At 39.9% G+C, this 54,214-nt stretch overlaps 1 protein-coding gene and 1 non-coding gene across 2 annotated transcripts; both read right to left on the bottom strand.

Annotated features, from left to right (window-relative positions):
* Window positions 1–13,586: 13,586 nt before the first annotated feature.
* On the bottom strand, window positions 13,587–29,084 carry Tnmd (tenomodulin). The gene is made up of 7 exons (NM_022290.1): window positions 28,820–29,084; window positions 28,523–28,654; window positions 19,981–20,121; window positions 19,664–19,765; window positions 16,419–16,572; window positions 14,273–14,439; window positions 13,587–13,959 (listed from the first exon to the last, which is right to left on the bottom strand). The coding sequence occupies exons 1-7, from the start codon at window positions 28,865–28,867 to the stop codon at window positions 13,750–13,752; spliced, it is 954 nt and encodes a 317-aa protein (NP_071626.1). The 5' UTR covers window positions 28,868–29,084; the 3' UTR covers window positions 13,587–13,749.
* Window positions 29,085–30,192: 1,108 nt separating this feature from the next.
* LOC120099559 (U6 spliceosomal RNA) lies at window positions 30,193–30,300 on the bottom strand. The gene has a single exon (XR_005498703.1). It is a non-coding gene; the product is annotated as a U6 spliceosomal RNA (small nuclear RNA).
* Window positions 30,301–54,214: the final 23,914 nt, after the last annotated feature.

Below are 54,214 nucleotides of genomic sequence, written 5' to 3'. Positions count from 1 at the left end.
GCCAGAATACAGCAAACACATAGGCGAATGCCATCATTAAACCACTGAACTGAGAACGGGACCCCCATTGATGGGATCAGAGAAAGGACTGAAAGAGCTTGAAGGGGATTGAGACCCCATATGAACAACAATGCCAAGCAACCAGAGCTTCCAGGGACTAACCCACTACCCAAAGACTATACCTGGACTGACCCTGGGCTCCAACTGCATAGATAGCAATGAATAGCCTAGTAAGGGCACCAGTGGAAGGGGAAGCCCTTGGTCCTGCCAAGACTGAACCCCCAGTGAATGGGATCGTTGAGGGGGATGGCAGTAATGGGGGGAGGATGGGGAGGGGAACAACCATATAGAAGGGGAGAGGGGTTAGGGGGATGTTTGCCTGGAAACCGGGAAAGGTAATAACAATTGAAATGTACATAAGAAACACCCAATTTAATAAAGATGGAGAAAAAACAATGTTCAGAGAAAAATAAAAATGTATATTCTAACAAATGAAGATAACTAGTACTTTGATGTAAAAATAGATGTGTCATCTACAAAAAGAATACATGAATTATTGTAAAGTGTGTACAATTTCAGAGTTCAGAGAATGATATGTAGAAGGGTCCCTTTCAGGCCCCCTCATTCCTGTTTCCTAGGGAGTTGCTAATGAGAAATCCTTGTCATTTCTTCCATACACTGTCACATAACAAGGAGTATATCTGTGCATTCCTGTTTCCTCCACTACAAATAGGTTCATGGTTTAGAATAGATCACAAATTATAGAGCCAAGCCAATGGGCTCGTGTTCAATTTCTTTGTGCTTTGTGACAAGTTAATTTATTTTTTTTGTACCTCAGTTTCCTCATTAATGAAATGGGAATAAATGGTATCTACTTCATAGAGCTGTTGTGAGGATTAAATGAATTGCCGTATGCTAAGTACTTAAAACAGTGTCTGATACAAACAAATTGCCTGTCATTTCTAATGCTTACAAGGAGTTCATAGAAATATATTTTTCTTGCTATAAAACCCAGTTATTGAAGGAATCAGAGAAAGAACTGGAAGAGCTTGAAGGGGCTTGAGACCCCATATGTACAACAATGCCAAGCAACCAGAGCTTCCAGGGACTAAGCCACTACCTAAAGACTATACATGGACTGACCCTGGACTCTGACCCCATAGGTAGCAATGAATAGCCTAGTAAGATCACCAGTGTAAGGGGAAGCCCTGGGTCCTGCTAAGACTGAACCCCCAGTGAACTAGATTGTTGGGGGGAGGGCAACAAGGGGGGGAGGATGGGGAGGGGAACACCCATAAGGAAGGGGAGGGGGGAGGGGGATGTTTGCCCGGAAACCGGGAAAGGGAATAACACTCGAAATGTATATAAGAAATACTCAAGTTAATAAAAAAAAGAGAAAAAAAAAAAGAAAAAAAACCCACTTATTTCAACTGTACAATTCAGGATTTTACTCTCATTTCCGCGTGGTGTAGTCATCCATCCCCATAAACTGATTTTATGTTCCTGATCTCCATGAAATCCCTTGTCTTTGTTTTCAGTTCTACATTGTCTTGACCTTCGACTGTATACAATCGTCAGCCTTCTTTTCCACTTTAGACATTTCATATAAACAGAATTGCTCATGCCTTTTGGGTTGAACACATTTACACCACAGACTGTAAGATTCCCCCATGATGGAGCATCTGTGGTAGGCTGCTCCTTTGTACTGATGAGCAGTGCTGTGTGGTGTGGCTCTGCCACATCGACTTTCCAGGGATGTGCATTTATTCTGTTTGCAGTTTAGGGCAACTCTGAGGAATGCATTTCCAGAGAAGTCTTTGTGTGGGCATATTACATGTATTCTCAGACACGCTATTTATTTGATATTCTCTAAGTAGGGTCAGGAAGATAAAAGTTCCCACATGCATTTATACTGTCCTTGTTTATCTGAAGCACCATTATTAGTGTTTATGTTGTATAGATTTGAGTTATTGCTTGGCATTTTCATTTCAGACTGAAGGACAGCTTTTCCTATTATGTTTCAAGCCTATTATTGAAAATACTTTGTGTTTTGTTGTTCATTTGGGAATGCATCAACTATTTTTGTTTTGAAAGATAGTTTGGTCAAATCTAAGATTGTTTGACTTATTTTTAGATTTATGTTACTTTATGTTAAGCGTATGAACGTTTTGCTGGGACGTATGCATGTGCATCCCACGCATGCCTGGTGCACATGGCAATCAGAAGAGGGAATCACAGCCCCTGGAACTGGAGGTACAGATGCTTGTGAATCCTCATGTGGATCCGGGAAACTGACCCCAGGTTCTCTGTTAGAACACTAAGTGTTCTGAAACACCGAGACATATCTTTAGTATCAAATATAGAATTTGAGACAATTTTTTCCTTTTGCTCTGAGTATGTCTTCTCTTTTTCTTTTTTCTTTTTTTTTTTTCGGAGCTGGGGACCGAACCCAGTGCCTTGCGTTTGCTAAGCTAGCGCTCTACCACTGAGCTAAATCCCCAACCCCTGAGTATGTTTTCTCAATGCACTGTGGCTGCTGTGGTTTCTGATGAGAATGCTGCTGTTAATCTTGTTGAGGATCCCTTGTACAGTAATGAGTTGGCCACCTCTTGATGGCCACAAGAGTCTTTTAGCATTTCGACTATGATCTATTTGAATACACACACACACACACACACAGACACACAGAATCTATCCCGTTTTGAGTCTATTTATGTGGATCAAAGATCTTCATAATGCTCAATATTTCCTCAAATGTTCTTTCTGCTCAAATGTGCTTTCTGCTTAATCCCTTCCTCTGCTCCTTTAGAGACTTACCTGTACATGGGCATGTTTGTTGTGTACTGCAGGTCTCTGAGGGTCTGTTTATTTATTTTACCATTTGCACTTTCTGTTGCACATACTGTACAATTTATCTTGATCTGAGTTTGAATTCTCTGATGCTCAAGTCTGCTGTGTGAATGCTACATTACTGTACTTTTAAACTTTAGAACCCCTTTCCCTGCTTCTCCTGTTCTTCCCCACATTTCTCTCCTCTCCCTTCCTTTACCGTATTTCCTCTATTTTGTTCTTTAGTAACTCAGATTGGTTTTAAACTTGCAATCTCCTGCCTCCCTGCTTCAGTCTCCCAAGTGCTACAACTACTCTGCCTGTCCAAACTTCCTTTCGAATGTCTATCTGGGTATTTAACAATCTTTTGTTGACATTCTGTGTTTGATGATAGGATATTGTGGTCATATGTCTCTTATAAATTTTAAAGTCAGTTTCTTTTAATCTTTTGGATGCATTTATGGAAGTTTTTATTGTTTTTTAGTTTTCATATCTGAACCATCTTAGAGTTGTTGAAAGTGGATATTTTAGCTAAGTAAATAATGTTCTATGCTTACACTAGAACACTACATAAGATAGGCATGACCTGCTGTAAAATACCTTCCAGAGAAGTGGTCAAATAGGGAGGGAGAGAGAAACGATCTTAGAGATAGTTTCCAAAATAGAACAATAGCCAATGAGGTGGGACGCTTAGGAGGGCAGAGTGAAATACTATGCACATCTAATCCTCCACAAAACAACTATAATATATAAGTAAAAATGATAAAAATGAACTTTTCCAAGAATCTGGGAATTAATCAAAGGACTACTCTGAGGAATATTTATTTTGAAGAGGAAGAGAGAGAGAAAGAGAGAGAGAGAGAGAGAGAGAGAGAGAGAGAGAGAGAGAAGAGGGAAGAGAGGAAAGAGAGAGAGAATTGCATTTCTATCAGAACACTTCATGGCATGTCAGACTGGCCTATTTCCACGTCCCTTGGCCCAGCTCCGTGGTAACCTTGAAGACCTGCAGGATTGTAATTGCAGTACTTGTGACAAGCAGCACTTTTCCAGAGCTCAGTGTGGGCTGATGGTGGTTTGCAGCTTCTCACAAAATCCCATCAAGAATATGTGACTATGGGAGCTATCTCATGGCTCCCTGGGGAAACCCTGTTTACAAAGTATTTTCTTTATTTCACCTGACTCAAAGCTTTCTCCTTGAAAGAGACCCGCATCTGTACTGCAGTTGTCAAATTGACTCTCATATGGCTTCTATGTGAGGTGGCCAAACGCCCACAAGAAAGATGCTGGTATTAAGGATGGACTTTAAAGAGCATTGATCTGGTTCAAAGGCTCTGGCAAGCTACCCATACATGCAGAGTTCTGGGGGAACAGCCATCCCAGTCAACCTCTGGCAAACCTGAAGTCTCTGGCGATGCCAGAGTGAAGGCTAGGTCAGAGTTGAAATTTGGGAAGAGTGAGGGTGTGCCCCTCCCCCATGGTAGGGGCATCATTGCTGGCAAATGGTGGAGAAATTCTTTTAAGCCATTGCAGGAATTATCTGATAAATCAGTAGCTTATTACCAAACTGAGCAGAAACATACTGCCTTATGGTATAGGTAACATACAGAAACCTTATAGAATTAGTCCCGAAATCACTAAATAAAAGAAAAACAAAATCGAGAAAATAAGTCATTTTTAACTTATTTACTGTTCCAGACTGAGGCTAAAACATCATTTATTTAGCTGCGGGCTGTGAAGAAAGTGCAGCCCCTAGGCCAGCGGGATGGTTCATTGGGTAAAACTCGTTGTTCTCAAACCTGACAGCTTGAGTTCAATCCTTGGAGCCCAGAGGATTGAAGGAGAGAATTGAATCCCTTAAGTTGTCACCTGACTTCCACATGTACACACTCACCATGCTAAATAAATAAATGTAAAAAACTTAAACTCTGTCCCGTTTTATAAATTGCTCTCCGACTCTGATAAACTCTGAATGGAACATACAGTTTCTTGGAAACATTTTGGCTATTTACTGATGACCTCTTGCATTCATAATCAGTCCTATAAAGAATTGCATATGTTTGAGCTCACAATGTTTTTTTTTTGTTTTTGTTTTTGTTTTTTTTTTGTTTTTTGTTTTTTTTGTTTTTTTTGTAGAAGCTCAGGGAAGAAAACCATTGTGTCTTTAAAAGTAGTTTACGCAGAGGTTATTTCTCCGCTGCCAGTGAAATGAGCCAATTCAAACCAGATTAGGTTATATTAAAGACAGGTTTATTGGGAAGCTGCTCTCCGATAAGTTCATTGGCTCTAAGGATTGAGGCCAGGGGAGTCACCATGGGGAGAGGGGTTGAGGAAGAGAAACGGAGTGCCAGCATTCAGAAAGAGAAGAGAAGGTGAAGAGAGAACAAGAAAGACCAAAGTGTCTAGACTATGTGGGGAAGAGCCTCTGGGAGTACATCATCCCATCCCCCCATGCCCCCCACCCAAGACGAAAAGTTCAAGGTTGGGGGCAGGGTGCACTAGTTAGGGACTGAGGGATGCTTGCAGAACCTGGAGGCCAGGTCTGCTTTGATATGTAAAATATGCACTTTAGTCCCTTGTCCCAGTCAGAAACCAAACAAACACAAAGAAGAAAATTGTGGTTTTAAAGGAAGGCTACAAGAAGAAATAGGTCTGCAGTTGAAGATGTGGCTTGGCCCAAATTGTAGGTGAGGTTCAGAGGGAGATTTATTATACTGACTATAAAGAAAACACCCTTCTCTGAACTGATGTCTTAAGTTATGTTTGTCTTTGGGGCATGACTGTGGTTTCAAAAACAATATGCCATTTTTTTTCAGATTATATAGCTAACTATATTTAGCTAATGATATTATCAGGAGGTTTTGTAAAATGTATTAGTGTTACACAAATGTATTCTTGGTTGGAGCTGGGGTGATGGCTCAGTTAAGAGCACTGGCTGCTTTTCCAGAGGACTCAGGTTTGGTTTGCAGCACTCACATAGAGGCTCACGACCATTTGTTAACTTCAGTTCCAGGGCATCTGACACCATCTTCTGGCTTTCATGGGCACCAGGTATGCACACAGTGTGCATACATCCATGCAAGCAAATATCTAGATACATAAAATAAAAAAAATAATTTGAAAGCATTCCCAAGCTATATGTGTCAGAATTACCAGTAGAGGGAAGAATTGATATAATACAAATTTGTAGAGTCTTGTCTCAAAGCTGTTGAATCCCTGGACCATGGAGCTAAGACTGCATACTTTGAACAGGCACCCCAGGGACTTCTGATACAGACTACAGTGGGAGAACCATTGAGTCAGGGTATATTTAAAGAAGGTTTGTCTAGCATACAGGAACAGCTGGTGATACTGACCATGATCTCAAATGATACTGGTATATGAATGCATATTCACCTTGACCCTGGAGCTGCTCTGAATTTGCTCTCTAGCTAACGTTGTCTTGTAATTTTTGAACTCAGCAGCAAGAGATCGTCTTTCTGGGCACTGTAAAGTAATTGCTAAAGCCTAGCTCTATAAAGCTTTTCTAAAGTAAGGGTTTTATACTGCTGTAGCTCCTGATTTTACCAGTAGGGAGCACAGTAAGTCTGTTGATCTTAAGCTCTGTAAAAACAAAGAGCTCTGAGATGTTTATTTTCTTTCTTTTAGCATGGGTATTTTTTCCTCCTGCTTGGATAGAAAGAAACAAGAGTCAGTTCTATACGAGGGCAGACATATGTCCTTCTAGATTGCGGTATTCTTTTTTCAAACATGGCATAGAGTGAAATCCGTGGAATACCTATGTAAAAGCATAGAAAAAGATCCCCTACACATGCCACTTCATGAGATGAAAGGGATGTCTCCATTCATGTACAGTGCAGGCGCTGATTGAAGACTTTAAAATGGAGTGTGAAAAGTTGAGAAATGTGTAAGAACAATTAGGAGCTGCTGAATTACCAAACCTTTGAAAACAATATAATTTGTTATGTATAATTAAACACTTAGAGGAAAATATGTGAATCCCGATGAAAGTATTCTGTGATTGGAGTTGTGTGTGTGTGTGTGTGTGTGTGTGTGTGTGTGTGTTTGTTTTTCCTTTCAGCTACTAAAAATTGCTTCATTTTGATCTATAAAGAACGCTGGGTGGGAATGGGTTTTGAGGCCTTGGGAATAAGCTAAAATGACTGAACTTTCTCTCCCCCTTTCCTAACTCCCACAAAAATAAAATATCTGAGACCAAAATACTACTAGCTTTAAATGAAAACCAGTCTCGGTGTTTCCTGTACAATTTCGCATAAACAAATAGAGAAGGAATGGCTCATTAAGATTCAGTCAATCAGCAAAACACGTTTTAGAATAAAAATATATTGAATGTAAGACAAATAGAATTTCTGTGAAACCATTTCTCAGGACTTGGACAGTCTTCATTCTTCACACTGCTAAGTATAATACTAGTTCACCACACTGTATGATGTTGGTTAATATTTATTGAGCATCCACAATGAGTGTGTTGGCAGAGAATCAGTTTTTGTTGGTTGGACCAAAGACTGAGCAAGTTTCAAACTAGTAATTTTATTTTATTCTCTGAGTATAGAGGTTTTTGCTCTCAGGATTGGTATGTAAATTGGTCACAGTCTTTTATATCTTCAAATCCACATTCATCGGGATGACTGATGAAATCCACTGATGGTACAAAAGGTTTGCAGACATTGAAGACTGCGTGTGGATCATTGACTGTTTGATAGAAAAGAGGGATTTCCCTGAATGACAGTAAAATAAACCTCCCCCACCCCCTGCCTCAACCTCTCACATCTGTCTGTGCCATGAAATTTACTTTCTTCTTTTAGACAGGTTTTGATTCTCCATCATGGAGAATACAAAATTATCTGTAGTCAATTTAACATCAAAATAAAACCTCTTTAATCAATACTATCATCCTAGAAGGTCTTAATCCAAAATCTAATGACTTTTGAGAAGCAAAACCTGTTCCCCAAGTTTTCTCCAAAATAACGCTATACTCTTATTCCAGGGTGCAAATCAGGACTGTTTAAAGGGCTCTTTCCCGCATTCCTTTCTAAGTCTTTTTATCCTCCTTCTTTTGCAACAAGTAAAGACCTTGTAAAAGATAACAGAGGAATTGTTCAATTTGGGTTCTGTCTTTTGGTGTAAGCTGTACAACCATAGCAATTCATACCACTGCATTGAGTCAAGGGCGAGGGATGAGTCTGCAGCAAAGTGAGAGCCAGGGAAAATGGCCTTGGTTGTCTTCCTAACTTCAGCCTTGCCTTGTGTAGCAGAGCTTTGACTTCACGCTGTCTATGAACAGGGCTGCCGTTGCTTCTCTTTTGCTTTGGTTCCTCAGAGCTAAAGTTAATCTGACTGGTTTGTGAACGTTTAAGAACAGGTCATAGTTTGTTGGTGTCTTTTACCCCTTTACAAGAAATATAATTGAGTTGAACAGGGATTTTGAAAGGTAGCAGATGAGCACCAAAGTGATGCCTTTTCAGTAGCAGAAACTTTCGACGTGATGACAAGTTACCAGATAACTACCAAGTTACCAGTTTCTACTGTGTCTTTTACATTCTTCATCACCAACAGAATCTTGACTTCATTCGAGGTAATTGTAAGATTTATTTAAAAAATCTCTTTCAGAACTCTATTTGGTTATGTGATTACATGTAAGCTTAGAGGATCTATATGTACATCTATACAAAAGATTGATGGCACTCTATACTATCTACCCTCTGTCAGATGCAAATCTGGATATAACATAGAGTACAGATACAATTGATTACACTTAGAGTTGTCTCAGATCATGAGGTAAACTTGAAGATAAAAACTAATCAGGATGGTGGAACAGGTTCACTGGTCGTTTGATTGAATAACCTGGATTGCCTTGTTTAAATGTTACATGTTTTGAAGGGTTTACTGGTATGTATAGTCATACATGATCCTAATGATACAGTAGAAGTAGAAATATTTTCTGGAAATGAAGGTTTACAAAGCCCTTCAGAACACTTAGTAATATAGTTCAAAGTGAATCAATGGTTGTCTTTTGAAAGAAAATTTTCTGTTTTCTGAGAGTGTTTGAAGAAATTTTTGCTTTTTTGGCTCCTTTAACAAAAACTGTTGTGCTTTCTTAGTTTAAGGGATATAGATTGCATCATGCCAAATATTTTATAAATGCTACAAAACAAGGAAGGTACTTTATTCTCATGGTCAAGCACAATGCTGGCTATTCCTATGTTGAAGGTGGTATTAGTGTGGCAGCTGTCCTAGGTTTGTATGCCCCTAGAGGAAGACTCTCTTAAAAGGAGAAGTAATTTTGAGGAACAGGAAATAGAAACGGTCAACCACAAACCATTCTGATTTCAAGATAATATGATTTAGCATGACAAAAATATCAAAGGCTGTAATTGGGAGTAGTGGTGGCAGATTACAGCATAAATTTACTAGATATACATGGCTATCCACTGTTGCTATACAATAGGCAACTTTCACAGGAAGAAATGGATGTCAGGTGACACAGTGAGTTTGTACTTTGGCAAGCCATCTGCGCTCCTTTGTAATATAAACAAGCTCAAAGTCCGGCTCCTATCTCTTGGCACTTACCCAGTTGTTGCATCTTTGCTCCCTTATAGCTCGGTCTTGTCCCCTAAAGTCCCCTGCCCTTGGCTCAATGAAGACTGATGAGGATGTAAGCGCAAGAAGTATTTTAGTAGCCAATATCTCTGGAAGAGCAGCAGAAATCCTGCTGTCAGTGGAAAAATTCAGAATGGCAGACGATAGCATCAATTAGGGAAGGAGAAATGTAAACAGTATATTAATATCACTGTCAGATATGGATCAGCTCAGCACTATGAAATGTCTGGAATCATTTGGTTGTTGCTACCGTTTGTTTTGCTTGAAGAATTTCTTGTGGCTTGATCTGTTTCCTTTGGTTCAATATGCATGTCTTTTAAAGCCCTTCTACCAAGGACAGTAGGCATGAGCATGAAGTTAAGAAAGTAGAGGAAAATATAGACAAACAGAACCAAATCTCAAAGCAGCAGGTAGACAAATGACTATTTACTTCTTAGTCTGTAAATACCAAAACAGAATATTCATCTAAGGAAATCACAAGTGCAGTTATTGGATAAGAGGTTTTCATGGAAATTGATTTAAAATACTCTATAGACATTGAAGCAGGATTTTTGTGCTGCCAGCGACAATAACTTTTGGTTATACACTCATACCTGGTTTTGAACATGGAGTCACTTTTCTTTCTTGTTAGGGAACAGCATGCTGTCAGCAAAATTAAGCCCTGGATGAAACTTCTTCAAAAAAGGAAAGCCAAAATGAAATCATTTTTAAGGGTATAAATAAAATAGATCCACGCATTTCCTGACAGCCCAAATGAGAAGGCCCATATTTATCTCAGTAAGCTTTCAGCGTTAGACTTTAGGAGCCAAAGTGACAGTTTTGGACTCAGCCAGACAGTGAGCCTTATATATAAAAACTCAAAATAGATTTTCTTTGCCCCTAGTCCTGCCAAAGAGCCATTTTAGGTGTGCAGGAAGGCGCTGAGCACACTAATGCATAGTGTCCTTCTGCTGAGTGGGGGCAATGGCTGCCTTCCCCTCACCTGACTTTTCTTAATTGGAATTTAGATTCCCCCAAAGAATCTGGAAGGTAATATGATATTTCTTGTGATTTCACAGGAGTTTTGCCTCTTGCACCCCTCCCCCTTATACTGAGAATCATTGAAACTTGAGATTAAAATGCAAAAGGCAGCAGTTTTATGATGGAAATAGATGTCTGGGCTGTGGGCAGTCATGGAAACGTTCAATCATTCTGGGATTAGAGGCATTCCTCACTGTTGTAATTGTCAGAAGACGACGAATACAGAAGTGGATTTAAGGAAGATAAGATAACTCACCCTCAGTTTGAACAGAACTCAAGGCTAACTTTGTAGTATTCCTAAGGGCTTTGTAGTTGTGCCCTTTTTTAGCCTCCTCTCTTCTACCCCTTTTCTCCTCTTCTACTTGATTGCCTTTAAAAAGTATGTTTAGGAGTGTCCTGTATACTTAGATCCCATATTGAAATCCAGAAATCCCAAAGATTTAGAGTTACTGTATAGGCAAAAGGGAAAAGAGATGATGGGTTGATTGGGCAAGCTGATCCTGAAGCTAAGGTGTTTGAGGATTGCCATGGGGGAAGATATGGTAGTGAGAGGAGAAGTGGGTTTGAAGGTAGACGTTGAGTAGTTTGGCAAAGGATATAACTTACACCTGATCTTTAATATAGTAAGTACCTATAAGAGATCGTCAGGTAAGGAAATGACACAAATAAAATCTGTATGTGAAAAGCAAATTTCATGTAAACACATTTAAATTAACTTCATTCTACAATGTGGGAGTTTCATCAAGGGCAGGTGGTCACTGTTAAGGCTAAGCGTGTGTACTACACTACAAACACAATTGAGGTGTGATGTAGGAGAGAGAGTTTAGGGTATTTGGTAAGAGGCTGGCATGGAGGACAGAGATACATTTAAATTTCTGCTAGTGGAGAGATTAGTTAAAATACCAAATACAGGGGACAGAAAAGATGGCTTAGCAGTTTAAAGCATTTGCTATTCTTACAGAGGACTGGGAATGGGTTCTCTGCACATACACAGTGGTTTGTAGCTGCCTTCAGCTGCATTTTCAAGAGGATCTTGTGCCCTCTTCGGGCCTCTAAGGGCATTAGGCATGCATGTAGGACATATTTATACACAGGTGAAACATACACGTGGGAACTGAGGTTTCTTTGGTGTTGCTCCTTGGGATTGGGAAGTTGGCATAGGGAAGAGAGGCAGGAGTCAGTGAGGCTGCTCTACCTCCTATCAAGTTGATCTGAGTGTGGCAGAAGGGATAAAATGGTAAGGAGTTGAAGGTGAAGAGCTCTGGCAGAAGTGGGAACACTGTCCCCTTTTCCCTTCTGGCTTGTACCTAAGCTGGAATAGTCTAATGTGTATGGGCTCATTTGATTCTTTTGGTGCTGTTTTTCTTCCCTGTAAACCAAGGGATAGTTTGAATGTTTCTTAAACACGCTCTTTTCTTTCCCCATTTGAATCAATAGTCTGCTTCATTAAAGGACTCATACTTTTTCACTGTGAAGTCGCTAGCGGATTGAGGTTATGTTATTGGAATAAGATGCTTTCGGTGCCTCACATGCTCAAGACTCTGGGTTCATATTCCAGAATGGAGACAGAGAAAGGGGCAGGGAATAGAAGTTAAGAAAGGAGGGGAAAATGTGAATAGGAATCCTGGCTCCAAAATTAGAAAACTCCATACTTCCTAATATGTGTGGTTATATGTGTGGGTGTGTATAGGTGTACATGTATGCACATATACCTGGGAAATACAACTGTAGTTATTTTTCCTATATGATCCTGTATTTGCAATCATGTATGCTGGTTGTCATTCTTAGGAAATTTCACAGAGCATGGTATATATTGTATCCTAGAGACTATTCAATGTTTAGTGCCTCCATAACTTAAATTTACTGGCTAATCATTGGAAACAGTGTTAAAAAGAGTAAGTTACTTTTAAAAAAATGGTAGCTAACACCACTAAGTATATACAGCCTCAAATTGATCTCATCTTTCACATTTTTCTATTTCAAACATAAATTAATTCCTATTATAATTGGAGTAATCCAAAAAAGTCTGGGGCCTTTTAAGTAATTAATAATGGAGGGAACATTGTTAGATATATTTGATTGTACTTTCATTTTGTGACTATTAATAGCCTTAAGCAAAGCATGTATGCTATTAATTAGTAACTTGCTAATCCTAAGTCAGTCTTGGTCATAGCTGTTTCTATGTATTTTCTCAATGGGGTAGTGGGAGAATTGACTTCCTGGTCCACAGAAGTGGACCAGGTGAGGGTTTTATTTGATGGAAATTTCCGGACAGTTATTGTCATGACACAATAATGTTTAGTTGAGCAATGGAGGCTGTTATCTTCAAATGAAACTATAAGGGGTGTGACAGATTGGCAGAGCATGAATTTTGAAACTTGACCTTGCAAGGGACATCAAAGTTAACATTACCTTTTAACCAGTTTTCTTTTCTTTCATTTTTGTACTCTTTCCTATTCCTAAGGAAAAGATGGGGTAATTGGGAACTAGGTCTTACAGTTTTAAGTAGCAAATGGCTAGTTCCCTGTAGTCTGGGAAGAAAAAGCCCATTTGATTTTTCACCCCAGTAATTTTGTATGTCTGTTTCTGTGGGTTTTATTTATGGGTCTTTATATTTCAGAAAATTGCCTTGGAACATTATGGAGCCAGATACTGATGTTAAAGAAAAGTCAGGTATGAAGGTTCTAAAATGTTAAATTTGTCCAAAGTTGAGGGAAATCCAGGACCCCTTTTGCTAAGTTAGCTTTCTCCTTTGCTGAGTTGGAGCAGTTAGGATATTGAAGTGTTGGCCTGCTGTGACTCACTGCCTGACGAGCAGCTTTAGAGACTCTGAACCCCACAGCATGCCTTTCAGGTAATTAAGCACTGGGACTATGCCCACAAGTTTATGCTTTTCCTCATTGCTTCTGGGGACATTTTGTCATCACCCCTTCATTTTTATTTTGTCAAAACAGCAGAGTAAAAATAGGGGATTTAGGAACTATTATGCTCTACCCAAGTCTGGTGATGTAGTTCAAACTGGCATTTTTGCCATCTATCTTAGGCAGGTCTAGTCCATCCAATTGCCAGGAGTATTCTCAGCAAACACTTCCCCATTGTGTTCAGCAGCAACAAGGCCATTGATGATGATGTAGACGTTTATTAGAACACGAAGAGAGGAATATCCTACAAATAATTCTGGAGGATAGGCTACTTGGAGGCAAATGCAGAAATTCATGGAGTAGCATGCATTAATTATATGTTGGCTAACAAAAGGTTAAGCATTTGGACTCAAACTTCCTATTAGACTCTCCCAAGCATGCGGGCCACCCACCAGTTGCAAGGCATGATGACACGACAGATGACTCGACCTCCTTGGTAGCAGTAGGGGTATGGGTAGTAGCCTAGTAAAGGTTCACAGACCCTGCGGCAGTAGCGGTTGCCTCGACGGCAGTAAATACAACAGTAACCTCTCTCATCCAGCATGGGATCAAATTCGATTCCATTTTCAGTCTGAAAGAAGAAGAAGAAGAAGACAGTGTTGGATGGAGAACTCTTTAGGAGGAGGTCCTGCCAAGCAAGAGCATACTATGTGACTCTGAGTTGGGGGTGGTGGTGGTGGTTGATGTGACATTAAATGTCTTAGCCAAATCATGGAGATGTTGCCATGCCATCAGAATTGGTTTTGAGCACACTCCCTGGAGAGTCTGAGTTTCTTAAGTATTTGTTAAATCTGTGATAATTTTTCCAAGTGTTTGAGAGGTAGTAAGTTTTATGAGAGTTCCTTTGTTTCTGCCCTAACATGAGTGCAGTGGACAGCACTCACATAGTCATTAACAGGAAGGTCTTCCTCGCTTGCTTGTCTGGTGCGGCGGGTCTTCTCCACCTTCACTTGTGGGACCACCCATTGCTCATTCTGGTCAATCCCTTTTTTTTCGCTGGTAGGAAAGTGAAGATCTTCACCATCCTCCTCAAAGTCCTGTAATTCTGAAACTAGGATAAGAAATACAAAATTGAGATGCCATCACTTTGCAAGCATTTCCGAGAGGAGGGTTAAGGAGGACAAAAGTTAAGGAGAGCTATTTTTGTCTGCCCTTTGACTGGGATAATTTAGGCACGCATGGGCTGCATTTCCTAGCTGTTTAAGTGGATAGGTTTAGAAACTATTTGGCTTCTCACCAACTTCATCGCTTGTTTGGCATCAAACATTTACTCCTTTTCTTAGTAATAGAATCAATTGACAAGACAAGGGACTTCCGTCTCCCTCAATTATTTTTAGCTGCAAGTGATCCAAAATATTTCTTGATTGTCTGATTTGATTTGGTATCAGTTGCCTTCCCATCAATTCTCTTTTGCTTCTCAATTTTTTAGTTTATGTTTTTTTCATATATAGATGTTTTGCCCAGCATGTATGTCTGTGCACCACACACATATAGTGTCCACAGAGGGCAGAATAACCCTAAGTATCAGATAACCTAGAACTGGAGTTGAAAATGGTTGTGAATCACTAAATGGGCACTGGGAATTGAACCCTGGTCCTCTGCAAGAACAACCAGTGTGTTTAACCAGTGAGAAATCTCTCCAGCACTGCCCCCCTTCTCCCCGCCCCATGTCTCATTTATTTTCAACTTAGGTCTGTGGAAGACTTGCTGAAAGTATATGTCCCTGCATATTTTTTCACTCCTTTTCTTGTTATCTTATACAACTGTGGTCCAACTGTCAAAACTAATAAGTAAGCATTGGTTCATTGCTATTAATTAAGCTACAGATTAGACATCGATATTTTCATCCTTGTTTTTTGTTTTGCAGCATCCAAGTCCAGGATACCAGATTGCATTTGTCACCTTTAAAAATAACAATAACAGCAAAAAAGCACAAAATAAACAACTCCAAATAATTCTAATAGAGGCTTGCAGTGTTGGGACTGTGCTGCCTTGAATAATATAGTAGTCTTTGTGCAAGATGAGGGAGGCCCAAGTCTGTGACACCTAGACAGAATAATGTGTCTAGGGACCTTCATCTTCTCAAATTGAAGGTTGTACTTTTCTGCTCTGGACCTCTAACCTTCTATCCCATTTATAGTGATCCCTTAAACACACACACACACACACACACACACACACACACACACACACACACACGCCACATACCACACACCACAAACACACACACACTCACAAACACACACACATGCATATACCACACACCACAAACACACACACACACACTCAAAAACACACACACACACCACATACCACACACCACAAACACACACACACTCACAAACACACACACACGCATATACCACACACCACAAACACACACACACACACACACACACACACACACACCCCACACACACACACCCCACACCACATACCAAACACCACACAAACAGGATTGTCCTTAATTCTAGGGTAGAATGCCATTTGACATGCGAATTCTTGAGACAGTCGTGTACTTGTTTGGTCTCTACTCTCTCCAGTTCTTGGGTTGGGCCCACTGTGGTTTTGAGAAATAGTCTGGTATCCCTGCTGCAATGAATATAGATGTACAAAGAAAGATAGATTAGCTTTCTGCTATCACTGGTCACATTACGGTGGTGTTACCTTTCCTGAGATATTTTAAAAGCCTGTCAGCATTAATTTATCTGATTTATAACTTGGCTGTGAAAACTTCCCTCTTCACCACAGTCAGCATATACAGTTTCTTCCAAGAAGGTATAAACTGATCATTTGTTTTCATAGAAATGTGCTCTCTCAATGCTGGAAACATTAACCTGTTACAATCTTCTTTTTTTTTCTTTTCCTTTTTTTTTTTTTGAGATAGCATATTGCTCTGTAGCTTAGATTGGCCTTGAACTCAACATCTTCCTGCCTCAGACTCCTGGGCACTGGGAATACAGATGTGTACCACTATGACTAGCATGTTACCATCGTTGGAAGGAACAGACTGGGGACAGGAGACCACACCTGCTATTAGAGTGGGATTGATCCAGTACATAGTCACATTGTCGCAAATCTCCAGAATTTTAGAATTTTTCAGGAAGTCTCTGTTTTCAATAGGCTTTTCTGCAGGAACCCAAATCACTGACTGTTCAAAGAACGTTGTAGTAATTTCTTCATTCTGAAAGAAGAAAGTAGGTTGGACTTGGGATTGTGGAAGAATAGTGGGGCCAGTTCGATGATACGGAGTACTGAAACCCAGGATGTTTTGAGCCTGGGTTGCAATGCTATGGCTGGTTGCTCATGAGCTATCTCCATGTCATGCCAGCAGTAGGTGCACACAGAAGAGCTAATGACCACACGATCCTTTCCTTCTGGGTCTGGCTGCAAGACTACTCACTAAAATAAGGGCTTCACCTGCCATCATTTTCCTTGAAAGGCTTTTCATGGTGTTCTGGGCACTCCCTGGGCCACATAAGCTTTCATTTGAGCTTGTACTATGAGTGATTTATATGTCTCCCCTTTAAATGGGCCAATACTTGCCATGGTTTAGTAGTGTAGCTAAGGCTGGACCCAGGATTTCACCTCAAGATGGAAAAAAAAACAAAGCAAAACAAAAAAAACAAAAAACAAAAATCCTCTCATAATTCAAACTAGTAAGATCTGTTAAATTAACCTATCATCTTAGATTTACAAGAAATCTGGCTTTCCCTATTTTAAAGTCTTCCGCTTATGGGAAGTCAACTCATTAATCCCATTCATTCTAGATGCTTAACATTTATCTCACACAGGGCTCTGGTTCACAGCACTTTGCAGTTTTGTTAAAAATATCTTCTCTTCCCCTTCTAGTGCCACCAGTAGTTGCCTCGAATACCCAGTTCTTACCAACTTGTCAAAGCAGTTTCATCGCTTTACTCCTGCTCTTCATAGGGACTTTTCCTCCCCTCTTTTGTTTCTTCCTGGCTTTTCGAATTTTCAGTGTGTTTATTTATTCACTTAAATATGTCTTTGTGTAATTTTTCTCTGAACCATTTACAACTTTCAAGTCCTGGCCCTTTTGCCCTTGAGTCTGTAAAGACCTTGGAACACATTGAAAGGGATTGCAGAAAATGAGGTTGATGTGTTCCCTAGCATTGTTAGCAAACTCGGGGCTATTTAGATACTGACTCTGCATATTTTCCAGGTGCACACCCTGAACACCGTGCTGAGGGAAGTCCAGAATAAGAGGGCTTTTGTAATTTTCCAACCACAAACTTTTGTTGCATTAAAAGAGACCTGTAGTGTGACATTCTGTTTTCTTGGAAACAGGGTGATTTTACTATCATGAGGTGAATATGTGGATGATTTTAAAGATCTTACCAAATTAACAGAAGAAGAAACCATTAGGGCCCAGTGAAGATATGGGCCTTCGTTCCTACATCACTTCAGAACAATCCTATTATATATAGCTTTAGGCTCTCATTGCTGCCTGTCTGTACAGAAACAGGAAATGTTTTCTGTAAACATTTTCAGATGATTTTTTATGTAGTTGCTTTCTAAAATATGTTTATCTATTGTGTGTTGGGGAAGCAGGGTCCATATGACAGTGCACGTGTGGAGGACAGAGGACAGCCCTGCAGGAACTAGTTCTCCTTCTTTTATGCAGATCCTGGGAATTGAACTTGGATCATGAGGCTTGGCTCTGGGTGCCTTCACCTGCTGACTCTTCTCTCTGGCTCTGTAGTACCCGTTAAATCCCAATCTTCTTTCACGTTATCATTGCTTCCATACCACTTCCTAATTTCTTGGAAATCAATCCATTTTTCACAAGCATCTAATATAAGCATATTAGAAACAAAATGAAACTCTACAAAATCTCTCACTACCATAGGCCTCAGCAGCAAAGCATCCCCTCTGGAGACACTTTCTTCTTCTGATGGGCAATTCTAGGAGTAGGGGTCTGTAACTTTTCTAGGCACAGGGAAAACAGTGACATGGGAACTAACAACAGCTCTGGGGAGTCTTGGGTGAGGGAAAATAATGCAATCCCCCAGCACTTCCCATAAAAGACAAGGAAAAGAAGGTCATGAAAAAGAACTTGGGATCAAGAAGAGAATGAGACTCCAATGTCTATAGAGTCCATTATGCCACTGCCACAGTCCCACCTTCGATTTTCCAATTTTAAACACAAAACCAAACTAAATGAACCCCAAAGAACCTCAAGGACAGTGAGGATTGGTGTACTTTAGGTGGGTGATAACCCCTCTCCCATGACTTCCTGAGATCATTCATTCACTAATTGGAGCAGGGGCTTAGTCATTTTAGTTTAGTGGATCCAGAGAATTCATCTTAAGTTGACGTTCTCTGTCTTTTTTTTTCTTCTGAGAACTTTGGATTATTAAGCACGGTAAGGGAAACAAACAGAAACCTTTAAGGTAGGTGAACATTTGGAGCATGACGGAAGTGGTATGATCCTCTTGTAGCCTTGGGACCAATTTCCCACCTTAAACACAATTTCTTTTAATTATTTAATTTTAAAATTATTTTAGGTATATGTATGCATGTACGTCTGCTTTACCAGAAGAAGGCATTGGATCTTCTGTAACTAGAGTTACAGATGGTTGTGAGCCACCATATGAGTGCTGAGAATTGATAACTTGGGTCCCCTGGAACAGTTAGTACTCTTAGTCTCTGAGCGAGCTCTCCAGCCCCTGTTTTTATTATAATTTTAGTTTTGGGTATGCATGAGTATATTTGTTGGGATATAAATGTGCATAAGAATGAAGTTGCCTCTGAAGGCCAGATGTGGTGGATAGCCCTGGAGCTGGAGTTACAGACAGCTGTGAGCTGACTGATGAGTACTGGGAATTGAACTTAGAATCCCTGAGCCATCTCTCCATCCCTGGACTCATTTTCTTCAAGTTTTTCTCATACTCATGATTACTTTTGTTCCTCTGATTAATTCCTCTCACCAGAAATTATTGGTTCAGGAACAAAAAGTATTTTTTTATAGGTATTCGGGTATAAAAGTATAGTGTTATACCCCAAACCACAAACGTCATTTTCTTAAAAGGTCTCAGTTAAAGACCTTAATCTGCTACTCACTAGCTGTGTACTTTCAGCAAGTCACTCTTTGGTACTAAATCCCAGATCCTATATCTGACAATGGGGATAACAATAATCATAATAATCCTATCTACAAGACTGAGGATTTCATGAGAAGAGAACATCTAGTTCAGTGACCGGCCAGTGAATGATACCTTTTAGTACGATCATTGTTCTCACTCACATACCTCATCTATTTCCTCTTCTGGTTCAGAAAATTCAGGAATCACTTTGATTTGAGTTTTAATAAAGCATTTTTGAAGACCTACAAAGTAGATGCCAGTGTATCCCTATAAAACAAACACAACAATAATACAATTAATTTCCTGTGCTTGTTTCAATTAATGAGTCCCATGACCTATTAGGTCCCCAGCCTAGCAAATTTTGAATTCCAAGGAAAGGCTTCCTTGTAAATTAAATGAAGGTTAAAGGCTATTTTTTTTTAACGCGATGCAATTATTGTAGTATTTTAAGGGAAAAGCTTCAGGGGAAACAGTCAACTCACGTTTTTAAAGTCATGGACTTCCAATGTTTCATCGGTGCCATTTCCACTTCTGAATATTTCTGTTCTGGTTATGGGATCAATTTCCATGGAAATCTTCTTCTTCTCGCCATTGCTGTAGAAAGTGTGCTCCATGCCATAGGTCTGGGGAGCAGAGGAAGAGAAAGAAGCTCGAACACAGTCGGGGTGCCTCTTCATAAAAGGCTTTCACTGGGCAAATATCTGGGCCATCATCTCTCTTCAGAACCTTCGCACTGAGGGGTTATCTCAGCATCTTACCATTGGACAGTCTCTAAAACTTGGGATTAAAATGAGGTGCTTTTTGGTGCTCAGGGAATCCCTTCAGAGTCAGTGTTTTGTATTTAAGCCAAACAGCTGAACTAATTATGAAGCATCCCAATGGTTTTATTGGCAACCTTGGCTAAGGAGCAAACGATAGTCTGTAAACCAGCCTGTAAAGTATTTTCCCCTTGTGTTAAGCCTAGGGATCACCTCAAGCCTATGCTGTTTCCTTTTCTAAGTGTTCTGTGATTGCTCTTCCCATCCTTTCCATGACATCCATTATGTCCTAGAAAGAGATGTGAAACCATTTAGAGTGGTTAGGCATTACTCTCTATTCCCATAGCCAGATTTTATTAGTGTCCCAACAGTATTGTGTTTGCCCTTTTTAGAACCTCAAGATGTTACTGGCCAATATTAACCCATAGACTTATCCTATACCAATTTATATCTCTTCGTTAAAAATTTAGCAGTCACCTGCCTTCCCTTAGCCTTCTATTTTATAGGGTAAAACTCCCACTCAAGTTATTGCTGAGTTAGGTTTTTAAAATGTGATTCTATTGTTTTCAACTTCTGTAGATCCCTCTGGATAGATAGCCTTTGGTGACAGGGTAAAGTGCCATAAATTAACAGAACCTTCCAAGGAGAGTGCTTCTGAAAGGCTGTTTATCAAGCCTTTCTTGAGTGGCTGAAACAAATCCCCAAACTTCCTTCTGCTCTCTAAAAGAGACAATTCTCTCATCACGGACCAAGAGGCCCAGCCACATGATGTATTCTATTTCGGGATTGATCATGCAACTTATAACTTAGAACATATTTGGGGCTAGAATCCAATCTGAACTCCGGAGGAGTCTGATCTCTGTGGTAAAGCATGCTGGAGTTGATGGTGCCATTTGCAAGCCTGGGTGTCTCCCGGTGGCCTGGAGGCCTTTCCCTGTTAGGTTTCTGCACATTCCCTTGTCCTTCCGAAGAAGCAAGTTGCCTTCGGAGCCAGTGTTGCTTTCTAATAACACAGTTCCTAGTGGCACCCTCCTCCTTCAGTTTCCATTGGGTTGGGTTGTTTTTAGTGTCTGCTGATGTGCGTGACAGCATGTTAGTTTAACCTGGTCAAAAATTTCCCAACTCAAATAGAAGAACAAGTTGGATGTGTTTGTAGAAACAAGTGTTACTTCAAGCATGAAAAGTCTCATGGAGCCACTGAAAAGAAAACAGAGGCAAAGCCATTTTACCTCCCCATGCCCTGGAATAAGTACCTTAGACATGAACAGTGATTACTTGTTGAATAAGTATTGTTATCAGTGGTACACTCTCATCTTTCCCAAGGAATGTATTGAAGAATTGGCCAGGTATTTTTGTAAAGGAAAGGAAAAGCGTATCGAGAACTTTCCAGCAACCACACAGTTAACTTGGGAAAGGCAGTCTTTTTTGTAACAGGTAGAAAACTCCTTTAGGCTTGTTATTTGCTTCTGCTTCTAAATATCCTCTCAGTTTCAGCTTTGGTGCCAGCTAGAGAAGAGAAACTTCTAGGTATGGCAAAAAAAGCTCTCAGTCAGTTGGCTGACTTAAGCAAAGGACAGAGGCATCCACTTCAGACACAGCCTTGTCAGGTTTCCCAATAGGGGGCAGTTTCGTTAGAAATACTATCCATTGTGGAGACAAATGTTGACAGTGCTAGCCACCAGGGGCTGGACTGGGGTGTTTGTTTCATCAGTAGCACCACTGATGGATTATTGCATGGAAAAATTGGGTTAGAGACTAGGGGATATTGGACTGTGGCCTACCTGGGCAAGAGAAAGAGAAAATACAGACTGCATTTTCAATCATCAGTAGAAGACTATGGGACTGTGCTGGTGACATTTAAAATTTCAGTGTACTTCTGTGGAATGACTTTTCCTGCACTGTTGGCAGTGCACTTTACTTGGACACCTTTCTGGATGAGCACTATTGGAAACTGCCAAGCTCAGCAGATCTTCATTATTTTCAACATTTCTGCAAAGAATTGGGTTTTCGTTTGTTTGTTTGTTTGTTGTTTGGTAAGGGAAGAGGCATCCATGTTAATTGTACCTATTAATCATCATGTTGATTTTGTATTAGCAATGGTAGCTTCTTAAACAGAGTGAGATCAGAATGATTTCATTTGTGTTTGAATCCTTAGTGTGTGGGAGGGTGCAGGAGTAGGGAGCTACATATTCACCCAGATGGAATTCTGCTATCAAAGGTGTCCTTTTGAAACAGACTGTCCTTTGTCTAGGAGGATGATGCCAGCGACTTACTTTGGACTGTGTGGGGATGGCTTTGAGTAAATCCAGACATACTGTCTCACTTAGGTCCCCGTGGAGCTCACTACTTGGGTAATGGCTATGCAAGCTTCACTGGCCCATATGACGACTGAGCTCATGCCTTTGGCATCAGAAGGACTTTGCTGTCTACTAAGATCCTGGGCTCCCCAGTTGAAGATGAAGAATTAAATGCCTTTGCCCTGTCCAGGAACAAACTAAAGCAGAGACAGGATGGCTGACCTTAGGAAGGTGTGATTGGGCTCCATGCATCTCTCCTTAGACTTTGCCCCCAACTTAGCTTTATTCCAGGAGAGCAAGGACAGCATGTGACATGAAATGGGCCCTTGCCAAATTGGCAAATGGATGAGCCCCTTTTCTGGTATCTCCATACCCTGTCCACTTTGCATCCTCATAGCCTTTTTTCCATGCCTTTCATTTCCATCTGTCCCCTTGTCTCCTGTCTAGACAACCAGGAATCTGCCAGGGCTTTAGGGATCTTATGGAAGAGAAGAAACCGATCTGACAAATGATTTTACATTTAATTATTAGCAACGGAGAATACATTTGCCAATTTGAAAAATGGAGTGCAATGCTTCACTCAAAGGAATAGGGTTGTAGTGGTGCATTTTAGGTACTGTGATACCAGGAGCAAGAGATATGGGGAGGGGTGCTCAAGGCTTCCAACACAATCCAAATGGGTTCTTACTAGCCTTATAAGGGCTGGAATAGGACATAGAGGCCAGTGGGATAATGGGGGTATGACAATGTGTACAAAGATGGGACTGACAAAGTATGGGGGAAATACAAATCCATTTTTATTCCCTGTCCAGGAACTCTGTCCTCAGTCCAGTTAAATCTTCCATTTGGGTAGCCAATAAGCCCTGACTTCCTCCTGCAATAGGAACACTTTCCCCTGTTTTCTTGTTTCTGTTGGTGACAGTCTCTGAGACCAGAAAAGAAAGGTTTTATAAAGAGTAAAGCTGACTCATACCTTAGTGTGATGGATCTGTTTGGGGGCAAGGAGCTGGACCCTGTCCTGACAGGGATTTGAGGACATTTGGCTTAGGTTTGTTTTTCTGAAAGCTGTGATTAATCTAGCTGCTCTTTTTTTTTCCACCTTCATTCTTTACTGTCTGTTTATGAGGTACACTCTCCAAAGATGAAATACATGCTCAGAATAGCTGGCTAGCAGGTGTTAGGCTGGCAGAAAGGAAAGAGAAGGGAAAGCACTGTACCATATTATTACCAATCTAGCCTGCGAGAATTAAAGGTCCTCTGGGTATTTCTCCACCAACACAGTGCTGACAGATTATTTCTTATGCATAGTTGGCCTTCTGCATCTTCAATCACCAGTTCTCAGCCCTGAAAAAATTGGCATAAGCAGCCAGACATTCCTTTTTAAAAGGAAGGAAAGAAGGAAGAAAGGAAGAAAGACAAGAAAGAAAGAAAGAAAGAAAGAAAGAGAGAGAGAAAGAAAAGGCCATTTCTTCCACCTACCAAATTGAGATACTAGAGAAGTTTTCTTGTATCCACAATCCTCTCTCTAATTCCCAAATTCAGTTGGAGATCAGGAAAGAATTCCCAGAAAAGGTTCTAGTTTTAATGTTAGTTCTTTCACCTACAAGTTGTGTGACTTTGGAGAAGTGTGTCTTTAAAGGTTTAGTCCTGTCTGTATCCCCTCTCTAGTTGCAATGTTGGGTTGTTGGCAAATCCATTTTTTTCTCACTTTTGGTCTGGTCCCTGTCAGGTTGCTTGGTGGATTGCAACTACCTGTTGATCGCCTGAGCTTCTCCATTTCAGCCACTCATGATAGTTCTACTTGAAGACAACACTTGCTTATAAAGTACTCAGTTAAACAAATACTGCCTTAGGAATAAGGAGTAAATATTCATAGCACTTGGAATCTAGCTTCATAGAAATTGTAAGGGGTATCTATGAATAGTCTAAAGTAACAACTGGCCCATTAAGGATTGTCATACAAAGGTAAAATTTGAATCTTGCAAAGAAAAGAAAACGAAGAGATGCCTTCTTTCCCAAAATGCTGATGTGGCGGCATCTGGTGAAACTCAGTTCCCTGCTTAAGAGATTCCAGCTACATCTCCAGCTTTTCCCTTGAGGTTTTAAATGCTTCTCCCATTCCTTGTTTCAACTGTCAGAGTGTTGTGTTAGATGCCTAAGCAATCTAGAGAGAAAAGTTGTCCCCTGTGTGCTTAAAGATGACTTAAGAGACTTGGTCTGGAGCTAATGCTGGTTGTTAAAAAAAAAAGTCACAAGGAAAGATGGGCTTACACTTGGCAAGGAAGTTTCCTTTGTGCAAAGGAGTTTCAGCCCAGAATGATTGATCTTGGATGTGAAACATAAATGAGACTGTTTCAGTGGTCTTCTGCAATTGGGGTTGCATGGGCAGGATGCTCCCTTATCTTCATGACCTCTCATCTCATCCAACTAGAATATGGAACTTGAAGGAGCGTGTCCAAGAATATGCTGATTGTTGGGGAGTGGGTGACCATCTCCCAGCAGCACTAAAAATCACCACATAGCTCTGATGTCTCGCAGAGAAGCACATAACATTTCTTTCACATAACTCATTATGTTTATGTCTCATTCCACAAATGTTTTGAAGAATGGGGTACAAAATATGTGCTGTGTTTATAAACTGATGGTTTAAGAAATACAGCCTTTTTGGTTTGTTTTCTCCATGTTGCTTTGATTAGTTGAGGAATTGGCTTCTAATTCTTTCAAGTTCAATGTGGAACACAGGGAGCTTTGAGTAAGCATGTTTTTCCCCCAGTAAGTCTACTTCATAGATCTTAAGGAAGTTATTGCTTAGAAGTGGATCCTCAATATGGTGCCCTTGCGAAATCTCTGGAACTGAATATGTTTCTCCTGCTTGGTTAGGAAAGCTGAACACAGAGCCTTATGATCTTGGCTTTCTTCAAATCTCTTCAAATCTCCTAGGTATGCCTGTGGCTCAGGAAGCCTGGGGCCTGGATAAAAGTACAGCGGCTCACTCAGAATAATTTTGACTTATATTTCTCCTGGATGTGTGTGTGTGTGTGTGTGTGTGTGTGTGTGTGTGTGTGTGTGTGTCTGTGTGTACTCACATGATGTGTGATTGAGGTATACTAGGAGTCAAATATTGCTTACTCCCTTTGAGATCAGGAGTCTGGATCTTTTGTGCATATGAAAGTAGGAGGGAAGAGAAAGACTTAGTAGCATGGAAATGTCAACACCAGATGTAGGATGTTAAAAAACACTGTTTATTATAAACAGATGTTAAAGAGAAAACAAGGAGTGTTGTGGGGGCTGGAAGAGCAAACACTGAGAGCTTAGAGAAGCTCCAGGACAACAAAGGTATCACTACAAGCATGAAACAGAAAAGCATCAATAGTTCCCTCTCAACCAAAGGCTACACAATCCTCTCAAATTCCACAAGCACCTAAAGAAAAGTCCAGAAGACCATGGTACTTTTTACTTTGTTAAGCAGCCTTTCATTCCACCCCATACTTTTAAGCAGAGAGAGTCTTAAATTTGTACAAGATGCTTGGATCGTTTTCCTCTGGAAATATTCTTCCCAGACTAATCTGACTACTTTTTAATTTCCCTGGATTCTTAACTGCTCAGATACAGGTCTAGTCAGAGTCTTAGTTTCTAGGAGGTACATGGCTAGCCTCCCAAGCTGCTTGCCTGGGACTTAGAAGGTAGTAGTTGAGTGATAAAGAATGCATGCTGCTACCTGCTCTCCAGATTTACAGTGATCCCAACCTGATTTTGTAGTGAAGTCCAGGACTTATGTAAGAAAAATACCTATATTGCAATTTCTTGTTGGAATAGAAAATAAACAGTACTTGTTCATGGTAGAAAAACTTATCCTAGGAGATAGGTAATGTGTTTTATCTGCACTTTTTCATAATAACTTTGATCGCTCATTTGCACTCTTTTTGGTGAAAATTATATATCTTAAGATGAATTACTTCATGAGCACTTTAATTTGTTTTTCTTTTAGAATAAACTTTAATCAATAGCACATCCCACCTTTTTCATGTATGTACCGCCTGAATTTTTTGTTTGGCTTCAGGAATGACAGAATTACTTTTTGAAAATCATATTTAAAAGAACAGAAATTAGAAACAAAGGTAGCATAATTGGAAGATAAGGGAGATCATGAACTCAGCTAGGGAGTGTGAATTCTTACAAGATAAAGGCAAGATCTCCTGAGTCACTCCCTAGGCATTTATTACCGCACTGAGGCAAATGCCATGGTAAGATTAGAAAAACACATTAATACTGTTAGAATGACATTTATACTGCCAATGAATACAAGAAAATAGGAAAGGCTATGTGCTTTCTGTTCAGACAGGTATCTATGAATGGTCAAGAAGATTAGCTCCCTACCACATCCAATGAAGGACTTATATTTGCAGCAACTTAAATGATTTATGGTTCTGTATATAATTATGGTCCTCATGCAATTTCCAAGAGAACCACTGATTCAACTTTTGGGGTAGCATATCACTTTCAGAATTAGCTAAGTGGTAGTGGAAGTAAGTAATTGTGCTGGAATGAATGTTGGCTCTCGATTCATTTTCTGATGGTGGTTTCTTTGCACACCTTGCTAACCTTAACATAGTTGGCTTCCCTAGAAAGACATCAGAACAGTAAATAGTTCAAAAGCAGCAGGGCAGTGGGGGTGGGCTAATAGGAGTAGGTGATGCCTGAAAACCTTTCTGGAACATGATGTAAATAAAAAGGGAAACAAAGAACTAGGCTTGTTTGCTCTCCCTCCCACTTAAACTTTATAAGGTATCCTTTGAGACTAAATACAAACAGGTATTGCAGCAGAGGTAGGGAGTCCCAGGGTGGCTATGCCTTACTTTTTGGGTTTTCTGTCGGACACTTAGCCAGCTTACTCTCTTTTTCTCCCCCTTTGTCTGTCTTTCCCCATGAACTCTTTGCTCCTATTGCACCTTTGGCTCCTAATGGTCCATGCCAAACCATTTTCTTCTGGTCTCATTCTCCCTCCAGGATCTCTGCCTGCCTTTTCTTTTCTCCATCTGCTACCAAGTAGAAATGAGTATCTCATGACAAAAAATTAACTACAACACCTGCAGGAGCTGCAGCAACGACAGTGACCTACAAATAGAGAAGAATATGGCAAAGCCAGAAACCTGTCTTCATGGGTTTGTAGCTCATCTCATTTTCATTCAAATATTAATTGCTAGCAAGAAAAGACTACAATTTTTTTGTGGGTCACACCTAAACGTGTCCACTGCACACAAGCTCAGAAATAACAATAGCATGGTAGGACGAGAATGCAGATTACAATGGCAACCAAGTTTCACCAAATGTCCTCAGTGTCAGAAGTTTCTTTGACATACCTGTGATTAATGACTTAGAGCTCCTTGTATCTACCTGTGCCATTAGTATCTCCCTGGGACAATGGTTGTGACTGCTGAGGAGACGAAAGGCTCTAGTTCTTCTGGTTAAGTAACTAATAATTCAGAACTCAGGTATGAGAATCGCTTCCTTGACAAGGACAGGAACTTGCTGCCTGTCCTCACAGCAGATGTGTTAAGTGAGAACATAATCACTGAAAATCATTCACTGCCATTCCGGGTGGTTTCTTCTTATGTGACTGTCGGGTTACTTTTCCATCACTTTCTGCCCAGATAATGGAAAGGAAGATGGAAAGTATATTTTTTTCTTTCTTACATAAAAAGAAAAGCTTCCAGGAGATTTAACTCCTTAAAGTCAACCATAAAGGAGTGGGTCAGTTTATCTCCCGTCACTACTAACTAAAATGTAGAAACAATTTCCTCTCGTCTAAATAAGCAAATGAAAGGAACCTTGATATCATTTCCTATGCCCCCACATGAATAAAAGAGGATGAAAAGACTTTTCATTTTCAAATTAATTTACATGTTAATCCCTAATTAAATTCAATCAAACTCAGAAAAGAAAACACTGGATAAGTTTCTGTTACTTACCTTCTTGGATACCTCGGGCCAGAAGTGTTTGCTCCCCCAAAACAGGACAATTAGAGTTAAGGCCAGGATACCAAACACTAGTCCACAAATCTTCAGTGATTTACGTATCTTCTTAGATTTCAGAGCTTCTGCCTAAGCAAAGAACAGAAAGGATGAAACAATGTACAATAACCCTCAATAGAGCAAGCCATAATTCAAAGTCTCCTTCAATTTCACTTTCTAATGTTCACTTTGCAGTACGATAAATCTGCAAAACCATGCTTCTGCTCAAAAGGGAAAATATATGAATCAACTTACATTTAGAATGTGACAGCCCTCACAGTTCTCTGGAGGATTCTTTGCCATGGTCTCCCAGCACACAGTGCTCTTTCCTTGCTTTGAGAGGACTGAGAGACCACTGCTGAGGTGGAGTTGCAAGTGAGTCGGCTAACAGATGCCAGAGGAGAAGCTGAATTTATATGGCTCAAATATGTCATACCAGAGCCGGAGGGAGCCCAGGGGGCTCCCGTGCTACGATTTGTTACATAGATATACCCATATATGTATATAACTTCTGTGCACAGAATTCCATCCAGAATGGTAAAGACAGAAGGTTATAATGAAAACTATTGTCCTGAGGGTTGGGCTGGAAGGGGATCAAGCCGAGGACACACTGAAATGATTTTTCACTATGAACTTAAAATACCAGTGGCAATACATGCTGCACACTCCAGAAATAAGCAAACAGGGCGAAAAGAGGGGAACAGAGTTCTAATTTCGTTTCCATGCAATTAAACAAGTATTTGTTGCAGGGATATCAAGTATCAGGGACTTTCCTGGGTGCTCGAGAGTCAGAAAGGAAGAAGATAGCATGTCTCACTATGTGAAAGTATTCTGAATGCCAAGACCAACGTTTATTTGACGAATTATAATTGAAACCAGGATAAAATGAAGAGCAATTGTGAGCTTTCTCTCTTCGTCTCCATCTCTGTGATTAGTTTTCTCTTCTTTAGTTGGTCTCTCAATGCTGGTATTTATGATGTTTCTTCATGCTTTTCTCACTTTAACATATACCGCTTAAATGATCGTATCCAGTCCTGGAGTTAATATATCACTTCTATAGCAATGTGACTCAATTCTGTGCCTGTAACCCAGTTCTGTCTTTTACTTTCAAAGCCATTTGAGCATCTCATGCGTCTGTATCTGGGTGTAACTCAGAAATTGCAAGCTCAGTATGTTAAGTATCAAACTCTTTCCTTTTTAACACTTACTTCCCCCAACTTACTTTCTTTTTACTAATCCTAATCTTGATTGGTGATTACAGTTAGTTTTCAGCCTACCATAACAAAGCACAGAAGAATCACTGACTTGAATATAAAAACTCTATTTCTTGAAAAATACAGTCCTTACATTTCTGGAGGCTACAGTCCATGATCAAGATGCCAGCTAGCTTTGTTTGTTTGTTTCTCCTTTCTTCCTTTTATGCATTTTATTTAGTTTTGGTCTCAGTTTCCCTTCTTCATTTCCCAGATCCTTCCCATCTTCCCACCCTTACCTGTCTTAAAAAACAGACAGGCAAATAAAAAATCTGCCAAAATACCATTGAGTTCATTTTAGGTTGGCCAGCTACTGCTGGGCATGGGGCATGCTCTTTTTGTTTGTTTGTTTGGTTTTTTTTTTGATCCAATTAATAAAATATGGAACACTTCACGAATTTGCGTGTCATCCTTACGCAAGGGCCATGCTAATCTTCTCTGTATCGTTCCAAGTTTAGTTACATGTGCTGTGGAAGCAAGCACCGGGCATGCTCTTTAAATGTGGTTTTATATATCCAGTGAGACTCCATGGGAGAAACTGATTTTTCTTTTTTGAGTGGCTGTCCACTGGAGATAGCTTCTTGGTGGGGGATGGGAGATCCCCATCTCAGTGGTGGGACTCCATCTGGTTTGGACCTGTGCAGGCCCTAGTGTAGTCGCTGGGACTTCCTATGTGCGTCAGTCCTGTCCCATTTGGAGACACTGTTTCCTTTTTCTCGTCTATCTCCTCTGCTTCTCAGTTTCTTCACCTGTTCCATATTTGTTTGTTTCATTTTTCAATTAAATTTTTTATTCTTAGTGTATTTCTTATCATGTACCCCAATCCCACTCAACTCCCCATCCCTTCATATCCACCCCTTTCCTTTGCAACCTCCCCGACAAAAGAAAACAAAAACTACCTTCCCCCCAAAACCTATCTCATTATGGAAGCCATGGTATGTCACAGTGTGTCACACAGTACAGCCTTTTGCTCATACGGTTTTACTTGCAAATGTTCATTGGTCTGGTTCGAGGCTTCTGGCTTCTGCCACAGCACCAATGCTTGATCCTCCCTGGGACCCTTCTTAGACATTCCACTGTTGCCCTGTGTCATGGAGATCCCACAGCTTGGGATCTACAGGACTGACCCATTCATATGCTTCTGTAGGTCATAGATGGGATGGATGTTGGGGTGGGCCAATTCAGAGCCCTGGATCTGGGCCTAGTTGGAATCTTAGTTGGTCAGCCTACCAACTCTCTACGCCTGTGCCACCAGAACCAACTCTCTTGTTTTGCCTAGGCAAGGGGCATGCCATCTCTCCAACTCTCAGCACTGTGGGCCAGCTCACCTCCCTGCTGCAGATGTGTGTGTGTGTGTGTGTGTGTTGCATCTCTCCAGTCCCCACACCACTACAGGGCAGGTTAAGGGTGGGGCCAGCTCATCTCCAGGGTGATTGGGGAGTCACAGCTCATCATAGTGCTTGGAAATCAATATGGCCTTAGGTCAGGGACATCCGCATGGTCTTTAGTGGTAACATTGGCCTTGGACATCAACATAGCTCATAGCTGAGATAGTAGCATGAACTCAGACATGGCTCCTGGTGACAGCATGGGTCTTGATGTCACCATGGCCTCACAGGTGGCAGCACAGGTCACTCAGATCAGTATGTTCCCTGGTGGCAGCACAGCCCTCTGACACCCACATGGTCTCAAGTAGCAGCCCAAACCACTGATACCCACATAGACTGTGGCAATAACTCAGGCCACAGACAATGATCCAGACCCCGGATACAGCAGAACCATGGCTCTCAGCTTCAGCTGGGGCCCAAATATCACCGTCACCCCAGGTGGTTGCTCAGGCTCCTCATATCCATCGTTCCTCACCATTGTTGTGTCTCCATTTCCACCTCTCTCCACAGTGCGAGAACCACTTGGCTTCTCTCTCTCGCTCTCTCTCTCTCTCTGTCTCTCCTCTACCTAGTGGTCCCTCTTTCCTGTTTCTCCATCACAATTTCATTCATGGAAGTGGCATGGTGTACTTGGGTGTTTCTCTTCTGGCAGCCTCAGGGCCACCAATATTTGTTTCTTGAGCTGTCTTTCTTTTGTTTCTGGGTGGTTATCGTGTTGGCTACATGGTGCCTTTGTATTTTGGGAGGAGTTGTAATCTAGTTTCCCCTCCTTCCTCTGCCCACCCCTGTCACTCCAGAGTCTCACTATGTAGCCCTGGCTAGCTTCCTTATTCATAGAGATCTACCTGTCTGTGCCTTCCTAGTGCTGGAATTAATGATGTGAACTATCACAGCAGGCTCCCAATCTCTTCTTATAAGAATATCAGTCACATTGAATAAAGGGGCAGCTACACAATGTTATCTCACTTTAGTTACTCTTTTGAGGACCATATTTTCAAACACAGTCAAATTCTAAGACACTGGGAATTAAGACTTCACTGTATGAAATCTGAAGTGACTCAGCTTGAGCCATACCAGTGGAGCAGTAACTCAGTCTTCACACCAGACACCACAAGCTTGTCTTACAGTTACCTCACATTTTATTGTTCATTTTATTTGCTTAGTCACCAGGTATTAGATACTTTAAATTCTCATACCCTTCAATAGATGGTCTTCCCTCACTGAAGAGGACTTCTATACTCACTGCCAAAACCTTAGCTGAGACCAGTTTTCCTCAACACGTGGGTTTCATCCCCTTTTGGGTTGCATATCAGACATTTGCATCACAATTCATAACAGTAGCAAAATTATAATGATGAAGTATCAACAAAACTAAATTTTATGTTTAGTGGTCACCACAACACAAAGGACCGTATGAAAGAGTCACAGCATTAGGAAGGTTGAGAACCCATGTCTTAGACAAGTCTCAAATCTATACCTTTCATCTAGGCTGCTCCCTTGAAGCTTCAGACTTATGTGCCCATCTAGCAAGCTGAAGACCTCCACTGGGAGATATTAAATGCCAATTACCCAACCTGAGTTAACTGTATCTTCTTCTAAACCATACTCTTCCTTATCTGTTATCTTCCTCACTTTAAGGACACCATGAATTGACTCCAGACCACAAATTTCAGTGGCTCATGATCACTTCCTTTTTGACTCATTCCTGCACCTAATCAATTATTACATCTAATTAATTCTGGCTCTGGATTATCTTGACAATTCTACTGTACAGACTTTTGATCTAAACTGGCTCAGTTGAGGGTCTATAGTTATTTTTACTGCTATAACATAGTTCTAACATTGTCCATTGCCTTTAAAGTTTTCTTAAGACAGAAATCTGAGGGCAGCCTCTCCTCTGCTTGAAGTTCTTTGGTTAGCCACTAATGGTGACATAGATTGCACTTCATGGTCTTGAGTTTGTATATTTCTCTAGCTATGATTCTGAACAATTTCCTCCAGACACAGAGCCGGTTGTGATCTTAGATGTGCAGGGCAATGGAGCAGGTGCACATGACTCTTCCTGGTAATGTCTCAAAGGAAGAGAAATTCTGCTAGAGGCAGGATTATACCTGAACTTGATCATACAAATTATGAAGAACAAAATAAAACAAATCAGAGTTCATGATTCTGTTCACTCTGCAATTATTTGGTTAAGTTTATTTTTAAGGTCATAAGAGCATTCCCATTGAGAACCCATGTTTATAGAATAGATGGTTTCCTTCAACATGTCACTCATAATACCTCTGATACCACTCTCATCGTTAATACTCTGTTGATAAACATACTCAGCTTTTCAAGCCATAGCTCTCATTGCATGTTACCCTCATTGTCTGTATTTCCTCCCTCCTCCTTGTTCAGCTGGACTATTTTCAACGTGTCCTCAAAATCTTGCTTAGATCTTACCACTTCCTGAATGCCTTTCCTTTGTCTTATCTCCAACACCTTATTGTGCTCATCAGCCTTTTCCTTGTCTTACCTTTGCATCTTGCTGATGTTTTAACCATTGACTGCCCTCGGAATACTGCATTGTATTACAAGTAGTTTCTATGTGCTTCACTGATAAATAGACTCCAGACTCTTTGTAATACCTTTTTTGTTAAAAAAAAAAAGGATTGATATAAAAGGGGGGTTAAAAGAAAACGCCATGGAAACCTAAAAGGAGTCACGGGACATTCTGATTCAGGAGAGCAAAGAAAATGGCACAAATGATGTGATATTTCAGTAGCTTTGCCTTTTGCTAGTACATGTTTATTTAGTGTTCCCTATGTGGCCAGCACTGTTACAGAGGACAGATATGTGTTTCAGTAATGTACAAGCAAATGCAGTGTCTGAGAGTCCAGTGCAGGTCTGGTTCAAGGGTAAGGGATCTAAGCTTCTGTCTTTCCATTCTGTGATTCTATGTGTATGTCTTCCAGCATTCTCTACTAATATGGCTTCACCTCTGGAAAGGAGAAAAGGGATGGCATGGGTCAACAAGAATATGTGCCAGTTGTTTCCATCGGGAAAGCAGTGTTTTCCTGGAAATGCTATCCTGCAGACTTTTTTTATTATTATGCTGGACAGAACTGTGTTGGATGGCCACTTCAGCTTTAATAATACTGTGAGGAGGTTTTATTTTCTACCCACATTATTATTATTCCTAGCAATATTCTGTTTTTCTATAAACTGGGGAAACATGCTGGATATTAAAACTGCAGTTTCTGCCTTTACAGTCATGGTAAAGACTTAACGTTTATTCTAAGAACAATGAGGAGTCATAGATATTAGAGCAGAATTCTCTTTATACCTAGTAACATCTCTCTGGGTGATTTAAAACGAATAAATTATGAGGAGAGAAAAACAATAAGATAGCTCATCGAAAGAGATGCCAGTGGTTGAATTGGAAAAATGGTGTCAAGAAAGTAGGCAGATTGACCTATATTTTAGGAGAAATAGATACTTTGTGGTAGGTTGAATAGAGAGGGCAAGAAAGGAGAGAAAGAACAAATCACAGAGATCTGGCTTGTCCATTCATTAATTGATATTAAGAAGCACTGAGGAGGACCACTTTTCTCAAAATGATAAGTATGGTTAGAACATGTTAATTTGAATTATTTTTGAAGTATCCAAGAAGGGATGACTAGTTTCTATTAATTGATGTTTGGATCCCATAATGTAGTTACTGGAGTAAAAATTCCAATTTGGAGCCATTTACTCTGGTAAAAGCTATGGAGGTTAATGGTATGGCTCAGAAAAAGAGTTTAGAGTAGCCAGAGAAGAGGACTGCTCACCGACTTTCAGGAAGATTTTACAATTATTTATTTAAAAGCCTGTTTAGAATGGCTTTCATATTTTTATAAGAAGATACACAGTAATTGGAAAATGAAAATGTAAAAAAATATAAGAGGTGGAAATCTGTAGTAGCTAGGAATAGGTATTATTACACCTCATTTTCCTTATTCAAACTAAATAATGAAAATTATATTACCTTTCTACTTATGATGGTATCATGATTTAATAACTTAATCCATTTAAAGTATATAGTCCCATCACTGTTAGATAGTGAAAAGCTACTTTAAGATAAATAAGTTTTATTCTGAGCACTAGTTTTATTATTCAGGATTAACAAATGGGTGCAGCGTTTTTAGTAAGATTACTGTAAATGGTATTTTTTGCAAATGTAATTTCTAAAGAGTTGCACTGTTACCCAGACTGGCCTCTAGCTCCTGAGCTCAAATGATCATCCTTACATAGTCTGCAAGTAGTTTACACTGTGCGAGCATACCATTGCACCTTAGATAAAAGCATTTCTCTAGTCAGAGGAGCTTCTATTGACAGTCGATGGTGATTAACACGGCAGCCTATAATTGGTCAAAGTGCAGAGAATGAGAGATTGTGGAATGCTTAGCCTAAGTGCAACATATATATCACACACCCTCCTGTAAAAAAAAATATTGTGGAAGAGGAGACAGAAACCTCTTGGGAGCCAGAGGTGAGGAATGAATACAAGGAAACAATATTTTCCACCCTTGTCGCATCCCACAACATAACTGCAGCTATTGTTTCTGAATGTACAACATGTGCACTTTGAATTGTGCATATCATCGGTCCACTAAACTGCGGTAACAGCTGCCTGCAAACCTCCGCTCAGATTAAAGGATTGCAGGCTATGGTTGCGGTGCTTTTACTGTGTACATTTTTCTTTTTTTTTTTGTTTTTTGTTGTTTATGTACATTTTTCTGTTCTTGACTCTGTGCATGTGTCTCTCTGTGTGTGTGTGTGTTTACTGGAATTGTGCCATATGAGGGGTTAGTGCTACCCCAGAGGCCCATAAACAAGTGCTTATGGAACCAAAAGATTAACATTGGGTGTCTTCCTCAGTGTTTTTCAAAACAGATCTTTCATTGACCCTGAAGTTTGCTGACACACCTAGATTGGCTGGCCTCCCTTCTCTGCCTCTCCAGCACCAAGATTACAAGCATGAGCCAGCATTACCTGCCTTTTTGTGTAGGTTCTTGGAGATCAAACTGGGGCTGTTGTGCTAGTTTGGAAATCACTTTGCTTACAGGTATCTCTTCTTTTTCTCATGTGATTAGGTTAAGACCGTGAAACAAATCTACTTACTAAGAAGACCCCCATATAAAATAGGATGTGATTTCTATTTCAATAAATATACTCACAACACAGAAACAGAAGAAATATGAAAAAAGAAACAAAGCGGTAGGACTTCTCCAACAGTTTATAAAATTTCAGTAATTGAGTGCATGCAAAACTAATTAAAGATCCAAATGACAAAGAATTTAAGAGTCTATTTTTAGTTTGCTACATTTTTTTCTCCTCTGTTGAAAATATTCCTCTGTCATACAATATATCCTGGTTATAGTTTCCCTTTCTTCTCCTTCTCCCAGTTCTTTTCCACATCCCCTCCCATCTGGATCCACTCCTCTCTCTCTCTCTCTCTCTCTCTCTCTCTCTCTCTCTCTCTCTCTCTGTCTCTCTCTCTCTCATTAGTAAAGAGCAGGCCTCTAAAAGATAACAACAAAATATAATATGATAAGATGAAGCAAAAATTATGATATCCAAGTTGGTCACGGCAACCCAACAAGAGGAAAGTAGTCCCAAGAGCAGGCACATGAGTCAGAGACCTAATCATTCTCACACTCAGGAATCCTATATAAATACTAAGCTATGAGCTATAATACATATGCAGAGGACCTGGTGCAGACCTGTGTAGGCCCTGTGCTTGCTGTATCAACCACTGTGTGTTCATATGAGCCTTGCTTAGTCGATTCAGAGGGTCTTGATCTCCTGGTGTCCTCCATCCTCTCTGGATCTCACGATCTTTCCACCTTGTTCTGCTGGTGCCCAACCACAAAGAGGCTATTTTTTAAAAATATCAGTAATTTCTAAGAAGAGGTAAATAAACACATAAATGAGATAAAGTTAATTAAAGACTTAGAGAAGAAATTTACCAAAGAAAGGGAGAGATACATGAAAATAGTCTGGCAATATTGCAGATAAGAAGGTCAACTGATGAAATAAAAATAGGAGAAGCCATCATCAATTAAAAATAGTAGTAAAACCTAACTAACCCTTGTGAGACTTGAGGTCCCAGAGAGTGGGGAGGTCTGGTGGGGTGGGGGTGGGGTGTGGGGTGTCTCTTGGAGACAGGGGAGGAGGAATGAGATGAGGAACAGTAGGAGGGCAGACCAGGATAGGGATAAAGACTGGACTGTAAAAAAAGGTTTAATAATAAAAATAATAATCATAATAATAATAATAATCAACCACCCCAAATATAGTGGAAGAATGGCAAGGATTTAACACAAGGATGAGCGACTACTACATTCTGGTAGCAATAAAGCAAAGCAAGCAAACAAACAAATTAAAAACAAAAACAAGACATACATGGTATGCACTCATTGATAAGTGGCTATTAGCCCAAATGCTTGAATTACCCTAGATCCCTAGAACAAACGAAACTCAAGACGGATGATCAAAATGTGAATGCTTCACTCCTTCTTTAAATGAGGAAAAAGAATACCCTTGGCAGGGAAGGGAGAGGCAAAGATTAAAACAGAGACTGAAGGAACACCCATTCGGAGCCTGCCCCACATGTGGCCCATACATATACAGCCACCCAATTACACAAGATGGATGAAGCAAAGAAGTGTAGACCGACAGGAGCCGGATGTAGATCGCTCCTGAGAGACACAGCCAGAATACAGCAAATACAGAGGCGAATGCCAGCAGCAAACCACTGAACTGAGAATAGGTCCCCTGTTGAAGGAATCAGAGAAAGAACTGGAAGAGCTTGAAGGGGCTCGAGACCCCAAAAGTACAACAATGCCAAGCAACCAGAGCTTCCAGGGACTAAGCCACTACCTAAAGACTATACATGGACTGACCCTGGACTCTGACCCCATATGTAGCAATGAATATCCTAGTAAGAGCACCAGTGGAAGGGGAAGCCCTGGGTCCTGCTAAGACTGAACCCCCAGTGAACTAGTCTATGGGGGGAGGGTGGCAATGGGGGGAGGGTTGGGAGGGGAACACCCATAAGGAAGGGGAGGGGGGAGGGGGATGTTTGCCCGGAAACCGGGAAAGGGAATAACATTCGAAATGTATATAAGAAATACTCAAGTTAATTAAAAAAATAAATAAATAAAAAAATAAAAAAAAGAAATACTCAAGTTAATAAAACAAAAACAAAAACAAAAACAAAAACAAAAAACCAATCATGGCTACTACGTTTATGGCCCCTGGGATGTACAAATGGATCTTTGGTGTACCATACCAAGCAGAGATGTAGACTAATAGCATACAAAACTTACCCAATGAGATCATTGTAGACAATTTCCCAACTCTATGGAACTATAAGGCATCTAAGAATAGGAAGACTTTAGAATCCAAACAGATATGACAAAGAAAACATCTTCATGTCATAATTAAAATGAAAAGGAAAGAATACTAAAACTTATAGGAGAAATTGACAGCTTGATTATAAAATATTACCCTTCCATGATATCAGATTTTTCTAAAGAAACACTAAAGTTTGGGAGAGCATGCTATATTATTATCTATCTCTTGAAAATAAGTAACTACCAAAAATATCACTATTAAAAGTTATTCTTTAAAATTAATGGAGAAATAAATACCTTCCAAGATGATCAAGAAAATAAAATACTCTGTGACTGTTAGTCCAACATTGCAGAAGATAAACAAATCCTACACAGAGAAGAAGAAAAGAGAAAATTAAATCTCACTAGAAGAAGAGATAATTGACAATTAGGAAAGAATCAAAATTGCCCTTCTGTAAACTAGCAGAGCTAAGGGAGAAAGAAAGAACAAGCCAAACTGGGAATCAAAACAACAAAATGACAGAAATGCACATATACATCTTGATAATATGGTATCTAGTATAAATCATGTATAAATCATCTATAGTCTAAATCTAGAATAAATCTAGTATAAATCTAAATCTAGTATAAATCATATATATAGGTTGATTGGCATAAAACTAAAATCTACCTGATTGTCTGCAAGAAATACACCTTATTGGCAAGGATGGAAAACAAGATTTCAAGCAAATGAATCCTTAGAAAATGTTTTTAAAACTAGCAACACCATAAATTGTGAAATTCAGAAGAAATTGTGTGGTTCAACAAAGTTGAACCCAGAAGGTATAAATCATCAAAACATATCAATAATATAAGGAATGAAATAGAAGGTGTCTAAAATATGTATTAAAAGAGAACCCAGGACTGGACAGAGTCAATTCTAAATTCTACCTTTAAAAATTCATTAACACCAATACTTCTGAAAGTGCTCCACAAAATAGAAAGGGAAGGAATTCTTTCAAAGTCATTCATTTTTTGCCCTTTTATTAGATATTTTATTTATTTACATTTCAAATGTTATCTCCTTTCCCGGTTTCCCCTCTGCAAACCTCCTATCCCATCCCCCCCCCTTGCTTTTATGAGAGGTGCTGTCCCACCCACCCACCCACTTACACCTCCCTGCCCTGACATTCCCCTACACTGGGGCATTGAGCCTTGGCAGGACCAAGGGCATCTCCTCTCTTGGGTGCCAAATAAGGCCAGCCTCTGCTACATACGCAGCTGGAGCCATGGGTCCCTCCATGTGCACTCTTTGGTTGGTGGTTTAGTCCCTGAGAGCTCTGAGTTGTCTGGTTGGTTGATTTTGGACCTTTCAGGAGCCCACATGGCACAGGAACCTCGGAGCAGCCAAGGACAGGATCCTTTCAGTTCTCATCTGCTCCCCGGAGATAACCCTGTGCCACAGCTCTCCATACCCAAATTCACCGCCCCAGAAAGAGCTGGTCTCGCAGGAATGCTGACACACCCAAGACCACTCATTCTTTATATCCCATAATACCATGATAACAAAACCAGGTAAGAATCAATTAAAGAAGAAAACTACAGAACAATTGCTGCAATGAACACAAGCATAAAAGTGCTCAATAAAATGCTTGCAAACCCAATCCAACAATAGACTAAAAGGAGCATACATCATAATCAAGTTAGTTTCATTGTGGAAATGCAAGGATGCTTTAACATACAAATCAACAAGCATAATGTAAATGGACTCAAGGGCAATAGAAGCATCATAGTTCAACCTAAGAAAAGGTATGTGCAATAGATCTATAGGCAGCATTATATTCAATAGGAAAAGAAAATTAGGAATGGGACAAAGCTGCCCACTACTAGCAGGCAATCATATGCTGTACTTAAAAGACTGTAAAGACTCTAAGCAGAAAACTCAGACCAGATAGTTAGTTTCAGCAAGGTATGAAGATACAAAGCCAACCTACAATAATGAGTGGGTTTTCTTATATGTTTTTGGTGAACCCATCAAGGAAGAAATCACAAATACAACTTCGTTTACAATAGTGTCATAAAGTAAAATAACTAGGTATGTACCTAACTTTTTGTCTTATGTTCAGTGCTGGTGACTGAACACCAATGCAAAGCCTTGTGTTTGCACCGAAGTACTCTGTTGCTGATCTACATCATCGACTCTTGATGGGTTCTAAAATTCATACTGAAGCACACACATAACAGAGAGAGAGAGAGAGAGAGAGAGAGAGAGAGAGAGAGAGAGAGAGAGAGAGAGAGAGAACACCAGAAAAAAACAAAACAACTCCCCCAAACCCACCAAGTAGGCAAAGAAATCCTGAGCAAATAAGACAATATTGTAGGTTTCACAATCCCCAACTCCAAACTAAAATGAAGAACCCTGTGTAACAAAAGCAATGCAGAACTAACGTAAGAATAGATATTTAGAGCAGTGAAAAGGAATGCAAGGCTTGTAAATACTATGCAGTTACTGCCATCTGATTGTTAATAAAGGAAACAAAGACATTGGAAAGAAAGGATACAATTGGTGTAGGGGAAATTGATATAGAAATGTAGAACCCTGAAGACAGATTAACTCCTCATCAGACTGATCAAGGAGTAGGTTGATAAGGACTAGATTAAATTATGATTATAATAAGCAGTTAGCTACATCACTGATTAGATTAGTCAGTGACAATGTGGGCTGCATCTTGAGTAGTCTGATGATTACAGCATCCACTATATTGTCCAGTGTGGTTCTTGACCAAGGCACAGTTAACAGCACGGGGGGGGGGTGCACTCATCTGGCTGGCTGGTTCTACAAACTCTCCTCTGTATGCTAGTTTTCTTTGCTAATTATCAAAGGCCTCCAGCATAGAGGAAGATCAGTGTAAATCTGTACTTTAGCTTCAGTTATTCTGACTTTTGTTTTTAGTTGAGGGGGTCTGAAAAGAGGCTCTCACCAGACATTTAATCTAGGTAGATAAGTCATGAATGAAACTATTATCAATATAAAAATTATCCTTAGAGAACATAAGGAGAGTAATCCCAGAACCCAGGAAAGTTGGAGGGTACCATGGAAGTGGGAGAGGAGAAGTTCTGGTGAGGGAGAGAGCAGAACAGAGGTTCTATAAAGAGAGAGGGGGGAAATGGGAAGTCTTAACTGGTGAGGAATAGTGAGGGTAATATAAAGAGGGAGAGAGAAAAGAGATAGCTAAGAATGTTTGAAAAAACCTTAGGAAATATTATTTTATAAGATTATTTAAAATACACATTGTATGTGGTGTGTGTGTGTGTGTGTGTGTGTGTGTGTGTGTGTGTGTGTGTTGACTAGAGTTTTGCCACATGGGTGATAATGTTCCCACAGGAGCCCATAAATCTAATAAATGTCTCTCTCCTCTCAAGTTGTTGGACAGAGAATTCCAGGAGATACCCCCAAACAATAAAGGCTATTGCCCCTGCCCTTGGCTGCTCCCTAAAGTTTAATGGTGAGATCTAGTGCAGAAAATATTACATAATTTGGACGCAGGACTTGGAGGAATCACACTTGTACTGACCTGGAAGACTTTACCCCAAGGAATAACTCTCCTAGGATATGAAGGTGCTACACAAGTTGCCAAGAGAAAAAAGCAATCAAAAATCCTAGCCAGCTGCAGATCCCATGAACCAAAGCTCCTAATAGTGAAGTAGTGGCAACTTACCCTAGAGGTAACCAAAAGCCATGTAATTAGACTTAAGAGCCCCTCAAGAAGGGGGAACTCATGCCCATTGCTGTAAAGTTAGCCCCTTACTCATGGCTGGAGATGGTGCAGACTATAGAGGAGAAACTACTACTACTATTTTCATGAACAAATATAATTTCTAACTGTATTCTAAAAACTTATCCTTACACCTACAGATAAGTGTAGCTCTCACCCCTCACCACAGAAACTTCGTTTTCCAGTAGATGAAAACCATTACAGAAATAAAACAAAATTTAAGTTTAACAAAGAGAAGAATTTTGAGTCATTAAATACACCTATTAAAATGTTAGTAGTACCATATTATCCCCAAGAGGTTGTACCATTGCAAATTTGTGACAAATGTGTTTTGGTCAAATATGTGCACATGTATGATTGTGGCCCCATAAGATTATAATAGAACATCTTGAGACTTCATAGTTATTGTATGTCTTAGTCAATGTTTATATTCCTGCACAATACATCACGACCAAGAAGCAAGTTGGGGAGGAAAGGGTTTATTCAGCTTACACTTTCACATTGCTGTTCATCACTAAAGGAAGTCAGGACAGGAACTCACACAGGGTAGGAACTACTTGGAAACAGGAGTGGATGTGGAAGTCATGGAGGATGCTGGTTGCTGGCTCCCCCCCCGGCTTGCTCAGCTTGCTTTATTATAGAAACCAAGACTACCAGCCCAGGGATGGCACCACCCACAATGGGTTAGGCTCCCCCACTTTGATCACTGATTGAGAAAATGCCTTACAGCTGCATCTCATGGAGGCATTTCCTCAGGGGAGGCTCTTTTCTCTGTGGAAACTCCAGCTTGTGTCAAGTTGACACACAAAACCAGACAGTACATTGTAAAATTGTGAATTAGTGTTACATTTACTGTTTATATATTTGCTCATGTAAACAGATTATCTGCACTGTCAGTCATAAAAAAGTTTGGTATTCAAAAAATATGTACACTATGCAATATTTGATATTGTTAGTAAATCTCCCGTGTCTTCCTTGCTATAATTATTAGTGTGTTCCTTCTGTTTATTATAAAAGTGTTCCTGGAAAAAGAATCCTCATGTTAAACCTGTTTACTTTCAGCTACCTTGTGTTTACTCCATCTAAATTATATCAAGAGCTCACAATAGGCCAGGCATGATGGTGCATGCCTTCAATTTCAGCACTTGGGAGGCAAAGGCAGGAGAATCTCTGTTAGTTGGAGAGTAACCTGGTCTACAATGATAATGAAGATGTCTAAAGAAAAAAAAACCAACAAAAAAGAGTTTACAATGAGTGATTGATTATACCATCAAGTATGTGTAAGTACACTCTATGTTTGATGTTTACACAGACAGAAATTATGATAACACAACTCTCAGTACCTATTCATAGCATTAAATGATACATGGCTGTAACTCTTTTGCTGTGATTTTTAAAAAATTCATTTGACCTTGTCACAGTCTTGCTAACTTGATTGGATTGAACAACATCTAAGATATCAGTAAAGACTACTTCTGGGAGTGTCTGGGTAGTGTTTCCAGAAATGGCTGAATCATGAGACTTCTGACCTCTCCTATCTTTTTGTTTTATTCTGTTTTCTTTTATTATAGTGCCTTTGAGTTACACCTATACTGTATCAGGTATAATTATTTAATTTTTTGTATTGCCAAACAATTTTTCCGTTATGAATATAGTACATTTTATTTAAACATTCAACTAAAGTTGGATATGGCCTTGATAATATTATTTTGTTGTTATGAGTAATACTTGTATGAATATTTGAGTGTAACTTTGTACAAACGTATGTTTTAAATACTTTTGGGTATCACAGAGTGGAACTTCCGGGGCATGATTTAACTTTTGAAGAATCACCAAAGTATTTTCCACAGTATTCTATCAGCAATGACCCTAGGCATAGGGTCTTGGAATGGGGTTAATATACTTAGAGATACTCTATTGGAGAAAAATGAAATTTTCCCTTTCCCAGGAGGTTTCAGTTGCAACTAGCTTCTTGTTTGAGTGGAACTTTGAGTATACTTCCCCTTCTTACTGGTTTGAATCTGTGTAGATCTTGTGCATGCATGTGAGTTTATATGCCTATCGGTCCTGTTGTGTCTGGAAGATGCTGTTTCCTTGGAGTCATGCAACACCTCTGGCTCTTGTAGAATAGATGTTGGATTTTGTCAACATGATTACATGGAAGATAAAGGAAGAAATACTTTCACTCGATCTTAGCCAGTGATTGAGACACCTTTCAAGAAAGTGGGAAATATCAATTGTCTGAGGATGGTGAAAAGTTATAAATGCTGCTAAGAAATTTGGGGTAAATTAGAGCATGTTAAAATCCTCAAGCAAGGAAACCAGTAACAATGGTGGTTAAGTGCTAGAAACAGAGTATAATCATTCATCTACATTCTTTCAGTTGATAATTGCATATATTTTGGTGGTAAAAATTTACCTTAGGGCAGTCTTTCTTGGAAGAATTTCTTTTAATGAGGCATACATGAGTGGAGTATAAGGGTCCGCACCAAGTATCATTACATCAGAGTGTTTTAAAACATACTCTGTTTGCACTGGAATATCCAGTGATTTATTAATGCAGATGGATACTTATAATTGCAAAACTACTGAATGACAAACCCAGAACTAATACCTTGGAGTCTTGATGTTACCAATCTTCTACAGTTAATTCTTAGGCATCTCTCAATTCAGAAGCATGGTTCTGGAAGAATCCTGTAAAAGTTAAGCTTATTTACTTACTCAAGTGGAGTAGATAATGTATCTATGCAAAGGGAACACAGAAAATGAATTAACTTGGCTAGATTTCTGTACATTTGTGAATGGCCATATAGAGTGTTTGCTATTTTTCCTACATAACATTAACTTGAAGCAGTAAGAATCACATGCGAGGGGAATCTGGCCTGTGAGCATGTCTGGGGAGGGTTTGCTTGATTGCTAACTGATGTACTAGGGGCTTAGTATACTATGGCTGGCACTATTCCTAGGCAGAGCATTCTTAGCTATAGAAGATAGCTAGTTAAATATGAGCTTGTATTCATTAAATAAGCAGCATCTTCCATGTTTCCTGCTGTACATCATGTACTCATGTACATCATGTAAAGTGATTTCCTTGGTTGTAATTAATGCCTTGTGGAAGAGCAAGCCTTAGCTTCCTGTACTGACCGACTTCCATCTCTGATGAACTGTAAGGTAAAAATAAGCCATTAGCCCTCAAGATTCACTTTGGTCATGGCATTTGTCATAGTAGCAGAATGGGTGAACCCAGAATACCATGTTTCAGCTTAATTTCCTAATATTCCCATTGAGGCCATTGGTGCCTGACAGAAACAATCATGTCTGTCCTTTTATTGGTTACCAAATGTTTTTCATGTCTTTTGTTGGTGAGATCCCTTGATTGTATAGACTATTGTTAAAGGTCAAGACTCTCTGCTTTGATCCCATCTGTCATAAATTGAAGATATTTGGATTTCCAAAGTGAATGATGAAATTCTAGCTGCCACTGTGATGCCGTTTTGAAGGTGGAGACTTAGGAAATAACTAAGTTATATGAGTAGAGCTCTCATGTATAGTATTAATAAATGAAATGCCAGGGGCTACAGATACAGTAAAGTAGTAGAACATCCCCCTAGCATGTACTAATTCCTGGGTTCAACCCCACTATTGCCAAAACTAAAAAGAAAAAGGAAATAAGAAAGAAAGTACACTGAAAAGATATCTCTCACTAAACTCAAATTGACCTGCACATTGATCTAGGACTTTCCAGACTTGAGAACTGTGACAAATAAGTACTTCTTGCTTAAGCCACACTGTCTGTGGCAGTCTGTTACAGGAGATACTTTTTCATTTCCCTTTTGATTGGCAAATGCATCAGCTTTATGAAAAGGACAACTTAATTGTGGAAAGGACTTCCGGCTCTCTCTGACGTGTCTGGCCTATACTCAACAGCATGTAATGCCATTCATAAGTAGCTAACACCATTCTGTACTGTATAGTACCCTAGCTCTTTGCCTAGTTCTTTGCACTTTTTTTTCTGCTCTGATTGACCAGTTAGCCTCATAGTGGTCCCCTGTTTTCTTCATAGGCTCATGGATGTTTTACTGTTTTCTTTTATAAATTGTAACAACAAAAGTTGGCGTGCAAGGACCTTAGCAATTTTCTGTTCCAACCCTATTTATAAAATCGGCGAGCTGAAAGGCAGAGCCACAAAACAACTTGTTCAAAGTAACACAGCTAGGTAGTGGCTCAACTAGTACTGGAGCCTGCACGTTCTGATCCCTTTTCCAGGGCTCTTCCCAGTAAAGCAGGCATACTTATCCCTAGAGAGGATGAACTAATGATTTTCATACACTCTTCAAACACGACTGGGTCTCGGGTGCAGAAGGAAGGACTTGGAGGAAAACAGTAAGTTTTTAAAGCTTAGTCTGTTAAAGAGATTTCACTTTTCAACCACTATATTAGTTTTCATTTTTTCCTCTCTTCTTTGCCAGAAACAATAAAATGACTACTGTGGCACTGAGACCAAGGTAAGGTATTATACTTAAATCTCAGTTTAAATGATTTACAATTGAGGGGGGAGACTGTCTGGTGTACTAGGTTTACCAGGCTATTTCTGAATGCCACAGACAAACCATGCATTACATTATGCTCAAGTACTTTCCCCCCTTTTTTCATTTCATTTTTTTTACGTTACTTGGAGTGTTTAAGTAGAAACCTTTGAGAAATCAGTGCCTTAAAAAACAGGAAAGCATCTTAGACACCTTACTGTCTGCTGCTTACAAAGATAAGATGGAGACATAAAGGAATCAGGGTACATTCACTGCCTCACAATATGTGTTGATTAATACTCACTTTAAATTTTTTTCAGCTAAACTCTATAAGATTGATATAGCATTATATTAAAAAATACTAGTAATTGGAGGTGTTTTTCTTCTTGCTGACCTTTTCTTCCTTCAAAATAATCTCTTTAGATATTACCAAAAGAATCGTTAGGAAGTCAGCATGCAATAGAGAGAGACAGGAAAAGAAAGAGATCCTTCAACAAGATTTTGACAAGAGAACAGCAACTGTGGGAGGAGGAAACATCCTTGTGAGCTGTGACAGAGGCAAGCAATTTGGGTGGAAAAAAATTCTTTGGCTTTGTGCATTTATGGGCAACAAGGACAAGAGGTGAAACAAATAAACAAACAAATCAAAACAAAACAATTAAAACACCAGAGGCGCCTTGCCAAAGAACTTATTTCAGGAAAAAAAATATCTGAGAACAAATAGGAGATAAAGGGACAGTCTCCAAGGTGCTCTGGAAAATCAATCACAAACATCATCTAGAAGCAGCTGACTTAATTCATTCTATTCCTATTACAATAAATCTGACTGGCATATAAAATTCGTGTGCCTGGAAATACTGGCCTGAAAAATTACTCTTGGGCTCTTGCTTGAATTTTTATGTCAATAAAGAAGACTAGGAAACCACCAAAAACACAAGAGAACCCAAGCGTTTCCTTTTCCAAAGAATGTTTGAAGGTCCAACTCGAGGCTCTTGGTAGTAACGTATTATATAAAGTAACTTATGAACATTTTTGTTATCCAAAGGGAGGAGGCTGCTTTTATAGGTGAACATGTAGAACCTGCCCCAGGGCAGGTAATTGAATTTTTTTCTCTTATATTGCTGATGGATTCGGAGCAACATATCTGTATTTTGTCTGTACTTTTAACTCAGCTTCTCTCTCTCTCGCCATGAAACAGAAGAGGCTGCATGGCCCACACAGGAGTTGGGCCCATGACTAGGAGCCTCATTAGCACCCTGGCTCAGCCAGCTAATTCAAATGAAAGCCCCACTGAAACAGCTGGGGCGGATTTCTACACTTTAAATGAGAACTACTGAAAACAAAGAGGAACATATTTCACAATATAATCTGACTCCAGGCTCTTTCGTTGATGATAAGCAAGTAGCTATAGAGTGATCACTGACGTGTGTGCACATTTTTATTGGTAGGCTCTTTTTGTCTGTGGTTTTGCATTATTTACCTCTGAGAAATATTCTTAAACTAGTATTTTCTACTTTTGTCCCTTTCATTTTCTTGCTTCTAAACTATGCATAAATAGACGTTTGACCCTCTGAAACACATCTACAGGCTTCACTACTCTTTCTGTCATGTTTACACAACTTTCATAATTTCCCTTTGGTATTTTATTAACCTGGGTCTATTGTTTAAAAGAAGTTTTAGGACCACAGAAAAATTAAATGGAAGGTAGGGCTAGCCATATACCCTGTGTCCACATACATGTGATGTGGCCTTTGTCACTGTCAAACTCCTGCACCACAGTGTGCATTTGCTATGCTGTCCAACTAACACTGACCCCTTCTTATCATGCAAAGTCCATGATTCCATTATGGGTTTCTGTAAGTCTTATATATTCTATGGGCTTTGACAAACATATAATAGCATTTGTAGAACAATACAGTGTTACACAGAGTAGTTTCACTGTTCTTAAAATCCTCTTTTCATCTGTTTTGCCACTCCCATCCTCGGGAAACTTGCCATTTTTTTTTAATCATCCTTCATAGTCTTGCTTTCCTCAAGACATCATATAATTAGATTCTTGCTGTATGCAGCTTTCTCAGGTTGGTTCCTTTCATGTAGCAACACACATTTCAAGTTCCCCTGTGCCTTTTTGTGGCTTGATAGCTCAGTTATTTTTAGCAATGAATAATGTGAATCATCTGAGTGTAATCAGGGTTTACCCACTCACCTACTGAGAGATTGGTGCTTCCAATTTCTGGTCATTATGAATCCAGCTAAAGGGAGTAGGTATGTAGAACAGGGCAAAGGATTGTCTTAAATTAAGTTTTTCAACGCATCATGAGTGGAAACACTGTTGAATGGACTGGGTATGCTGCTTCAGCCAAGAGCCTTCTTTGGTAGTGAGAGAATAGGCCACTCCAGATCTAGGGACTCTATAGGACAATCCTATGGTGATGTTAAGTACATGAATATATAGGGTACATACATGCCTGTCTTCAGACAGTGGTGGGTGATGCAGGATGATTGGCTGAGTCTCACCTTTTGCCATTATCACAATGAACTAAGATGCCTGTGTTGGTTGGTGTTCACCGCTTATAGCTGCATGGTTGCTAAAGAGTCAGCATATGTGAAGGGACAAGCCTTTGGAATTATGTCAGTCTCAGCTCTCATTGCTTTTTGGTGGACTTGCTGCATTCTTTAAGAACAGAGGCCAGTTCTTTCAGATAGGAATGATTCTGAGTCAGAGTTTTTGACTGTGGGATGGCAAACCCATCCCTTCACAGGATGCCCTGTCTTTCTACTGGAGGTGGGCTCAGCAAGTTCCCTCTCCCCCACTGTTGCTCCCTTTGAGTGCTGAGAGTGTCTCACCTCCCAGGTTTCTGGTACATTCTAGAGGGTCTCTGCCCCCCCACTTTCTACCCACCAAGGTTGCCTGTTTCCATTCTTTGTGCTGGCTCTCAGGGCTTCAGTCCTGTTTAACCCCCATCCAAATACTTGATCATGTTCCCCCTTTCCCCTCCCTGTCTCCTTTCCCATCCAGGTCCCTGACTCACCCCTGTCTGTGATTGCTTTCTTCTATCTCCCAAGTGGCATTGAGGCATCCTCACTTGGGCCTTTTGGCTTGCTAGCCTTCTTGAGGTCTGTGGATTGTATCCTGGGAATTCTGTACTTTTTTGGCTAATATCCACTTAGTGAGTACATACTGTGAGCTACCTCACTCAGGAAAGAACTGCAGGAACAAAATTAGAGAAAAGTCTGAGGAAAGGGAGGTCCAGAAACAGGCCCAAATTGGGATCCAGCTCAGGGGGAGACCACAAGATCTGACACTATTACTGAGGCTATGGTGTGCTTACAAACAGGGGCCTATTATTACTCCCCTCTGAGAGGCCCAACAAGTCGCTGAAAGAGTCAGATGCAGATACTTACACCCAACCATTGGACAAAAGCTGGCGACCCCCGTGGTTGAATTAGGGAAAAGCTGGAAGAAGCTGAGGAGGAGGAGGGTGACCCTGTAGGAAGACCAGAAGTCTCAACTAACTTGGTCCTGTGGGATCTCTCAGACACTGAGCCACCAACCAGACAGCACATACCAGCCGATATGAGGTCCCCAACACATGTACAGCAGAGGACTGCTAGGTCTGGACTCAGAGAAGATGCACCTAATCCTCCAGAAACCCCAGGGAGTGAGGAAGTCTGGTGGGATGGGGGTGGGGACATCCTCTTGGAGACAGCAAGGGGTGGTGGTGGTGGTGGGAGGAGGAGTTGTGGGATGTGGAGCAGTCAGAGGGTAGACTAGGAGGAGAATAAAGTCTAGACTGTAAATATGATTAAAGAATAAATAAAAAAAAGATTAAAAAAGGAATAGAGGTCAGAGAAGAAGCCAAGAATCTACACCGAATGAACAAAAAACCCAAAAATTATTTATTTTTAAATTATAAGTAAAAACTAAAAGAAGTATGGTTTTATGAGTTTTACCTGCATTTCCCAATTTTAGAGGAGTCTGTAAGGAAAATTATTTGTTTGTTTGTTTAAGATGACAGTCTCAAACACAGGCTGGTTGCAATCTGTTTACATAAGTAAAGATGGCCTTCTTCTGACCCACCTCCTCCCACATTCCAAGCACTAGAACTCCAGGCTTGTGCCCCAACTCTGGGATTCTGGGGACAGATCCTATGGTCTTCTGCAGGTTGGGTCCTCACTCTTCCAACTTAGTCACTTCCTGACCCTGAAAAACTCTGCTGTAGCTCATTTTCTTAGAAATCATGACCTTGATCAAGCACACAGCTATTCAACCTTTTCTTTACTCTGTTTAATGTAAGTAGGACTTTTAATGACAAAACATTACATTGCAATGAAGTAATATGTCAAAACAAGCAATATGAGAAACAGTGCCCAAACAAACATACATAAAGCCAAAAGTGAACAAAAGATAAATATGTTCATTTGTATGGGAAATATAAAAGGAAGTAAATACATAAAAAAGAAAGGGTAGGATAGTGGTTACTGGGGTACAAGAGAGGAAGAAAATGAAAGGTAAGCTATATAGTTATGCAAGATGGAAAATTCCAGTGATTTAACACATAGCAGGAAGACTACAGTTAAGAAAGTAAAATTAGGTGTTCTGACTAGAAACAAAAGCAAACAACTTTAGAAAGCAACAGACACTACTTTTCTTCTGTAGAGTGATAATTCCATTGTTTGGATATATCTAAGGATTATGTTACTGTCTTAGGGTTACTACTGCTGTGATAAAACTCTATGGCCAAGAGCAAGTTGTGGAGGAAGGGGTTTATTTGGCTTATGTATAACCATCATAGTCTATCATTGAAGGACCTTTGGGCAGGACCTCAAACAGGGCAGGAACCAAACCATAGGCTGGAGTTGATGCATAGGCCAGGATAGGATGCTGGTTACTGGCTTGCTCAGCCTGTTTCTTATAGAACCCAGGACCAACAACCAGGGATGACCTATCCACAATGGGCTGCCTCCCCCATCAATCACTAATTAAGAGAATTCCCTAGGCATTTTCTGCTAAATCTTCTGGAAGCATTTTCTCAATTGGGGTTCACATCTCGCAGATGATGTCAAACGGGCATGAACAACTAGCCAGCACAGTTCCATAAATGTATATAATATCAATAATTTTAAAAAGCTGGGCTCCAGTTATAGCTCAGTGGCAGAATGCTTGCCTATTATGTACAAAGCCCCAAATTTAATCCCCATGGGTTATTGCAAAACTCAATGAATAGATAAAAGTGGCACTCTGAATTATGTACACTGTGAGTTAAGAGTGTGAGTTGTATATAATTCAAACCACTTTCTGCAATGGTTTCAAATTCACTAAGTTTGAAGGCCACAAGTTCCCCCAAATCTTTGGTTGTGTTTAAATCCCATTACAATGAAAGAAGAAGATTCTGTTCACAAACTTGTCACAACACTTATTGTGAAATGTCTAGTAAAAAATTAAAAACACAAATCACTTGCTAAATAATTTAGTCATACACTGACCTTAGAAGTAACATGTAGTTTGCATAATATAGTACAACTATTACTTTACAGGTAGGCGAATAAGAAACAACCATGGTAATTCATTTGGCCCAGATAAAAGAGGTAATTAGAAGCATAAACAGACCTATTATTAGTTTTCTACAACAATTTTTTATTCATTCCATAATAAAACTCAAAGTGCATTATTGCAAAAAAGCATAAAATGTATATTTTTCACATAAAGAGGAAGGCAATATGACATTGCAAAAATAAATTTTATATGAAAATAAAGTGTTCTTGTTTTTTGTTCTTTCTTTAGAATTTTCTTATTTTAGTAACTCAGTAATTACTTAACTCTTTGAAGATATTAATGGTTTCTTTTGAAAAGATCCTTTTTGGAATACCATTTTCCTCTGGTTTTGGTATCCTTATCTAACTCTAAACATTCCTGTCTGTCTGTCTGTCTGTCTATCTATCTATCTATCTATCTATCTATCTATCTATCTATCATTAACTCTATGTATTTTCTATGTATTTAGCTGTTTACTCCATATCTGGAGATAGAAATAGAAGAAATATGATAGAGTATGTCAAGAATTTACAAGACTCAGTGTTTTCCCTTTATGAAAGTAATACATTAGAGATACAATTGAAAAGAAGATAGTATTTGAAATAGCAACAAGAATGACAAAATGCTTATCCAGAATTGTAGAAATCATTTAAGGAAGAGACACTACTTAAAGATGAAGTTTACTTCAATGAATAGTAAGATATGTTTAAGTTTAGAGTATGGCAGATCCACATTGTGAATAAGTCAAATATCTCTATGTTAATTCACAAATTTAATTAAACTTCTTTTTTTTTTTTTTTTTATTAACTTGAGTATTTCTTATATACATTTCGAGTGTTATTCCCTTTCCCGGTTTCCGGGCAAACATCCCCCTCCCCCCTCCCCTTCCTTATGGGTGTTCCCCTCCCAACCCTCCCCCCATTGCCGCCCTCCCCCCATAGACTAGTTCACTGGGGGTTCAGTCTTAGCAGGACCCAGGGCTTCCCCTTCCACTGGTGCTCTTACTAGGATATTCATTGCTACCTATGGGGTCAGAGTCCAGGGTCAGTCCATGTATAGTCTTTAGGTAGTGGCTTAGTCCCTGGAAGCTCTGGTTGCTTGGCATTGTTGTACTTTTGGGGTCTCGAGCCCCTTCAAGCTCTTCCAGTTCTTTCTCTGATTCCTTCAATAGGGGACCTATTCTCAGTTCAGTGGTTTGCTGCTGGCATTCGCCTCTATATTTGCTGTATTCTGGCTGTGTCTCTCAGGAGCGATCTACATCCGGCTCCTGTCGGTCTACACTTCTTTGCTTCATCCATCTTGTGTAATTGGGTGGCTGTATATGTATGGGCCACATGTGGGGCAGGCTCCGAATGGGTGTTCCTTCAGTCTCTGTTTTAATCTTTGCCTCTCCCTTCCCTGCCAAGAGTATTCTTTTTCCTCATTTAAAGAAGGAGTGAAGCATTCACATTTTGATCATCCGTCTTGAGTTTCGTTTGTTCTAGGGATCTAGGGTAATTCAAGCATTTGGGCTAATAGCCACTTATCAATGAGTGCATACCATGTATGTCTTTCTGTGATTGGGTTAGCTCACTCAGGATGATATTTTCCAGTTCCAACCATTTGCCTACGAATTTCATAAAGTCGTTGTTTTTGATAGCTGAGTAATATTCCATTGTGTAGATGTACCACATTTTCTGTATCCATTCCTCTGTTGAAGGGCATCTGGGTTCTTTCCATTTTCTGGCTATTATAAATAAGGCTGCGATGAACATAGTGGAGCACGTGTCTCTTTTATATGTTGAGGCATCTTTTGGGTATATGCCCAAGA

Source organism: Rattus norvegicus, chromosome X, assembly GCF_036323735.1.
Source record: "Rattus norvegicus strain BN/NHsdMcwi chromosome X, GRCr8, whole genome shotgun sequence".
NCBI lineage: Eukaryota > Metazoa > Chordata > Mammalia > Rodentia > Muridae > Rattus > Rattus norvegicus.
Note: the sequence above shows the minus strand (reverse complement) of the source record. Positions and strands in the feature narration are given on the sequence as shown.

What these genes read in the sequence shown, in the direction of transcription:
- Tnmd (NM_022290.1), bottom strand. Translation starts at nt 28,867, where the DNA reads ATGGCAAAGAATCCTCCAGAGAACTGTGAGGGCTGTCACATTCTAAAT. An exon ending in AGGGCTGTCACATTCTAAAT is followed by an intron (nt 28,655 to 28,819) that starts GTAAGTTGATTC and finishes TTCTTTGCTTAG; the next exon opens with GCAGAAGCTCTGAAATCTAA. An exon ending in ACCTTCCTGTTAATGACTAT is followed by an intron (nt 13,960 to 14,272) that starts GTGAGTGCTGTC and finishes TTCTTCTTTCAG; the next exon opens with ACTGAAAATGGAATCGAATT.